Source organism: Erigeron canadensis, chromosome 6, assembly GCF_010389155.1.
Source record: "Erigeron canadensis isolate Cc75 chromosome 6, C_canadensis_v1, whole genome shotgun sequence".
Lineage (NCBI taxonomy): Eukaryota > Viridiplantae > Streptophyta > Magnoliopsida > Asterales > Asteraceae > Erigeron > Erigeron canadensis.
The window spans coordinates 41,990,897-42,051,844 of NC_057766.1; the positions used below are offsets into that span (position 1 = coordinate 41,990,897).

Consider the following 60,948-nt stretch of genomic DNA (forward strand, 5'->3'; position numbering starts at 1 on the left):
ATTTGTTTTACTTTAATAATTGTTTTATTTTACCTAAAACTTATATATATATATATGTATATATATATATATATTTAGATTTATATAATCCGTTGATAACAAAATGTTATTGTAAAATTCACACTGCATGCAGTGGTTTGATGTGAAAGGGGATGTTCGAATTAACTAGTAAACGTGTTTGTTGAATTTGAACTTTGATTTATAGCCGGACGTGACATCCCAAACACAAACGATGTGAACAAGCACGACGACATCAAGAAACCTGACTTGCTCTTCTACCATGATCGTAGGTACCTAATTCCGGGTGTGGGAAGAGGTATTAAACCAAACACGTTTACTAGTTAATTCCAACATCCCCCTTCGCATCAAACCACTCGTGTGAATTTTACAATAACATTTTTTTACCCTTTTTTTTTATTGAACTATACAAAATAGTGTTAGCAGGTTCTTAACATGTACTTAACATGTGCACCTGTTAAGTTTCGTGTCGTGTTCGTGTCCAGTAAAAATGACACGAATTCAAAACAGGTCGTGTTCGTGTATACCCTTAACAGGTTCGTATCTTAACAGGTTTAGTGTGACCTGTTATACCACCCTTATATATTAGTCTTGAAAGAAAATTATAGAAAAAACTCAAGAAATAATAAATTCTTATTAGGCTGGACTAGTCACTAGACTATTACAAGTCCGGTTTAAAAACTATGGGCCTGATTCCTTGGGTACTTAAAATTAACATCGTAACAACCAACAAATGATCGTATATGACGTATCGATGTCTTTAAAATTTCGTTGTCACGTGTAAAACTCATGATAGGTGAACTCAATCCGAAATAATCCACTTGGCGTCTTTCGCCACACGTAAACACTAACCAAAAATAAAAATGAAAATAACTTAATTATTAAAAAAAAAGGAAATAAATATTTCCACTCGATAAGACCATCGTGATTGCCGTAAAAGTGTGTGAACTCCGGAAACAACCACAGCTCCGCCATTGACCCCCCGCCATAAAAATTATATTCACCTTCAAAACTCAAATCACACTTTCATCTCACACACATACACATACTTATATATACTTATATACGTATATATACTACAGTAATATACATCAATGATGGGATTTGAGAATCAGGGCTTTGAAGAAGCCCAACGTGAAGAAATGGAATCACTCGTTCTTAACGACGAAGACGATAATAACAATAATAAAGATCACGATGATAATAGTCCGTTATCCAGATCTAACGGTAACAGTAACGGAGACGGTAATTCAAGTCATCATCCGTTATCCTCACCGTTACCTTTTGCTGAAATACCTACTTCCGATTATAATGATAACGATCCGTTATCATCTCCGTCAAACCCTAACTCTTTCAATTCCTTCCTTGAACCACCGTCTTACGCCGATGCAGTTTTCCGATCGTTTGACGGCAACCACGGGAAACAAGTTAACGGTTACGGCGGCGTGTCCACGTCATCTAGTTCGGAAAATTCGGAGTATGTGAAGATTTCGGTTACGGATCCACAAAAGGAGCAGGATCTGAATAATTCGCTTGTTCCTGGAGGTAATAATTTTGTTACTTATTTGATTACTACTTGGACGAATTTACCGGAATTCAATGGAACTGAGTTTAGTGTTCGGAGACGGTTTAAAGACGTCGTGACGTTATCTGACCGGTTATCGGATTCATATAGAGGTTATTTTATACCGTTAAGGCCCGATAAGAATGTTGTTGAGAGTCAGGTTATGCAGAAACAGGAATTTGTTGAGCAGAGGAGAATGGCATTGGAAAAGTATTTAAGGAAGTTAGCTTTGCATCCTGTGATTAGGAAAAGTGAGGAGTTGAGAGTGTTTTTGCAGGTGCAAGGGAAATTGCCGTTAATGAAGACGACTGATGTGGCTTCCAGGATGCTCGATGGAGCGGTGAAGCTGCCAAAACAGTTGTTTGGGGAGTCTGTTGTGAGTGCGGCTGTTGATCCTAGTGATGTGTCGCAACCTGCGAAAGGTGGGAGGGATTTGTTGAGGTTGTTTAAGGAGTTGAGGCAGTCGGTTACGAATGATTGGGGTGGGACAAAGCCGCCGGTTGTGGAAGAGGATAAGGAATTTTTGGAAAAGAGGAAGAAGTTGCAGGATTTTGAGACAGAGTTGAGTAATGTATCTCAGCAGGTTTGTTGTTTGTCCTTTTAATGTTATGAAGTTAGCGGGTTATTCATATTGACTTTCATGTAATTGATTCTCGGCTGATCATTTGATTGTTCAATATCTGCAATGTGCTAATGATATGTTTAAGAGACCGACACAAATATTAAAATGTATCCACGTAAATCTTTACTTGCAAGATATTTAATTTAAAAAGTTTAGGTTTAAAGGTGAGAACTTTGGAATAGATTTTCACAGACTGTTTTTGATATTGATACAAACTCATCCCTTAATAGGCTCGCATCATGCTATAAGCTAGGTGTAGAACTCACCCCCACAAGTTAGCTCAAAGGAGTAGGGGACATCTAGGCTTATAAACCACCAACCAATCCCATACTTGGCCGATGTGGGATCATATCAATACCCCACCCTTTGAGCCAACGTCCTTGTTGGTCACGGTTGACACCCTTCTCTTTGGGTCCAAGCCACCACTCCTTAGGCCACCATTCCGAGTGTTGGAACCTCAAAAGGTAGGGCGTCTTTGATACCAATTGATATGAACTCATCCCATAATAGGCTCGCATCATGCTATAAGCTAGGTGTAGAACTCACTCCCAAAAGCTAGCTCAAAGGAGACCAATCCCATACTTGGCCGATGTGGGATCATATCAGATGTCACATTTGCAGTACGGCATAAACTGCTCAAGAATTCTAGCAAGTTATTTGTTCATTTATATTGATACTATATTATAAAGCAAAAAGCCTCTAGATTTTCAACATTGAAATTAAATTTTCAATATTGATTTTAAGTACCTCCCTAAAATGCCCCCTTATCAATTCTATATTTACCTAAAATAACTATATTAACCTTTCTCTCGCCTCAAATCTCAACTAATCATTTTTTTCTCCTCCATAAATCATTTATTCCTCCAATTCATTCAAAATCTTTTATTTCAAAAACCGTACATCGATAAATCATAAAAATTATATGGGTGTTCTTAAAATTCCATGCTCTTTCATCAGAGATGTCATTCGATATACTTTCGACGAATTAATAAATCCAAGGGCGGATCTCGTACGGCTAAGGCATTTGGCTATCACACTCTATGACCTATCACTTCCTATGACCTATCACCGCATCATCTCACCGCCGCAACGCGCGGGTACTTGCTCTCGTATATATGTATATATATATAATATTGATATAGATATAAATGTTTGTCAGAGAGAAAATTGTTCATTTCTGGCTCACATTCTAGATATTCCATTACAATGGTGCAATATAGAATCTTGTAAAATACAGGACGCGCAAACGTAAAACTACATTTTAAAAGCAATTGCCATGTTAAGGAAGAAAGTCAATGTCATGATAAATATTTAGTGGCCTTTAAGTTAATAAATGTTTATTGTTTTGATCTCTCATCTCTGGTGAAATTCGGGCATATTGCATGTATATCTTATATTTATTACATTCCATTTTCGTTATTGCTTCTTATTTTGAGTTTTTATCTCACAAGACCAAAGCCTTCACTATATCATAATAAATTCATTATTAGTAAGTAATAGGTGGCCAAGGCTCATATCTTGGTCAACCGTCAGTGTACTTATACCTTTAATATGAGTTTTATTTACTTACCAGATTTTTGTAATAAAGAGGTAATAACATTTGCTACTGTGTTTTGCCTGATATTATATGTCATATTTACAGTAGTTTGAGCTGGAAATATGTGATACGAGCGTTAACGTGTTTCAGTATTGAGATAAAGACATTTTCTTGTGGCACTGCAGGCTGAATCTCTTGTTAAAGCTCAGCAAGACATTGGAGAGACACTGGGCCAATTAGGACTAGCATTTGTCAAACTAACAAAGTTCGAGTCTGAGGAAGCTATGTTCAACTCTCAAAAGTTGAGAGCTGCAGACATGAAAAATGTGGCTACTTCTGCTGTTAAAGCCAGCAGGTTGTACCGGGAGTTGAATGCACAGACTGTCAGACATTTGGTATATGCTATATATTTCACTCAGCTTATCACATCTTTTATAGCAATATTAAGGAGTGATAGGGGTTTTGATCATGATAATGTGATATACTGGTATTAAAAAGCCAGAATATAACGAGCTTGTAGAAGATAGTGTTTGGATATACTCATGGTGCTTGAAGCAGTTATAATCGAATAATCATATTTTCTTATATATTGATTTATAAATAAAGTGACCAAATTGAAAGTTTTTGTGAACAGTGGGAGAATTTTATTTTAGGAATGTGAGAAAAAGTCTACCAAGTTAGGTTAATTGAAGGCAAATAGGTAGAAATGGACACCCTTCAGTGTTACATTATGTTGCAACTGGTATAAAGCTGATTATTTAAAGTTGATTATATGACCATTAATTAATCAGATTATTAGGGGAAGAATATTGTGATTTCAGTTCACAATAAATCAGTTCCAAAATGCAAATCCAGCATTCCAGCTGCCCTTTTACTATGCTCTTTTCAGCCTCAGTTAAATTCGAACCTTGTACTTATTGTTTATCTTACTGCAGGATAAGCTACATGAATACCTTGGAGTGATGTTAGCCGTGAATAATGCATATGCAGATCGGTCAAATGCTCTGCTTACTGTACAAACTCTTCTATCAGAGCTGTCAAATTTAAATGCTAGGATTGAAAAGCTTGAAGCAGCTGCATCCAAGATATTTGGTGGTGACAGGTCTAGAGTTAGGAAAATTGAGGAGTTGAAAGAAACCATGAGAGTTACTGATGAAGCTAAAAATTGTGCAGTTAGAGAATACGAACGTATAAAGGTACTTGTTTTATAGTCTCAGAATCTGAGCGTCAAGATCCAGTTTGTTTTTTTTTTTTCCTTATATGGGCGTTGTGATCTGTGAACGTGTTACCCTCTGTAGGGATTTTATGTTTACAATGGAGCACCTAACCTTACTGATTTTGTTCGTTGACATGTTTACTAATGACTGCTTATACAGGAGAATAATAAGAATGAGCTCGACAGACTGGACAAAGAAAGACATGATGATTTCTTTGGCATGTTGAAAGGATTTGTTGTTAACCAGGTACAAAAGTTCATCTTCAATAAGACAATAAGAAATATCAGCATCAGACTTTTCCGAAAATAGAATTTCTAGGTTGAAATAGTATTTGCGGTCAAAATATGAAACCTGAAATCTTTTATCCAATATCGACCAACCTTTTTCTATTGGTCCATCCTAGCCGATTTCTGTAAGCAACTGAGTTTCCTTTCTCTTGTTCAGAATGCAGAACCCCAGTAGTTGTATTCCAGTCATAACCCAGTTTCCAGGCATAACCCAGCAAACCATTGTTCCAAAATCCAAAGTGATGCGCTAAATCTATATTTCATCTCAGAGATGGCAATCAATTTTCTAATTTGGCATTTGAATAAATTGTAGCCAGCTTTTGATTAAATTTACCAATTTGGTATGCTTACTTACAGCAATTTTTTAAGTTGCTGCTTGACCTGTTTTCGATACCCAGCTTGAATAGAAAGGATGCTGTGATGTTGTAGTCACGAGCACAACTTACTTGACAGCAGTACATTGTTTTCATAATTGCAGGCAGGATATGCAGAGAAGATGGCAAATGTGTGGGAAACAGTGGCGAATGAAACAAGTGGATACGCAAAAAGCTCTTTAGGGTGAACTAGGTTTTGTGAGCTATGTTATGGGTTAATTTTCCTAATAACATCCTCGTGTACCTTTTTATGTATAATTCAAGACTCAAGATAGATTATCTTACAAACAATTTTACAAATTGCCCTCCTTTTTACCAACCCCATTTTATTTGACAGATTGGTAAATTTATGACGTCAATAACTCATAATTGTGACTCCGATTTGTTGTTTTTTCTTAATTAATGCATTGGCTTTCAACTTTGGATCCCAAGTGTGTGCACTTCTACTTTAGGATTGGGGCGAATCAACTTATTATAGTCCATTGTTTGTGAACTGGAAGTGGTGTGCATCTGCAACGGCAGGTCTTTTGGTTCAAATGTTAAATTATAGGTAGCATGCAAGTCAACGGCTCTGTCATTTCATCAATAATTTAAAAATCTCAATTTTGATGTCAATTTGATTTGTTATATTCCTTTTCAACATTTGGTCTCAAATTGCAGCAGTGCACTTATCTATGTTATGATGGGAGCGAATTGAGTCCTTTCATACTTGCATATACTTATAATAATATATCTTATGATCTGGTGAATCGATTTAAAGCTGCATAGTAATTCGTTTTGTAATGACGAAGAAGCCATGCGAAGGCATTTTTAAAGATAAATGCACATTTAATGGTATATATGGCGTCGGCAACCAATAATTCTTTGGGATTGGAAGGAGACCCAGCTTAATGTCATAATTATACCATCATACAGATTACAGAGGAACAGGGCCATTTTTATGGTGAATTTCGAACAATGCTGTATGTGAAATAAGGTCCATAAGAGAATCCATCTTGAATTCTTGATATGTAATGTCTGGTTATGAACTAATTTGGCCAACTAACTTAACCTCATCTTTTGTACCTAGATACCAATAGAAAATTTGCAGTTTTTTTTAAATCTCTGGTTCCTGCCATTTTATCACGAAATATATTTCAAATGTCCTAAACACCCACAACCAGTATCCAGAACATTATAGCAAACTAATCTATAACACGCTAGCCCTCTAGCAGTTCATAGGGAAAAATACATGACTACCAATTACTAAAATGAATGATAATCTACGTAACAATTGCGACAGAACACGATGCAATAGCCAAACCACACAATGGAAGATACACATCAAAACTTTGGAATACGATCACGAACAATATCTATATACGTGAAAAATTGAAGTCCATGCAAAACATCATCTTCCAAGATTATGAAATAACTTTCAGACGCGACGCAATTGATACTTCAGTTTTTCGCAAATAAACATCGTTCTTGCTGAGTTGCAGAAAAATCAGAGAGAAAACACCAACAGATGCCAAATAATGAAAGATCTTGCATAAACAATGCGAGTAACAAGACAATTTGATGCGAACAGATATTTATAATCTGTACAATCAGATTCATTCATATAGGCATATCACAAATATCATAACCATAAGTTGAGATCTATGGTTTCAAACATACATCTGTTTCGCCTCGGTTAGACTACTGAGTTCTTAAATGCAGAAACAATAAAATAAAGAAAGCAAACACATCAATAGTAAGCAAAACCGTGAATTAAACTATTAAACCCACATTCCTCATTGCAATAGTATTGTACATAGAAATCGACTAACCTAGGTCAGACAAACTCTTAACCAATTTTCTGTAACAAAAATTATCTGATCCAATTCAATATCTAGCCAATCAACAGTACATTTAGAACTAGCAAAACGTACAATCTATTAATAAGTTTCACCTCGATTTTCAAACACGCGCCACTGACGGAGGAATAGAGGCGCCAGTAGTAGTTGCTCCGCCGAGGAAGGAAAGCAAACCGGCATTACTCTGATCTTGATCATCCAAAAACAAATCCTCTGGAACTCTAAACGCTCCATGAACAAAAATAATCGCTAATCCAACTAAAACAGCAGAAATCACAAGCGATCCAATACTCGTAAGGAAAACAACGATTACAGTGAGTACGATCAAAAGCCCTAGGGTTTCGCGATCGGAAAATGTACGGCCGAAGATAACTAGCGGCTGATCGGAAGTACGGAACATGTAAAGGAAGATCCAGGCAGCGAGGAGAGAGAGAAGGATGATAAGAGAGTAAGGATGAGTGACAAGAGAGAAAGCGAGAATCACGGAGAGTAGAGCAGCGTAGTTGATTTTGAAGTAAGATAAGTTTTTACGGATGCGTGACGTGGCATCGGATAAGGATTCCGGACGGGAAAAGGCGGAGCGGTCAACGAGTTCGGTCCATGGTCGGCGGTCGGCGAGGGAGTTACTGATGGAGGTGGAGATGCGTGAGATGAAGGAACGAAGTGCCGGAGTGGCGATTGACGGTGGTTGTGTGGTGGTGGTTGTGGAATTAGGGTTTGAGATTGGGAGGGAGGATTGCGGTTGAGATGCCATAGTGTTGTAACGGAATGAGAAATCAGTTGACGCCGGTGAATATTGTGTGAGTTGTGAGTCGTTATCATATATTTATATGCGACCTACAAAATTACCCCATGAACTTCTATACTGTATGAGATATTAGTCCCTCGACTTAATAATATATCCGAAGTTAGTCCCATAATTTATTAGATGATGCAAAGTTACTAGACTCATAAATGGATGAAGTTTTTCTAATTCAATTTATCCATATTCCAGACCCGGTGGTAATATCTGAAACCATATACCACTGGATTGGGGATCAATCTGGTTGTTCAGGTAGGTCTGAGGGAGGGTACTCGTTTGGTATTTAGACAAAACCTGTTTAGTTACTCAATAACAATCACTTGATTATTTGTTCCAAAACCACATTTGAAATATAACATTATAATATATATGTTAAGTAACCTTATTTATACTCCATCCGTCACACTAGAAGGGTCATTTTTTTAATTTTCGAAGTCTAACATTTGCAACTTTGACCTCAAATAAATTTATTTGTGTTACATAATACTTGATAAAAGTTATATGAATTGATAGTGTTTTATATATGTTTTTTAATGGTATAACTTTTATCAGGTTTTATATAATAAAAGAAATATATAATTAAGGTCAAAGTTTAAAAATAATGACTTTAAAGATTTAAAAATAAGACACTTTTAATGAGATAAATTATTATCCGCACGAGTCACGATCCTATCTAAACTCTTTAATTAGTTATCTATGTGTCAATGATGTCTAAACGTCTAGCCTAGCTGGTCAGATACATTTCCAATTATCTCTTATATTTTAAAATATCTCCACTATCCTCTTTAGATTTATTACATTTCCACCAATTATCTAGCTACATCACTCGTCGTCTCTATCACCATTAGTCGTCGTCACTATCACACCGTCATCACCACCACTTTCGACATATCACGTGGATTTTGTGCTAGTAAAGACTTATGACCACCAAGCCTCCTGATAAAACCAATATAAAAGTGACAATGCTCGTTTTTTTTCCAAGCATACAACCAATTGCCACCTAAACAACTAACCGTCACTTACTCATTTTGTTGCCACTATCTCCCCTTTGGCCGATATTTATCTATAATATAATTAAAAGAGGGAGTTGGGGTACACTTGACACCCTTAATTCTCCTCTTTGAACCTAATACTCACTCCTTATTAATCATTTATTTTTTTAATATTTATTTAATAGTTATATTTAAAAGAATTTTACATTTTCCTATTATAATTATTGAGAACAAATACCTCAACGGCTCATCATATTTATTTTATGATCTATAGTTATAAACTTATAATTTGATCGTCTATGCTATTTAATTTTTTTTAATTATAAACTTATAATTTGATCGTCTATGCTATCTAATTTGTTTTAATTTGTTTATGCTATTTTAATATACTCGTATCATTTAACTTCACTGACAATGCTTTTTACACTTTATATTATTAATGGAAAAAAAAACTCCTAAAAGTTATTACGTATTATTTTATCATCTATCCATCCATAATATAACTAAAAGAGAAGGTTGAGGTACACTTGACATCTCTAATCTTCCTCTTTGAGCTTAATCCTCTCTTTGTGGCCATCTATCTATAACAATATAACTAAAAGAGGGGGTTGGAGATACACTTGACACCCCTAATCTCCCTCTTTGAGCCTAATTTCATCTCCTTATTAATCCTCTAATTTTTAATATTTATTTTATAGTTATAGTTATATTATTAAGGCCGACCTTAAAAGAGTTTTTCTTTGTATATACTTTGTTCATATTTAATGATGATTATTATTATTTAACATTGAATTCGTATGTTATTATTATTATATTCATCTCTTTTAATTTAGTTTGTTGTCTATTATAGGTTCATTATGACTTTCTCCTCAACAACAAAAATATAAGACCACATTAGTTAATCTTGAAGATCTTAAGCGAACACATGTTAACCATCATCTGCGACTCCATATTGTGCATGTATGAACTGTTTCGGAGTGGAAAAACCAAAGAAAATCAAAACGTTCGAGATGGTCTTTGTTGATGAATTGGTATGTATTTTACAAGTTATATATTTTGTTGCAAATTTTTTATTTAACTAAAGTTGAAAAAAAGGGGTAATCTAGAATCACTATTTATATGAAGTTAATTTTCATATGTTTTTTCTTTAGCTTTCGTAAGTTGTGATATTGATCATATTGATGGTTGCTCGAATCATACTTTTACTGTGTAAATTTTAAATCGTCTAAGTTGTGCATCTCTCTTTTTTAATCAAGTTGTGCATATCACAGGCATTTTATATATTTTTTAATTAATTTTATCAAATATCTATTTAATATACTTGAATTCCAATTTTTTAGTTTTGATTAATAAATTTTGAGACTACCAGTCTATCGGACGAGCCTGAGCACTAATTTTAATATATATTAATATATATATTAAAAACAAAAGTATGAGAGTTCGTGCAAATAATAGTAACGGACCATTTTATTTCTTTGGACCTGTTTTCATTTTCTTAATGGGTCAATTTTTATTTTCTTAACGGGCCAACTTCAGTTTTTTGGACTTGTTTTATGTTCTTAATTTATATTACATTGAACCAACCTAATTTATCATTATCACATTCCATTGTGAAGGACATAGATAAATTAGGTTTGGCGAAATGTGTACGCCAAAACAAATTATTTATTATAAAGAATACATTATAATTAATTAAGTGGATAAATTATATTGGATATTTCTGTTACTATATTATTACAAGAGTACGTTCTTATAAGAACCATAAACGTCATTGATAGTTATAAAATTTGAGACTTGTATAAATCAGAAAACGACGTTAGAAGTTTGTATATTCTTTTTCATGAAAAGTTGGAGAGATGTTTTGAATAGAAAAGATCAACATGTTACATGCACTCTTATCCCTCATACAAACTCACAAAGTATAGTCAATTCGGTCTCGGCTCCTATATGCAATGTAACTTGAATTAGACCCCCAGCCTTAAAACTCCGCTTAGGTTGTGTTCCTTTAAAATTTTTTTGTCTAATTTTCTAAAAATTGGAGAGTATTTTTAATTTCTGGGATACAACTGAATTTATTTTTAGTTCATTCAATAGCAACATACTTTATTAGTAATGGCTAAAAAGATATCAGCAAATAAGAACAAAATAACAATTACAATTTCAAAAGAGGTTTTTTAATACACAAGTCTCATACAAAATTCTTTTTTTTTTTTTTTTTTTTGAATATACTAATTAACATAGTATTCAAGTAATACTTAAAAATTTGATTTGAATTCTATTAATTCATTCCGTTAATTTTAGCATTTGAATTCTCACATGTCGGTATCAAATTTTTATGCATATGTCTATACTTATCGTATCAATTTTTTTTTTCCGTGTTAGGTTAAGGATGATCGTGCATGATGAGACTACAATATGACCTAACTTAAACCTTAGACCTTTGGATATACAAGCATTAGATAGTATTAAATTGATGTGATATTTAGCATTAACAAGAGTATGTACATGATTAGAATTTTGTTGTCTAAGTGCATCTTTAATGATTAAGTTGTTGTGTAAAAATATTTTTATAATAAGTTACGGAAAAAAGCTTTTACTTTAATGATAAAAACTTCTGAATTACCTTTTAACAATAAAACCATTATTTTACAATTACATATAGATGAGAGAAAGTGTTTATTTTCATCTATAGATTGAAGAACTTCAACCGATTCAATAAAAAAACATATTCTTCAATGATAAAAAAAACTTTTGAAAGATTTGTTTTAACACAAAAAACTTTTAACTAAACTATATATCATTGAAGATGTTCTAGCAATTAAGGATATGACCATCATGTCGTGGTCGTATTTCAATCAGCCATGCAATAATCTTTTCACTTATGAGTTAATGTTCTGTTCTTTTCATAAAATCATGTTCCTTTTGTCTAACTGTAAAAGCAAATGCAGCGGGATCGGAGTACAATACATTCATTTTCAGATGTGAATTTCGTGCACGCCAACTTTTTGTACCATATTGTCAATAGGTTTTTAGCATTCGACTTATCATGGATCAAGATCAATATATATAAACTAGCTAGTTTTACACTTTTACAACAATTACTGCTTGCCATGAAACTTCCAAAACTTTGCTCACTGCAATCAATGGAAAAGAATTTGACTTTTCCTTTTTTTTGTTATGTTAGATTAACTTAAATATTTAAAAAAAAAAAAAAAAAACCCCTCATACTCGATAAAATTTTTTAAAACAAACGGTCCATTAAGTGTTGTACCTTCAGGGTAGCGGGGACCATTAATTTACGGATATGATTCAAAAGTTGTTTTTGTAACCGTTTCGAACGAGCAAGCAAAGCCCAAGAATCATATTCTTAAAGCATTTTTTAAGTTATGCCGTAACTTAAGCACTATCACATATTCACATACCCACTATCCAATATTCATTGTGTATTTCACCAAAGCACTAGAATGACCTTATTGGCTCTGATAACTTTTTAAGTTATTACCCCAAATTAATAATTGGTAATTTTCAATTTTCGGATGATCTAGTGTTCAATCCGTAACAATATGTTTGGCCATATCTTATACGTCAGTAGTAAAACTTTTAATATTAGATAGATTATGAATATCAGGCATAGATAATAGAAAAGGTTAATCATATATCTCAATGCATGGTTTCAAACCTTTCGAAGAAATTAAAGAAAAAAGAAAGGAAGAATGAATGAAGGTTCATGGCCTGTAACCTGTTTAAAGCAAATCAATATGCAAATAGTAGCTATTACCACAAACAATTTTATCTCGAGTCTTGAAGCATGTAATCGATCACCCAGATTCTAATTAAATAAAACATTTATTTATTTTGAATATGACATTTTATTGTGGAATATCATCATTATCTAGTGTTATTTAGAAAAAAAAAATGTAGTGTTATTTAAACATAATTAAGCTTTCTAAATAAAACGTAAAATTAACAAATTCGGTAAACCTCACAAAAATACACCGACATATATGAAAGCACAAACCTTAGTTAATCTAGTTTGCCGTGAGTCTCTCAATAGATCAAATCAAATCAAAGTGACGGGATAATCATATCGTGGGCTCATGGCATGTTGTAGGCCAGATATCCTAGGTCAACTTTGTGACATGAAGATTAATTATGTGAAGCAATATAACAATATTGATTCTCTTTGATTTGATGATTTTGAACGGACATTTGTCTCTTTTATTAAAAAAATATAAGAATGTAAAAGAGAAAAAATACTTGTTACATACAATATTCTTTCGACAAATTAATCACTTAAAATATTTATAATACTCTCATATTCAATAATACTTATATTAGGGGTGTTCATTATTTGGATTAACCAAATAACCCACTCAATCCATTTGACATGTGTATTATTTGGATAGGGTTATTCGGATTTGGTTTGGTGTTTGGGTGAAACCGATTAAAGAAGTCATTAAATGGTTCGGTTTTGGTTTAGATAAATTACAATTGGGTCCCAACCGAAACCAAATTAAGCATTTAACATTTAATAAAAACTATAATAGCTTAATCTAAATGACATAAATACAACTCTAATTTTGTAAATACGTTAAACCTAAAAGTAAAAATACACATATTTATTTCAATAACCTCACATGAATAAATAAAATGGTGTGCATTGAAATTCGGTTTTTATGATTATTCAAATATATTGAATCAAAGTTTGAAAGCGGTTTTTATTTGGGTAATCCAAAACCCAACCAAATAACCCGAATTTTATTTGGGTGGTTTGGATTGAGTGGCCACATATATGGATTGGGTATTGGGTGGTTTACTAATTTTAAAAAAACCGATTAAGCCAAAACGAATAACTCTACTCCCCCAAAACCCGACCGAATGAACACCCCTAACTTATATTACCCTCATCCGCCGGTCACCACCATCAGTCACTACACACCTCTCACATCTTGTCGTCACCATCATCAGTCACCACTCACCTCTCACATCGATCTCGCCGTCGTCATTTGATCCGTCACATTACGTGTGTACGTCACCTGCTTGTACCAGAACAGACCTCTAGCATAACCGTAAAAGAGACAAATACGTAAATTAAAGACAACTACTAGAATAAAAAAAGAGATTCCAATGAAGCTAGAAAAGTACGACTTCCCATGAGCTAAACTGAACACATGTTACATGAAGCCACAAATAATGCAAAGAGATCTAATTAACCAATATTCAAATTTTTTAATCTCCCGCATGATCCATGAATATCCAATCCACTCTTAATTTAAAGCACTATATGAAGAAAAATAGTTTTTTTTGGTACCAAATATACTCCAAATCTTAAAACACAAATCCTGCGAGTATTTAATTAAGTCTCAAACTTTAAGTACAAAGACCTTTTAATCGGTGGAGGTTTCGTTAGATTCGCCCTGTTTTCAAATGATATGCATATATAGTTACTGTTGTATATATTGAGACTTATTTTTTCATTATTAATGCATTCGACTTTTGACGGTACAGAAGACTCACACGTTAATTATCATTATAAGACAATATATTTAAAAATGAACAGTTTGTGTAAAAAAATCTACACAACATAATTTCCAAACAGGACCAAACTGGCGGTCGGTAAATTTGTAAATTTGATCTCAAGTTAGATACATTATGCTTACTAGTTTAACTAAAGTTTTCAAACAAGTATATTTAATGGACCAACACACACGACCAATTATATCGCGTTAAGTAAACACAAAAAAGGTCTATGACATAAATATGAAATATCCAATTAACTTGATCAGGCCAGTAAAGCTGGTTTCTCTCTTTCTGCTAAACTCGGTGATATTTGGAACAATGGTAATTGGCTTTGGCCGGTTACATGGTATAACCTCTTTCCGGTCCTTATCTAGATTCTTGCTATTCAATTGGATGCTAATAGGGACTTGCTAATTTGGAAAGATAATAATGGTGACATTACTCCATTTTCGACAGGAGGGGTATGGAATACTATTAGAAGACGTGAACGGGTGGTGTCATGGCACAAGTTTATTTGGTTTTTTCAATGTATACCACGTCACTTGTTTCTTATGTGGCTTATTGTTCACAGGAAGTTAAAGACTCAGGATATGCTAAAACATTGGGATGTTGGAGGCAATATGAACCTTAATCTCCAATGTTGTGCCCTGTGTTAAAAGGGTCCGGATTCTCATAACCATTTCTTTTTTGAATGTGTCTTTTCTACACAGGTTTGGAGTAATCTAAAACATTTAGTAGGAATGGGCCAAGTGACCGCAAAGTGGAGTGATATAATGGCGCTCCTAACTTCACGAGCTGCTTCAAGATCAGCCAAAAGTGTCATTGAAAGGTTGCTTATAGCTTCGACTGCCTACTTCATTTGACAAGAACGCAAAAATAGGCTATTCTCCAACAAAGCAAGACATGTTGCTCAAGTGCAAGAGATTATCAAATCAACGACTAGATGTAGAATAGCTTCACTAAAATTCAAAAACACACCAAGAGTTGCTCAGATGCTCGAGGTGTGGAGATTGCCTACTAGCATCATGATTGAAGATTTTACAGGCGTGGTTCAAAGATAGTTTATATGTCGACCACTGTTCAGTATTGTTAGATGAATTGTAGTTCATAGTTTATACTTGGCGGCTACCTATAGCTTGTTTTACATATATATGGGATGTCATATATATGACTGAAATGGAACTCTTTCATTTCATTTGTACCGAACTTTTTGATGTTATGAAATAATATACTCATCGGGGTAATATTCCCATTACCCAAAAAAAAATATACTTAATCATCCATCGGTCTACCTTAATTTTGACCGTTCTCTCATGTTACCTCTCTCTCTCTCTCTATATATATATATATATATAGGGTGACAATCAAATGAGAACCAACTTAAAATGAAAACAAATGAGAATACTTAAAAACTACATTTTGATGCATTAAAAGTCCATGGATCCATTAAAATCGAAAAAAATCACGTTTTTTGTTGGATGCATCATTTTGATAATATGCATCCAAGATGGATGCACAAAATAAAAAACGTGATTTTTTCGATTTTGAAGGATCAATGTGTTGTTAAACACTTAAATAATGATAATTAGTTATGCACTATGTTAGTTTTATGGACTTTTAATGTATCAAAATGATGTTTTTAAGTGTTCTCACCGTTCTTATTTTAAAAGTATTCTCACCGGAGTGTTACCCTATATATATATATATATATATATATATATATATATATATATATATATGTTATATAAAAATTTATTAACTAATCATGCCACATTCATATACTCATATTTCTGTGTGTGCATGTTTGTGTACACACTCTAGCGTGTTCAAACTAGTTTTTCCTTAAGATCAAGCACTCTAGCGCTAGTATATATATATGTTCTTATCAATAATTATTCCACATCCTCTTTGAATATAATACCCAAAATTAATTAATGGCCCCTAATTCTTCATTTCCTGATATATGGGGTTGGATCCAAAACTTGCCACCACCAACACAATGGCAAACAAACACCAAATTCATATGCATTTGTTCTTCATCAACTTCATCTCAACCTTCTCTTGAACTCTCCATTTCCAAAAACCCGATTCATCCTTCGTCTTTACATTTCTCCATTCTTGCAAATTTCAACTTGCCCGTCTCTCTTTGGACCTCTAAACCACTCAAATCCACCACCACCAACACTCCAATTCTTGCCATCGATATCTCCAAACTCTTGACAAATATAATTAAAGATATCCTTAAATACACCCCCATAAAAAACTCCAATTCTTTCCTTAAACTCCCCGACCCGAATTCCATTCCTGATCTTAAAGACATAGTTAATTTCTTGTTTCTTGCACTTTCTTTTGTTGTATCTATATATGAAGCACCCGAAGATATCCGGTGTGACTCTATAAACACTCTAAAAGAAATATTAGCTTGTTCATGGGCAAGAGAAACATCTAAAAAACTAATGATGTTAATGGGGTCCACCGCGGAAGAACAATGGATGAGATCCATGAATCTTGCAATCACAAACTGGATGACGGAGCTACAAGCGTTGAGCCGTAGTGCTGCGTTGAAAGCGCCTTCACCGATGTATTCTTCAGCCATTTCGAATTTAGGGTTTTGGAAAGTTCAGTTGTATTGTCCAATGATTGCTATGGAAATCGATAAGTGTAACGGTGGACAAGAAGATCAAAGGCTTGCTTTTTCGTTGAATTATCACCAGATTGAAGGGGTGATTCAGTTGAATTATCAAGTGATGGTTCGTGAAAAGTGGATTGATGTTTTGGTTAGCATCGATAACGTGAGGTACGTATGGAAGCTAGCTAGTTTCTATTTCTAGAACTTATGATCATATATACCCGATATAATTCTATTTCCTATATGGCTTTTTTTGTTTAATTACATGGTGCATCAAATCTCTCTAATGTTTTTTTTTCCTTCTTAAAAATATAGTAGAATTTAGTACCTGAATTAAGAATACGAGATGATCATCAGGATGTATCACTTGTGATACGATAATATTTCATTGTTTTGTGATCAAAATTAGCCGTAGTTTAAAAAAGTTCTTAAAATTTTTTCAAAGCAAATATATTTATCTTTGTTTAACTTTTTTTTTTTCCTTTCAATTTATCTATAAAGCAACGAAAGAACTACGGCTTTCACAATTACATATATCACTAACTAATTTGTTTTTAATAGACAAATAAGTCACATTCATTTAATGTAAGAAGAATTTTAAAGCTACATATAAATATTTGCAAGTTGACTTCTCAAATGAGATGGACCAATAAAAAGAGAATCTTTTTTTTCTTTTATATTTCCTTTTTCATATTTTATTGATAATACATGAATTTGTAAATTTGCATTTGTATTGTAGCTTTAGAAAAGAGTTATTGAACCTAATTATTTAGTTAGAAGTTTCTCCTTACGTATTCGTCTAAGATTAGTCCTTAATTGGACTCGTCCTTCACAGAACATCGTGGGGTTATAAAACTTGTCCTTGGGCTCGTCCTTCCCCACTAATCCACCTATGGACGGATGATTTAAGTATTTTTTTTTAAAAATTTTGTGAGTGTATAATTAAATAAAAGGTGAGTGCAAAACTAGTCATTGATATAAGATTAAATTTAGGGGGATTAGTCCTTGAATAGTTTTTTGCTAATATGACGTTGATTAGGATTAGTCCTCTTAAGAATGGGACGAGTCCAGGCAACTTCTTAATGGACTAGCTAGCTTATTGGTAATCGATCAACGAAACCAGGTTGGTGGTGATTGAGGGTTAAGAATTGAAACTTGTTATATGTGGTTAATATATGAAAATTTAAGTATAACTAAAGTAACCCAAATATTCTGATACACTTTATGTGATAGGTGGTCAATATATGGTAAAAACTTTCTACTTTTATCTATCCTCAATAAATTTGGTCGGTTGCTCCTATCCCGCTCCTGCCCCACTTGGATGAACATTTCCTAATTGACTAGATGTGGTAAGATAGACGTTTCGATTAGTTAACAAAATATTTAATTGAAATGACAAGTTTGTATAAAAGGTATATCTATCAGCATATTTTGTCATATATTCTCAATATATAAAAAGTATATATACAAATAAAGATAAAGATATTAATAATAATTAAAATAGTCAATTTATGAGAACTGGTTTTAGTGACCTTAATTGAAATAGTTTGCTTGAAAGCAAAGGACACCATAATGAATTACATTTGTGGCCAAGACAGTGCATTGTCATGAATCGCACACTACTGCTTGAATATATACGTTATTCTAGACTACTCTAGAGACGGACAATAATGCATATATAGTACGTGAAGGTTCCCTACAAAAGCAATGGTTTCAAACTTTAACGTTTACTCAACGTATAGTACGAAAACTATTAACACATCTAATTGTTTTTATTCATATTTATCAATTAATTTATCTTATAGGTAGCTCACATCGATCGATCTTATTAGTTAATTTTACAGATTACATAATTAAAATAGGTGAATATATCGAACAACCTTATTTGCGTCAAAGATGAACAGTCGTTTATTACTCGTTTTTATGTCATATGTTGATTATCTCATTAATTATGATTGCTAAATACTCCGTCATTATATATAAAAAGAAATCTTATATATATATATAGAAAGAGAGTCGCTTGAAATATGTTAATTACCAGTAACAAATAAAACCTGGCCCGGTTCGGTCAACTTAATTATTCCAAAGTTTATTTGTCAATAACATTTGATGTATTATAAAATGCGATCAAGATTAAAACCTTCATCAATAAATGATCATTGTCATCTTTAGAAACACAGCAGTCCAGGGCAAAGGTGGCATGCATCTGGTGGATATTGCACTAGAGAAAAAGTCAAAACTACTATAAATCTATTCTTCGAAGGAACTGTTCGTAAACAGTGCACAAAATAATGCAACTTTGGAAAGGTATTGTGATGTGACATTATAATGAAAGCACCATAATTACAAGCTTACCAAATATAAACATATAGATACATCTCTAGACACGATAGCGCCTTGAGACGATATGGCGGCCATATGGGAACGTTACATTTATTCACAAATTACGTGCATGGTGATGTTTAACCTTTTTTTTTTTTTTAACCTTTTCAGAAACCGGTGAAGTGTGTGTAGACGACAAGTTTGTATAATATCGCTATTTCACCTATTTGGCATGGGGTAACCAATTTCTTGCTTAATTTTGGCATTGCTTGGTATGCGAAATAGGCATATGTATGCCGAGCGCGCGAGAATTCGGCTTGACATATGATATAATGGTGTGAAGGAAAAAAAAAATTCTTTTTATACAATCTTAATTAGATACCTTCTGGATTAATTAACATCTTTTGGTATATATAACTGGCAGCTATCCCTATAGTTTAGTGTTTTTTGGCATTGTTTTACGAGCGTGCATGTTATTGTCATGCCAATTTTTGTCATTGTGACAACCATATCTTCCATCCTTATGATATCTTAGAAATAATTCTTGTCACGGTGATATAAATTACTTCTAAGAAATCTTTAAGTAACGGATATGGTATTAAAAATTAAAAATATGCATACAGTTTTTTAATTATTTTTTAAAATCTTTTTTGTTCGTACTTTTTATAGAACATATTACCCACTCACCAAGTCACAAATCACAAATGTATCAATTAACTAAAATCACATAAATCTACTTTTTGGTTATGTTTGACAATTTGGGGTGTAGGTTTTTGCGCTTTTTAATTTCATTCGTATATGTACTCGCACGCATAAATAAAGGTACTGTACGTCCGAGATTGTCTGGGATATGGATGATCTATAGGAGGTTAATTGCGTGTGTCCATGTTATATGAAATATAATGTGATGTTGATGTGACTTTATTCAGAATAATCAGGAATTAATGATCTCTGTTCCATACCATACGTACGTACATATGTAGGGTATATTGATCAATTTTTGGTGCGAATATTGTATAAAATTATCTATGAATGATTTTTAAAAAAATTGCTGCTAGCTTTTTAATTTTTAATCTATACGAGTATAAGAAATTAAAAAGATATAAAACAACCCGTGGAACGTTGGTTAATTTTCAGGTGTGATGTAATACGACTAGTGAACGACATTCTCATGAAAGAACGAGGAGCAGGATCAGACGAAAAACATTTCCCATCACGCATTTCCCTACAGCTCACCCCCACCATCCAAACCAACATCTTAAGTGTTTCCGTGAGCCGGTCCTCCGAAAACCCGGCACGAGAAATCGGTGTGGAGAGATCCATAGAAGGCTCGTTCGAGCCACCAAACCCACACATTGGGATATCCGTGTCCGCGGGTGAAACAGTCACAACCAACCTCAAACCATGGAAATTCGAACAGTCGGTGTACGGAAGCAGTGGGGCCTTCAATTGGTTCCTTCATGATAGTATTAACGGCCGTGAAGTCGTCTCGTCAAAGCCGTCAAAGTGTGCGTTGCTTAGGCCGAAAGCGTGGTTCAAAAACAGGTATTCGAGTGCTTATAGACCGTTTACGAGAAGCGGAGGGGTTATATTTGCGGGGGACGAGTACGGGGAAAGTGTGTTGTGGAGGCTGGGAAGAGGGGCGATGGGGGAAACCATGGAGTGGGAAGCAAAAGGCTGGATTTGGGTGACTTATTGGCCTAATAAATACAAGACCTTTTACACTGAAACTCGAAGGTTGGAGTTTCGTGAGATTCTTCGTCTCAATCTTGCTTAAATAATACTAACTACTTATGTTTAATTGGTTGGGATAAATTATTTGTTGTATATATAAACTTGTACGTGGTGGTTTATATGTCAAATATTATTTGGTAAGATAATTGCAAAATAAATAAAAATCATAAGCTTGAGAATTGTACGTTAATATTCTCTTAATGATTTAAAAGTCCATAAAACTAATATATATATATATATATATATATTATAAAACTAATTATCATTATTTAAGTGTTTAACAACACATTGATCTGTGAAAATCGAAAAAATCACGGTTTTTATTGGATGTATCCATTTTGATGAATATGCATTCAAGATGAATGCACAAAACAAAAAACATGGTTTTCTCTATTTTGACAGATCGGTGTGTTGTTAAACACTTAAATAATAATTAGTTATATACTATGTTAGTTGATGGAATTTTAATGCATCATATCAAAATGATGTTTTTAAGTGTTCTTACCGTGTTTTTATTTTAAAAGGTATTCTTATTTGATTGGCTTATATATAATGCGAAACAACCAAGAAAATATAAGGGATGTTGTACACAAAATGCTCAAGTCTCCCCATATTATATAAATAGAAATCTTTTCTACGTTTAATTGCCTCAGATTAGTTCTGATTATTAATTTAAGACTACACGATCGAAAAGAAATCAGACGAAATGATGTCAAACACGCACGTTAGGATAAAAGGAATATGAGAAAAAGGGATGCCAATTCCATTTCTAATGCGCCATATTCCATTTAAACATCACCTTTTACATGAATGGAATCGAACAAATTCTATATTTGATCAAAAGCAGACGTAACTAATTGGCAAACTAGCTAGCTATTCATCATGATTCATGAATTTAAATAAGTGTTAGCACTAGATTTTTGAATATGTCAATCGATCGAATCACCTGTATATTTGTCAAATCTCAACAATGATTAATTTTTCGATCTATACTACTACTTGATAACTAATAGGATTTTATGGATTGATATAATCTCTAACATGCATTTTTCGAGATAGCAGTATATTGTTTAATGACTAAAAATAAACTAAAAATGATAAATGGTCAATTGATTAATTAGTAACTTCTCCACTAATTTATTCATCTTATAATTTGACTAATTTGAAAGGTATCAACTTTCAACATTCTTAATCTAACTTTATATATATTTAAGTAGTTTTAATACCCCTATGTACGTGGAATTTATGTAGATTTACTTAGTTTGTTTTATAAGGGTTAATTATTATAAAACAAGTTATAAAGTAAAATAACTTAGACAAGATTTTGATCATTAAATCATGATAAAATTGATGCATAAAGATTCACGAAACATAAATATATATATCCATATATATATATATATATATATATATAGATTAGATCACATGTTTTTTTTGTTCATTCACATGTGAAACGCTATAAAAATATATGTTGCAGAAGAAATTTTTTTCTAAAACCTTACATATAGCCGTTTATCACATGTGAACAAAAAATGTAAACTAATTCATTCACAAGTTCATAAAAGGTTACTTTAAAGGTTTAATAAAAAAGTTTTTTCTACAACATACCTTTTTATATCATTTCACATGTCAATAAACAAAAATAACATGTGAACAAATATATTATCAAAGAGTTCTCATGATTTTTACAAAAAAAATGGTTCCAAAATAAGGAATCTATATATATATATATATATATATATTGAAAAGTTAATTTGAGAAAAAAAAAAAGAGAGAACCCTTAAGAACCTTTTTCCACCAACTTAGTTAAGGGTACTAGAGTAATTGTCTAATTATCCATTAAATAAATAAAAATCAAAAATAAAATATCCCATATGTTTCTACTGCAGTTACGTAAATCAAGTTTTCAAAGCCCATAATTCCTAATATCAAGCCCCCTTATACGTTGCTTCCATTTCTTCCAGTTTCTTCATAATCCGTTTTTTTTCTTTCAATTTACACAATGGATTTGAGTTTAATAAATGAGTCTAACATTGATGAAATATACAACTCCATTATTTTGAAACCTGGGAGTGACATTCTGCCTAGCGATCATCATGAAGGTATGCAATGATAATTGACGGTTTCATTTTATTTGATTCATTTTATAGATTTTTATTTTATGTATATATAATATTGGTAATAATTCTATTATGTTGTGTTTATTGTAAAAAATTAAAACCGAAAAAATTGTGTTGTGATTAGAGTAATTAGTCTTTCTTCGATCTTACAGTAGTATTCAAAATTCTCATCTTTGATGTTTCAGGTTTTTAAAATTTTAATTTTAATTTTAATATAGGTAACCCTAGCTTATGAGATTTTAAGTCATACATATGATCATATATAAACAGATGATAGTTGTCAATGGTTAGTTACTATTAAGTCAGATTCTCCAAATGTTACATCCCAGATGCATACATATGCGCACCATGCTAAATCCCACATTAGATGCATACATATGATCATTTGTTAATTGCACACATGTGATCAGGGGAGATGTGTTACGAGTATATTATTGTACTTTCTGCATATACTGGTAATTGACGTCGTTTTCTTTGAATATGTTACACTAGATGAATTTTGTACTCCAACACATCACAACCAGTTTGATGTTGTTGAGAACAACGAACTGACGGAAGCAACACCTAATGGGACCATCAAGTCTTATACTCCTATTGTACCTGTAGATCTAAAACCAGTGTTGAACTCTGTTTGGGACAATCCAGAATCTGTCGTACAAATGTATGAAAAGTATGCTGAACAAGCTGGTTTTGTTGTTCGTAAATCATCCGTTAAACATAGGAAGGATGGTTTCGTATCAAATCGGTACTACTTGTGCAATAAAGAAGGCAAGCCTAAGAAATACAATTCTATCGACACGATCATGAATGATTGTCCCGAAAGTAGTAGAAGTCGCCGGAATTCTAGTTACTCAATTACAGGTTGCGAAGCTCGTATTAAGATTAAAAATAAGAAAGGCACAAATTTTTGGTTGTTATACGAATTTGTGGAGAAGCACAACCATCCAATGATCGACAAGAATAACAAACATTTGTCCAAACCATGTAGGAAATTGCTATTTGAGGACCAGGTTTTTATACAGAATGTGTCGACAAATAATATAGGTGCCACAAAGGCATACAGGTTACGTGCAGCCATAAATGGTGGGTATGAGAACGTACGGGGGACTGTAGTTGATTATAAGAACACCAAGTCAGCCATCAATCTTTTCGTCGGGAATAGGGATGCACAAATGCTTGTCGACAAATTTAGAAACATGAGTGTTTGTTTGCCAAAGTTTTTGTTTGATTACAAATGTGATAAAAGAGAGTTAGTGTGTGTTTTTTGGGCGGACGAAACATCACAATGCAATTACAAAGAGTTTGGAGATGTAATTGCTTTTGATGCAACGTACAACACTAATAAGTAAAGTTTTTCTGTATATTTGTGTGGCATATATTATTTTATTTTATGTATAGCTCATATATCAACATTCATCATGTAGGTACAAGATGGTCTTTGTGCCGTTCACAGGTGTTGACAATCACAACAAGTGTGTCACATTCGGAGCTGGTCTTTTGAAAAACGAAGACATAGCATCGTATTCCTGGCTTCTCAAGGCATTTTTGAAGGCCCACACTCATCAACCCAACCTTGTGCTAACTGATCAGGACCCGTCCTTGAAAGCAGCAGTTGCTCAAGAGATGCCTGAATCTAATCACCGCCTTTGTATGTGGCATATAATGAACAAGTTGCCTTGCAAGGTATGATATATTTATAATCATCAGTTTACATGTGTGCAAGTTAAGTTGCTAATTATTTATACAACATGATTTGAACGTGATATGTTTCTATAGTTTCCCAATAACTTGTTACTTTATATTAGATTGACGGGGACCAACTTAAAAACACTGATTTACGTGAGCGGTTGCATAAGCTTGTGTGGAATGTTTTCCTTGAACCTGAAGAGTTTGAAAGTAGTTGGAATGTGTTGATAGAGGAATTTGAATTGGAAGACCAAAAATGGTTAAAAGACATGTATGGAATCCGAGACATGTGGATACCCGCTTTTTTCAAGCATTTGCCATTGTCGTGCCTTATGAAAACAACATCCAGATCAGAGTCCTCAAATGCCTTTTTCCGGTTGTTTACTCATAAAAGCCACACGTTGGTCCAGTTTATGTTGTGTTTTGAGACTGCTATGGAGAAACAAAGACATGCCCAACGTGTACTCAATGATCACACAGCTACAACTCGGCCTACGTTGGTAACTCCCTTACCTATTGAGACGCATGCAGCGGAAGTGTACACAAGGACCATATTTTTCAAGGTTCAGAAGGAAATAATAAGAGGTTTTTGGCCGTGCTCGTTTGATAGTGTTTCTTCAGATAATGATTCACAAACCTTTATGGTGAAGCATTCAAACAAAACAGGACAATCTCATCTTCAATTTATGGTACAATCATTTATATCTTTTAACGCACAGTAAGATTTGTACATAACATTTATATGTAGATTGAAATTGATTTTTTTTTACAGGTTACCATTAACTTTAAAGAAGAAACAATTGATTGCAAGTGCAACCTGTTTGGTCGAACAGGTTATTTGTGTAGACACATATTTTGTGTTTTAAAAGCTAAGAACATCAACAAAATACCTGAACAATACATAACAAGACGTTGGAGAAGGGACATATTGCCCCACCACTTGTTAGATAGTCGGCATAGGTATGGTTATAAGAACACCGAAGATGAGAAGAAAAGTAGTGAAGCACTTGCAAAGTTGGAACTATGCCTCAGCAGATTAAGGAATGATCCACAAGAATTGTCTGAATTTGTGCAAGTACTCAACAAGATGACAGAAGATAAGTTGTCGAAGCTTCCAATACCAGATCCAAGAAAGGAAAAAGAAGAGACGTACAAGAGATTGCTTGGTGTAATAGTTCCTGAAGAAGTAGATGTTGATCCACCAAGTGGTATTAACAACAAAGGTTCAGGAACACATATTGGGAAGAGGTTGAAGCATCCTCGTGAGGCGCCTGTTAACAAAAAAAGACGTGTTGTGCGACAATGCCAATGGTGTAAGCAAGTCCAAGATGTGCATGACCAACGCACATGTCCAGATAAACTTGCACATCTACTTGCTGAAAAAGAGGCTGCAGCAAAGGCAAAAAAGGCAGCAAAGTCAACAAAAGATGTGGCGCATTCACCTGATACAAGTGCCTAGCCAATATTTACTTCTTTTACATTTTCTTTTCCTGTTATGGGTAACCGTTACATACAATGAGATGTAATGTCTTTTCAAATTTTAAAAGTTTATTTGCTACTCGAATTATCAATCTTGAGTAAACACAAATTAATATTTTTTGTTATTAGCTTTTTGTTGCACATACTATCCCAACTTTGTTCATACATATGATCACACATGAAATGCATACATATGATTATATATGAGATGCATACACCTGATCATTTCTTAGTTGAATACACGTGCTCAAGGGAAACAATGTACTGAATATCATATCTTACCCCACACAGGTTATCGCATGCATTTGATCCTATCTTATTGCATACATATGATCACATCTATGATTCAAACATATGATCCTATATTATTTGCACGCATGTCATCACACCGATAAAGTACTCAAGGTCACCTTTGTAAACATAAACTTACATTTAACCAGCCCAAAAAGGCAAACCAAAAAGATTAACAAATCCAAAATAACTGGCCACCTAAAGTGTCATTAGGATTGAATAATCCCGTAACCACATAACAGTAATTAAAATTCCAAAAGACAACTGCATAATGTTTTTGCTAACTTAATTCTAACCAAAGTACTATCCAAATACTTTTTACTTAATATGTTTCTTCTTTGCTATTGCATGCATATTAGCTTCCTGCGTGATCTTGTCAAGGTGTACATTCTGTGGTGACAACAACATCTTCGCTGTGTACTTCTTCCTCAGTATGCCCATCTGTCTTTTCTTCTCCCCACTGTTTGGGGAAATGCCACACTCCCATCTGCCATCATGTAAGCCCATGAAACACTCCATGTGTCGCATCAAGAAAACAGCTGAATCATCACCACTCTGCACTGTACGCCAGTTCATTTCCAAAACGGTTGGTGTTATCTTGCTGAGGGCGCCCCATGATGCATGCCCAACTTTTTTCAAATATACCATAAACACTTGATGCTGCATTTAAACAAACAAACCACTCATTGACTAATAAAACTAGAATCATATGTAGTTAGTTTTGGAACAAAAAAAATGATTATATTACCAATCTGTTCGGGACGTTTTCGTAAAAAGATACTGGATCTGCATCTGTATTTTGGTTGTCAATTATGTAAGCCGACATTGCCTTTAGGTTGTAACAGATTAAGTAGTACTTGTTGTCTTGCATTACTGGAAAGAAAATCTGCAATTTAAACCAGAAGATATAGTTCCACCAATAGTAGTATTTTGGGTATATACAAGTGTATGTATTCCTGACCCTACCATGTCTACATCCTTCAGGTTCATCATAGCAGGATTTGAATTAACCACTTTTCCAAGGTTCATCGTGAATGCTTTCAAGCGATGTGAATCATCAATTTCTTCATAAGTGACTCCATCTGTCTGTAATACATGTATTATAAATATTAGATACATTATACAATAATGAGCATAAATGTTACCAATCTTTATACCATTCCCGTATGACAGAACAAGCGGAACGATGAGATGTTGTTCCTTTTTTCTTCTTCTAGGTTCAAAAGTGCCGCCCAACTGTCGATGACACTAATATTAACCCACTCTTGTCTTGCAAGTGTAGCCAAACCATCACGCATACTCGGATCCCCGTACTTTGTCTCAAACACAACATCCCTGCTACATACGATGATTTTCTAAGTAAAAAACATTTGATACGAATTATATGGCAGTTTATTATATAGTTGCATACATATGATCACATCTATGATTCACACATATGATCATATCTTACTTGCACACATGTGATCACCCCGATATAATAAACTACATCAATACTTACGAGCATGTTCCTGTTCCATCATTGATTAATTCCCATACTTTCATATCCATAGTTGAAAGCCTAGCACCAATATCTACCACACGCCTCACATACGGTGACTTGAATTTCCCCGGTAATTTCGTTATCCTTCTTTCTCGCTCGAACTTTTCAGTTGCCTGCTTAGGTTGAGATTCCAAATTCTGCAGTGCATTGTGCACAGTGGATATTTGTTTCCCCCTTTCTGTTGTGTCCGGCATAGCTTCTTTACCTTTCTCAGAACTTCCTTCTTTATTTTTCCCCCCATTGTATGCTTGAACAGGCATAACTTCAGTTTCCTCATCAACAGTTGCCTCCTGAGTTAAGCCGATGCTAAAAGATGGTCCATCAAACTGAATCTTTTTGCTGGTTTGTTTTACACTTTTTTTTAAACTTTCCTTTTTCTTCTTCTCTAGCTCTCTCTCGATTGTTGTAATGGAGTTGTGCAGTTCATAACTATACCAGAATGAGCTTAATAATTCATCATCTGTATCTGTATCCATATTCTCCCGTTCATTAACTCCACTCTTTGGGACCCTGAACTTTTCAGGTGTTTTGTAACCGTGGTTTACCCCCTTCCGCTCACAAAACATTGAATTAACTTTTACAGTCCACTCTTTCACTGGATCATGATCCGGGTACCTACTTGTCGCTTCCATGGTCATTTGTTGAAGCATTTTCTGGTGTTTGGTCATCAATGCCTCAAATTTAGTCATCTCTCGGATGTACTCCTGACAATTGTATGCACACGTTACACATATGGAACAGTTTTAGTGTTACGACATATAAAAGTAAGCTATTATAGAAACCTTAAATGCTAACTCAAGCATCTCCAATACTTAAGAACCTTTACTTGATCACCAATGATTTAATTCTATGTTTAACTGTCTAGTTATCAGTTTTAAATGTTGTAGGGGCAATGACAAGTTTAGGATTTCCCTTTTTAATGTTATAACAACTGAAACAATGACCTACGACATTTATGTATTATATATACGAGTACATCAAATGTTTACCTCCACCGTTTCTGGCTGAATTGATGGTATAGTAGCCTTCCCTTTCCGGATTTGGGTTTCTGCGGTATCATTTTGTTTGTTTCTTGGGTTCTCATTATCTTTGAACTCACCATTTAGTTCCAACAATCCAAAGCCCCCATTTTCAATCTCTACCTCCTCTCTGTAACTCATTAGTTCATAATTCCACTTACGCATGGTGGGTCTGACTCGTTTAACTTGAACTTTCGGGCAGTTGGTTGCATCCAAGTATAGTAGCTGCACACACATAATCATTGAACAGCTAAAAAATATTTTACATGATATTAGCATTAGGATTCAACGTATAATCACACATATATGGCGTTTCCATTATATACATGCACCTAATTTACATATAAGTAGACATATATATTATTGATTATAGAGGGGTATAAGTAGTCAGATGTACATACCACTAGTATTGTCACAGGACCTGAAAAAAATTTGATGTCTATCGAGAAGTCCCAACCATCCTTGCAATTCTTGACTAAACTCCACAAATATCTACACCAATCAATTTCTTCAATCTTTGTATCTCTTTTTATATATTCCAATACATCCAACGCAGCATGCCCCCTTGATGAACATGATCCCAAAGTGTTCACAAACAACGCTACGAAATTGAGCTTGAACATGTAATCTGCGTCGCTAGATATCACAATTTTCCTCAAAATTTTCTTGGCAGTCAAGCTCTTCTTAACTGCAAACTGATCCTTCCAAATCTCTTTCACTCTTCTATCCCTTTCCGAACTGTCAAGTTCATCCAACTTTGTTCCACCAATAGGGACGCCTAGCATATTATGTATTGCCTCTGGTGTCACTTTTATTTCACCATTATCTAGCCTTATTACCATGTTGGTGTCATCTAGTCTTTCAAGTACAAAGTACATCAGTTTCGCCGGCAACTCATCAATTCTAAACTTAAGAAAGGACCCAAATCCCATGTCTCGGACACATTGTTTCTGTGACTTACTGAGGCACTGTATAGCAGCCGATAAAGACTTCGGTGAAGTCCTTATTCTAAGTCCCGGAAATACTGCATGTCCATTATGTTCTTCGTCCGATTCTGAATCTGAAACTTCCTTTTTCTTCCCTTTCCTTTTTTTGTTAACAGCCTTTTTTGCAACAAGCCCGGCCTTGATTTTTTTGCCTGAATTGCTAGTACCTTCGTCTTCAACCTTATGCTTCTTACAACTAAGACTTGTAGGCTCATTGTTGTTGCTTCTTTTGCTTGTTTGCTTGTTGTCTGCAGATTCCACAACTGCGAATGCATTATAAAATAGATTCTTCATCATTAGACTTTATAATTGTTACATACGTAATCAAACATTGATTTCTTAAAAGCATGTTCTTGCACGAAAACTTTGCCCTTAGTATCACAAGCAACCATCATGATTACATTTAATCATTGCATGTGGCCACATTTTTTACGGAAATAGAAAAAATAAAAACTTGCTTCACATAATTTTTACATTTGCAGAACCAATGTTAATATGTTATACACACCTGTGATCCTATTGTGGAACAACTTAACTGCCCATGGTTTTCACACTTTCCAAATACATATAATCACACTGATCACATTCTATCAGTCACATAACCTAAATTTTTTAACATGTGATCCCATTTTTAAAAGTAAAAAATACAACCATTCGCACTAACAACATAATCTAACAGATCACAAGTCATACACCTGATCACATGCAAACATTTTTCCACCAAGTTACCCATGTTCTCACATGTGATCACAAGTAAAAAAACTGATCACATATAATCATTCTCCACTAAATTACCCATCTACTCACAAAAGATCACATGTAATACACCCGATCACATCTAATCATTTTTTCACTAAGTCAACCATAGCATCACAAATGATCACATGTAACACACCTTATAACCGTTGTCTACTAACCTAACCATGAGGTCGCAAAAAAATGCAGCCCATAAGGGATCACATATATTACAACTGATCACATATAATACACTTGATCACATCTAGTCATACGCCTCAAACCTAATTATGTACTCACAAACATTGCAAACCATAAAAAATAACATGTATTACACCTGATCATATCTAATCATTTGATATCTAAACGTAACAGACGGTTATAACCAGTCCAACAACTTTTACATCATACTTGTAAGTGGTCGTTGCTCATTCCTTTTCACAGCAGGGCGATGAACCTCATCTTCAAAATCATCTGTCATATCCTTACATCTGATGTTCACTTTTTTATTTTTTTTCTTTCATAGGTTTGTTTGTATTCCTTGGACTTCTTCTCACTTTGAAACCATCTTCATCAAAAAAAGAACAACAAAATAAAAAAACACTAATTACATGTAATTGGACTCTAAATAAAACAAAAAAACCATTTTACCAAAACACAATTAGAAACCTATCACATCTTTTTACTACATTCGGTTTCAAACGCTATAACAATAAATTCGGGGGAAAAAAAATAATACAACTATAAAATTAGAAAACAAGATTTTCGAATTCAAAGCATATATAAGACCGGTCTACCAATTAAAAACACTTAAATGCAAAGAAACCTTTTTAAAAAAAAAATTAAATTAAATTAACAAAATTTACCTCCTTTCTTCATTCTGATTACGTATGAGCAAAACCCTAGTTGTTGTATTCAGAAAACGATAAAAATCTTCGATTTCAATCGAATGAGAATGGGGAAACACAAACTGCTAACCGCCCTATTTATAGTGTATAGTAAACGATATATCTTTTAATTTTTTTTTGCTGATCACAAGCGATCAAATCGTTGATTTGATTGGGGTGCTTGATTTGTTTTGGATATGATTTGATTTCCATAGAATCAAGTAGCGGGTTTGCAGGAGATAGGTGGGGGAAAATCTGTTTGATGTTATTGTGGTTTTTAATTCTTAATTTGTGCGATAATAACCTGATAAAACTCCCACTTTTTCTTTCCATTTTTACCCCTTATCACATGTTCCGCCTCTTTTTTATGGTTCTACATATTTACAATCCTGCCACCATATGTATGAGCCGTAGATTTCAAGATTTTACTGCTAAGATTAATTTAAAAGGTTCTTAAAAGTTCTCGCTTTTTAAAGAGTTCTCAGAATAACCTTTCCCTATATATATATATATATAGGGCGGCTTTCCGGTAAGAACCGTTTATAATCGTTGGATGAAAAAATTGAAGGGCCAAGATGAATCAGGATATTTTTGAAATATTAAATAGAATTAGTGATAAATATGTCTTTTTACTAAGAATTTTAAGGACATAATAGTAAATGAAAAAAGAAAAAGAAAAAAAAAAAAAGAAGCAGCATGCGATATGGAGGACACGTAGATGGCGGTTTTTAAATGTATAATAAAAAGAAGTTACTCAATGAAACAACTTCTACATCCCACGTTCAATTGAAAACTAAAAGCTGTATGACCATTTTTATACAACACACGGTAGTAAACCTATTATTTATACCTAATAAATTAACTCAAACATTATTAGTGTATAGTAAGATAACTATTGTGTATCCTCATTGAAAAAATGTCTGATGAAAAATCATTGGTAAATGCAAAAAAAGTGCATCAACTTGTGGGAATAAAAATGAGAACAATCCAATGAGAAAGTCAAGAATTGAAAGTTAACTTTAGTTTCATGGAATGTGCAGCCTCATTAATATAGTTCAAAATGCATCCTTGTTTATTTAGTTAATGAATCAAAAAGTGCATCCAGATTCTTACGGTTTGTTTGCATCCATTGTTTAAAGATGATTTGTGTATCCAATTCAAGTTATGCATGATTTATGCATCCAATTCGAGTTATGCATTTACATTTAAAGTTATGCAGCCTATTATAAAAAAATTTCTGCATCCATTAATTTTATAGTCGACAGTATTCAATTTCAATCAAATTAATAAGAGGAGTTATCCCATGCTGCGTATCCATTTAATAGACGAATGTATCTGAATTAAATCAATTAGATATACTAATATTGAATAAAAAATCTGGGAAGTGAATAATATAATGTAATCAAATCATACTTAAACACTTATCACCCTATTTTATTGAAGCCGTACTAATTTCAATTTAGATTTAAATGGCAGTTAATTTTATATAATCTAGAACTACTTGAAAAAAAAATATATTAATTATATTTTGTAATTGTCTTAATTACCCTTTTTAAAGTTTGATGATTTGAAAGTCTACTATTGGTTCTTACATGTTCTTATTTTTTTTTTGTTCTTATTGGATGACCACTATATATATATATATATATGAGACAATCAAATAAGAACAGTCTTAAAATAAGAATGGTGAGAACACTTAAAAAACATCATTTTGATGCATTAAAAGTCCATAAAACTAACATAGTGCATAACTAATTATCATTATTTAAGTGTATAACAACGCATTGGTATGTCAAAATCAAGAAAATCATGTTTTTGTTTTATGCATCCATCTTGGATGCATATTCTTCAAAATGATGCATCCACTAAATAACGTGATTTTTTCGATTTTGACGGATCAATGTGTTGTTAAACAATTAAATAATGATAATTAGTTATGCACTATGTTAGTTTTATGGACTTTTAATGCATCAAAATGATGTTTTTTAAGTGTTTTCATCGTTCTTATTTTAAGACTGTTCTCACCAGAGTGTTGCCATATATATATATATAGGGTAACACTCCGGTGAGAACACTCTTAAAATAAGAACGGTGAGAACACCTTAAAAACATCATTTTGATGCATTAAAAGTCCATAAAACTAACATAGTGCATAACTAATTATCATTATTTAAGTATTTAACAACACATTCATCCGTCAAAATCGAAATAATCATGTTTTTTATTTTGTGCATCCATCTTGGATGCATATTCATCAAAATGATGCATCCAACAAAAAAACGTGATATTTTTGATTTTGATGAAGCAATGTGTTGTTAAACACTTAAATAATGATAATTAGTTATGCACTATGTCAGTTTTATGGACTTTTAATGCATCAAAATGATGATTTTAAGGTGTTCTCACCGTTCTTATTTTAAATCTGTTCTTATTTGATTGTCCCCCTATATATATATATATATATATATATATATATATATATAGGGGACAATCAAATAAGAACAATTTTAAAATAAGAACGGTGAGAACAGTTAAAAAACATCATTTTGATGCATTAAAAGTCCATAAAACTAAGATAGTGCATAACTAATTATCATTATTTAAGTGTATAACAACACATTGGCCTGTCAAAATTAAGAAAATCATGTTTTTTGTTTTGTGCATCCATCTTGGATGCATATTCTTCAAAATGATGCATCCACCAAAAAATATGATTTTTTCGATTTTGACGGATCAATGTGTTGTTAAACACTTAAATAATGATAATTAGTTATGCACTATGTTAGTTTTATGGACTTTTAATGCATCAAAATGATGTTTTTTAAATGTTCTCACCGTTCTTATTTTAAGACTGTTCTCACTGGAGTGGAACCCTATATATATATTAAAACAGTAGTGTAACACCCTAAATTTTCTAGCATTATTCTAATATTAAAGTAATAATATTATTATTGATAATTGGTCTTTTTTTATATAATCGTGTATTTATTATTCAGCAGCCTTTAGATAATTATATGTGTCATAGTTCTCAAGTAACTTAAAAAGCCGTTAACATTAACTGCTCGGACTCGTGTTTTAAATTACGAGTGTTTAATGGCCGAGACTAGAAGGACTAGAATGCAATAAAGAATATGATGAGGGGCTTAAATGAAACTTGGCTAATTAATTCTAACTATAAAATATTATATATATATATATATATATATATATATATGGGAAAGATAATTTGAGACCAACTAAAAAAAGTCCAAAAAAGGACCATTGATTTTCGTAAGTTACACACCACCATCATGATCTACTATGATATACAAGACTTTTTTGTAAAAACACTAAGACTTTTAAGCGACGGGCCCACAGAAAAATCATGTGTAAGTTAACTTACACACTTACACATGTGTAAGTTACACATGTGTAAGTAACTTACACATGATTTTTCTATGGATCAATCGCCGGAAAGTCTTAGTGTTTTTACAAAAAAGTCTTGTATATCGTAGTAGATCATGATGGTGTACAAAAATCAATGGTCCTAGTTGGTCCTAAAATAAGAGGTGGTCTCAAATTATCTCACCCCTATATATATATATATATATATATATATATATGATGATCAATATCATCATTTTAGAAAAGAAAGTGAGTCGGCAACAGAACGGCCGAGAGAGTGAAGTCGGTGAAAAGAGAAAAGAGAAGGAGAGGATGAGGAATAGTGAGTTTCAGGTCAAACCAAATATGTCAAATCATTTTTAATCGATTATAGGTTTTAATTATCATCTTTTTAAGATACTATTTGTTAGTTTTCTAGTTTAATTTATAGTTATATAAAAATATATTAAGTCAAGAAAATGTGGCTGTTTGGGTTCATATTAATGTCTTAATATCTAGGCTCAACTGGGAAGCTTATATTAAAATTTGGTAAGATTTTGTAATAGTTTTTGTGTCACGTTATTTGACATAAAAAAGTTAAGAGAAGTTATGATTTTTGTAAGATAACGATGAAATAATAATAAGAAAATGAAAATAATTAACCTGGGAGGTATTGGGTAAGAAAAAGTGACATATTTATAGATGTTGATGAATTATGTGAATTTGGTTTATAGGTAACCAAAAATTTTGAGGAATACAAGTGGTATCAGAGAAACTCTTAGGATTGTCGGGAGTGTATGGCGCACTTGCATAACTCAACGAGGACGTTGAGTTGTGTTGAGGGGTGTGAAAGCACACATCGCTGACATACAAGGGGGATCTCGGCTATAAATGACATCAATGGTCTTACATAACACAATGCGTTTTGGGCGTATTGACCGTGGATGAGAGGAGAACTTCACAGTTAAGCGTGCTCGGGCGACAGCAATGTCATATGGGTGACCCTTCTGGGAAGTTTGCCCGAGCAACCAGAAACAAAGCCGTGAGCCTGCATGCAAAGCAGACAATATTGTGTTGTGGTAAGACGGGGTGTTACAAGTAGTATGTTGATCGAGCTTTTGATAATATTTATCTTATAAATAAAATAAATCTAATAAAAAACTTTAAATACAGTTTAAATTCAACAAATCTATATTGTCTTTGCAAAGTATATACCAAAAAGTTTTACTTTCGTATTTTATCATCTTAATTCATATCTTTCTTAAACAATAAAACAATATTTATTTATTTACTTTAAAAATTGTTTGATTTTAATTCAATTAAGTTTGATTTTCTTTCAATTGCCCGAGCTGACGAATGACTACATTTACGAAATTTTAAGGTGGTCATATATTTATATAAGCTAATCTATAAAATTTAACACAACATGAACTTATAAAAGATGTTAATAAACATATACTTACTTATAGTCATATATCATGGTATATAAACACGTATATTTACAGAAACAATTTAATCCACTAAAAACATGATACATTTTTTAATGTATACATATATTCTTAACAAAATATACGTGAGAGAAATAAAAATATAACAAATTAAAATATCTCTCTCTATATATATATATATATGATCTTCCGGTTTTGGTGGTCGATTTTTGCATATAAAACTGAAACCCAGACCGGTCAATTCTGTTTTTAGAAAACGAAAACCTAACCAATTGTGTTGGTTTGGTTTTCGGTTTGTTCAGTTTGGTACTTTCATATTTAGGTTCTCTGATTCGTTTTTTGCACACCTTTAATATATCATAATGTAATGTAATTCAAAATAATAGTGATATGGGGATTGACTATAAACTATAACATATTTATTTTTACATAGTGAACTTATAGAGTAATTACTAATGCTTTAAATAGTTATTGCAACTTGCATATGTATATATTGTTTTCCTAAGAAAACCTTTTTATGTACGTATAGTATTAAACAATTTTTTTAATTGTTGCATATCGTGCAGGTAAAATAACTAGTTTATATATATATATATTAATGCATGATGATTTTCATAATGCATAATGAATATTAAGGAAAAGAAACTTATTATTTTATTTTAATACTTGTTTTATTTTACCTAAAATCTTGTTTTATAAATTGAGTGAAAAAAAAAGTTTTTACGAAATTATATATATATTTTTAATGTGTTTCATTTAAATATTGATACTTTAAATATAGTCAACTAACTGCCTACCTAAAGAAACTATATTGTGTTTTGTAAAAGAAAAAAAAAGAACATGATAAAAGAGAAGTAAGTGACAGTACAGTAGTAGAGTACTAAATTTGAGGATTATAATTGTGTTTTGAAGAATAAAGTCATAAATCCTGTTTCTGTTTCTCAACTCGAATCTATCCATATATCGATCCTTCATTTGATCACATGGCGCAATCAGCAGCTACAGCAGCAGCTGTCTCACACACTCTTCATAATTGTATTAATCCTGTCTCTTTTTCTTTCCAATTATATATATATGAGTATATCTATATATTATATACGTGATATGATTACGTGAATGTGTTTGGATATGCATCATGTGTCAGTTTTTACTGCGTAATTGTATTAGATCTGTAAATTGTGCCTATGATTTAGCTTTATATATGATGCAGTAATAATTTGATGTGACAATTTGAAATAGCTTCTTTGAATGAGTGCCTTCTGGATCTGGTTCTTTTGTATCAACCATTTTATCACTTAGTTTAAACACATTTTATGTATAATTGTAAATTTTAGTGTGTATGACTGTTTAAATAACTATTTGGTGCAAAATTAGGCGCTATATATCAGAGTTGAATTTTTATTTGGTGTCAGCATATTTGGTCTTTTTGCACCAAAATGATTCTTTTATATTTTTTTAACATTACACAAGATTCGTTTTTGGCATGTGATGATTTTATTCAGTAATTCATATGTATTTGGATTCACAATCTGCAGCAGTAAGACCTGGTGTAATTTCTACGCATAATGCCAAATGGCTCACATCGACCAAATCTTTTGTCTCGGCATCTGGTAAGGAGCTTGTTTCTACTCCAACGAAGAGAACAGGAATTCTTGTATCATGTGTGAAGACAGTTGGTCCTGTCGTTAATGATAAGTCTAACAGTGAGTGCTTCTTTTTATACCAGTATTAACCAAAGTAAGAGCTTCTTAACCTATGTCAATCGCGGAAGTTTAATGATCTTGATTTTATGTTATCTGATTTCTTCTTCAGTTATACCGCAAATTTTATTCGTTTTATTTTCCCATCAAATGGATTCTTGTATTGATAAACTAGACTGAATTTGTTGCATAAACCTGTTAACATCGACCGTGCTATTCATTTGATTGTGTCTTTTCCATTTTGAAGGCTTAATAGAGAAAAGTACTTCCCGAGGTGCAACTTTCTTTAGTGGTTTTGAGGTGACTTACTTCAAAGTCGTAACTTATTTATTTTTATATACATCCCTTTATTTTGGTTTTCATGTTTAAAATGGTAACCACTACTCATTCTTACTGTAATAAAATAGGAACTTGTTGTGGGAGTCTGCGATGAGACACAGATTGCCGAGCTTAAGATTAAGGTACACTTATAGGTGCCTGTAATGCTCCTTGCTATCCCCAAAAGTTTTTCATTGTTATGTCACTAGGTAGTGAGGTCCAACGGGAACTATATTTCAATTATAGGTCATATCACAGAAAATCAAACATTCAAACATTAAATAGCTATAGATAATCTAATGGGCTCTTGATTCTTTTGGAGTTAAGGAAAAAACATATGATGTGACCAATTTACATATCTTGTTCCTATTTTAATTCATTTGTCGTTAAATTTGTGCTCTGAGTTGCAATTTATCTAAAAAACAAATGTTTTATTTTCAAAAGATTGGGGACATTGAAATGCATCTTAAGAGGAACATTAAACCAGCAGAAGCTCCAGTGGCCATAGTTTCTCCTACAGAGCCACCACCAATTCCTAGTAAACCAATGGATCATTCTGTCCCGGCTGCCCCACCTGCTGTCTCAACGTCTTCTATAGACGCAAAGGATAATCCATTTCTAAATGCAGCTGTTAAGAAGTCAAGAAAATTTGCAGCACTTGAAGCTTCTGGAGCTACTGGATATGTTCTAGTATCATGTCCCACGGTATGAGCCTGAATTATAACTCTTTCTATATTATAGTCCAACCAGGTTGTATTTTACTTGTAATGATAATGGGTCAAAAGTTGTTTAAGATGAATTTGGCCTTTTAAATCATCTTATTAAGGATATCTGGATTTTTATACCTACATAATATATTCTTGACCATATTAGTACATTAGTTATTTTATATTATTTTTCCTCGAGAAACAATGATACACCCTTTGACCTGAATCCATTTTGTTTGACCCGTTACGGTCGTTACCATCCCTCTAATGCACATCAATAGCTAAGCATGTCAGCTCATACATTTTGCAACAGTTTTCCTATTTCCTATTTTCATTTCTTCCATTTTACCAGGTCGGGTCATTTCTTAAAGGTAGGACACTCAAAGGGAAGAAGCAGCCGCCTGTCTGTGAAGAGGTAACAAAACACACGGTCCACCGGTATACTACAAATTACATTTTTTCGCTTGTCTTTTTCCTATTAAAGAGATATCTACGGAAGGAAGTTCACTAATGCTGACAGCTTAACCAAGTACGGAGTATCATTTATTCAGGGAGCTATATCAAGTTTTTATTATGCCCGAATACTTTGTATAGACATTGGATATGACTATGATTTTACTAAACATGTATATATAAATAGGGGAGCGTCATCAAAGAAGGACAAACAATATGCTACTTGGACCAATTCGGCACTGAACTTCCTGTAAAGGTGATATGAGATGCTCCATATTTCCTATTTTTCAGGAGCAAGCTCTTTTTTATATTTAATCACTCTCTTTCTTCATAATAGTCGGATGTAGACGGAGAAGTCATAAAGATCCTAGTTGATGATGGAGGTATGATTATGGTTTTATCTTTATCTGTTTAGACACCATTCTTCAATCAATTTTGTTCCTTTACAAAAAACAATTGCATAGAAAATCAGTTTTCTTGTTTTACAAATTTACATAGATCTAACAACTTGTGTCTTGGCTGCACAATTGCTCACGTTGTACAAAATTAACGACTATAGATGTGATTCTGTAGAGGCTGTTGGTTATGGAGATCCCCTTATCGCAGTCTTGCCCTCCTTTCATGATACCCTCCTTTCATGATACCGTCCTTTGAGTAGTTGGTGTCAAGACCTGCAACTTCAACATTTTCTACCATCGTGGTGTCATCATATGCTCATATCTATGATCCTTAGTTGAAAAACTTTTGGAGGTACCAACGTTGTAAGTTGTAACTACCATTCAATGTATTAGTGGTATATTTATATGCATGTCACTCATAATATCATCGTATATGTGTATATCACTCATAATAGATGGCCACCACATCAATACGTTATGCTTATTAGTTATTACCATATCTGATGCTTATTTTTACATAATTTTTTATTTAACCTGCTAATGACAAGCCTATCTTTATAACGTGCATAAAAAAATGTGCCACTTCTAAATTTCCATTTTTTTTAGAGCGGCAACCTTCCTTTTCTTTTATCTGGCAGAATGAGGGTAAGATGTTGTATTAATCATTGACTTCTGCCTAAAAGGTGCTCCATATTGTTCGATCATTTAATAGGTTGAGAGCTTCTAAAGTCGACAAGGGTCATGTGTTGAGAGAAATGTTGCACAATGACAATGTAACCAAAACATAGGTAAAGAGAAATAAAAAACTTTGCGTCAAAAACTGAACAGAAAACACCAAAACTCCTGGGTAACTCCCGAATGTTAAACTAGTTTTATTAGATGTGGAATTGTGGATCACGGAATCCTACACATGTAACCTCAGACATATTCAACAACGAATCGTTGTGATAGAAAATGCAGATTCAAATGTCCAGTCTTCACGAACATGACATTAAAATAAACAAACCATTAACCAGGCACCTATCATTACCATCCTTATAACCCAGAAAAGGAAAAGACGGAAACAAACACTCATAACACGATTGCTGAGAAATGGCTCCTTTTCCCAATTGCTTTTAGAGGAGCAACCTCCCAACGACTTCCCTCTTCATAACATTCAACCTGCCAAAATGTCAACAATATGTAAGAACATGAAAGGAACACTCCACAGGAAAAAAGTTTCTGAATTTAGTTACATACAATATCCAAAAGTTCTCCATTTTCCTTCACTCCACCAACTGCATACAGTTTTTCTCCAACCACAAAGGCTCCAAAGTTGCCTCTAGAGACGTTCATGGACTCGGCTTCCACCCATGAACCCATTCGAGTGTCGAAGGTTTCCACTGTTGCAACATACTTCTCTCCATCGAATCCACCAAGAGTGTATCTATAAGTATTCAGAAACTTTAGAGTTGTGTATTCGAAAATTTGCATACCGTTTTCATGGTGTCCAAGTGACAACCTTACAAATCTACCAATATATATCAGTCATCACACAATAAATGCATTATTTGACTTGATACATAGTCTAACAAAACCCTTTGAGTAGATGGGTAAATGGGTTGATTGAGGCTACTTTTCTTTATCGGGTCAAATAGGAAAACAGACGGATTTAACTAAAGTAAAACAGTTGAAAATCTCCAAAAGTGTATCCAAAATATGCAAAAGGCATTTGCAGGTCGGACGTACTAGTTTTAAACCGGACTACTTTTATGACATCTAATCTAATGTTTTGCTGATCACATAGATCCGAGAAGCACTACTTGGACAAATGTATAAACTTACAATTTCTCATTTAGTACCACGCTTGAATGACATTTCTTCTTAGTCTTCATGTCAGGAAATTTGCACCATATATCTTCGCGAGGGTCAAATCTTTCAACCGAACTGCATGACATTAAGGATTAGCATCTGATTAATTATGGATGTATGATAAGAGTACAAAACAATGTAAGTGTAAGGAGTAAGACAATAAAGGCTCTTTCTCTTTTAGGATATGAATGCAAATGGATTAAACTCATAATTAATGTTACCTCAAGTAAGACATTCCATCATATCCACCAGTAACATAAAGTGCGTTGTTCAGTTCTGCTGCTGCTGGAGCTAACCTCTACAAAAAATTTACCACCTTAGATCAAAATGAGTGTCATAATCTGCAATAGGTGGAAATTTAGACCCATTTACTTAAGAATGGGTCAAATTTGGTTATGGTCTATCTCGGACAGGTAAAATCAAAGTAGTAACAAAAGTGTTTCATTTTAATGAGTAAAACCTCCGAATTCATTTTATTCAAGGAAATAAATTTTACCAAAACAATATCAATAATGTAATCATATTGGACACTCTATATATTTGTATAAGATACTTTTTTAGAAATACTCATTAAGACAACCTGTGTTGCCTGCCTATTTTGCCGGCTCTAATGGAACACAAAATACCTTGCTTTGCATTGAACGAGTGGGAAGCCATTTCCCAATATTCAGGTCAAGAAATTCGACTTCTGAAGAACTCTGGCCTCCTTGTTCACCACCAACCACGAAAAGTTTTTCGTTAACTGAAGCACCAGCAACGTGTATATTTTTCCAAAACAATGGTGGTCTTGTAATCCACTGATTCCGTGTTGGGCTAAATGATTCAACTACAGAAGAAAAATATATGAAGAGGCGTGCCAAGGACCAGATATAAAACTTTTATGTTATGCAAGAATTTTAGAAGGGCTAATTATATATACCACTATGATATCCCACACCACCAAAATGGTAAAGTTCACCATTAAAGGTTGCTGCCGAAGCATATTGCTTTACACACTTCATTGAGCTATGTGAAAGTTTGTGATCATCTGATGGGTAATATGAATCTAGAGTCGACAACCATGAAGAACCGTCAAATCCACCAACAATGTATACAGAATCACCAGACGTTGATCGAATTTTGTTTAGTGACTGACTGTCTACTTCAGCAGGGCATATATTTGACTGTGCTCTAGAATCCAAAAGAGAACTTCTGAGCTGCTGGCTTTCTTGCTTTGATTCAACCTGAGTGTCAGAATAGCATAAAGAACACAATCCTTTCAATCATTTTCAAGAAAGAATGTAAATCGAACACTAAAAGGTAGTAAAACTGTAAAACATATTGGAATTGAACATTGTACCAAGTCTTTCTCTAGCATATTGATTTTCACAATCTGCTTCAACTGAGAACCCTTCAGCACTTGAACTTCTTGCATTAACTTTGCAAAATACCAAGATATTCTCAATGCTTAATTACAACAAAAAAAAAAAAAAAAAAAAAAACATAACAACTCCTAAACTTGAATAGTTTTAATATTTGGACTACCTTGTGAACCATTGACTGAAGATCAGCCGAAGTCTCCTGCTCTGCAACTCTGTTTACTACCCCGGGTTTGTCTTTCTTGTGATGTTGGTTCTCATCATTCTCATTTGTCTCAGTGGACGATGACAGATTGGGATCCACATTTTCCTTTAAAGGTTGAGGAACACTAGCATTCATTGACGATGACTTAAATAAAGTGATCAACTTGGTTGTCTGATTATGATCCAGCTCAAAGCTAAAGCGGTTGCCTTTATAATAGTTCTTAGCAATAATTGGCCCAAATTGTTTTTCAGACAATGGCTGGCATTGCAGTCTAACACGGACCCGAACCTTCAATGCAAACCACATATTAATCCAAGTATATATCAGTGTATGTGTAATTTTTTTTTTTTTGAGAGATGTTGTGTATCCTTCCAACTCATTAGCCTAATTATCCTCCTAAACATATGATGAAGACATTTGGAAACAAAGAAATAAATTACAAATTAAAATTAGGGGAATCCATGTGTCAGATACTACCACATTACAATGAGAAATGGTACCTGGGCCGGAAAATCGGTGCATCCAACATTTCCATCTTCAACCCAGGCAGACTTGTCAATGTTCATTAGACCAGGACCTACAGCCTCAAATATCCCATGTAGCTTTCTATCACTATAATTAAACAGAAATAGAACAAGCCCTTTGCTGATGTTCTTTATATATGAATAGTGACTCTCTGGCAAACCTATTTTATAGAAGAAAATATAAAAATCAGAAAGTTAAGACTAGACGAATGTAGAAAAGACGCAAACGAGAAAGTTGAAAGATTATGAGTATACTAACCAAACAACCGTTTGGAAAGGCATTCATTGTAAGTACTATGCTTGCAGCCAAATATTACAGCACCAGTATCAGTTTTCTTCAAATTCTTAACTGGTGGAATACGATTAATGGAAGTCGCGGGGGCTTCTTTTACGTTCTTGTCATCGATTTTCCTTTTCTTTTGCAATTGGAGATCGTTTTTGTTGCTGTTGTCAACAATTTTCTTTATCTTTAGTCGCCTGGCTACCATTATGCTGAAACTTCCAAAAAGAAAAATTTAGCTTAAAATAAAGTATAAAATATACATATACATATATATCAGCATCTATAAAAATGTTTCCCTGTGTACACATTCATACAATTTAACAGGTGACACTTTTCTAAACAGTAAAGTACCATATGTACTCCAGTCTGTTTCTATATAAACCAACATATACATATATCCATATGAGTATGCGGCCGTTATGCACCCAACTTGGGTGTAAGGTATGTGAGGGGTTTTTCACCCAGCTTAGGTGCACTGAGGGCCATAAAAATCATGGGGGCCGAACATTTATTTAAAATATTAAAATATTGGTATGGGAGGGTTTTTCACCCACCCCATACTCACTTTTCTCATATATATATATATAATAACATAAATATATACATATATACATATATATATACACACAGCAAAATATGCCTGCTCATTTTGATCCAAACCCATTAGCAGGCCCATGGCCAATGGAAGTTGGTTGTGATAGAAATAAAACAAACCTGAATTTAGATCTTGATTACTTATAAACTCTATATATATATATATATATAAAGCTATGATGATGATGATGATGATGATGATGATGATGATGATAACAACAGAAAGAAACAAACCTGGATGTAAATTGTGCCTTTTTGGGTTTTTAACTATATGGGTTTTTATGGGTTGGAGAAGAAAATGAATTTTGGTTTATTGGAGAAGAATTGGGGTATAAAATGACACAACCCTAAAAATATAGTAAGAGATATATACCTGCTGCTGTTAAAAATCACTTGCTGAAAATATATTACGAGTAGTATTATGCCAATAAAATCTATCAATATGAAAATACGTTATACTGTAGTGTTTACGTTGCCCAAAACAGAAGATGATGATAGTTGGTGATTAATATGAGAGTGGGGCCTAATTTCAAATTTCTACACTTTCCAAACTTTTACCGCATTTGAATACCAACGGCTACCTGATTGACCCGTTTTTCAGAGTGCTAAAAGTACATACAATAAGAAAAGGCGGACTATGTTTGACTGGCTATTCATAATTATAAATTATTCAACCTTTTCAATCTCTTTCTTGGTTTTTTTTTATTATAAAAAAGTTTTCTTGTTTTTTTTTTTTTTTCTGTAAGGGACATTTACAAAAGTTATTTTAACAAGTTAACTTTGAACGGCTTAACAAGTTAACTTGATTAGTATTACATGCTTTAATGAAAAAGTTGTTTGTAATATCAATTAAGAGACTTAATATATGCGATTCGTTTTTCATTATTTTTAATGTACAACCCATTTATTAATAGTTAATGACTATAAGATCGCGTTTAATTCATAAAATTGGATGAAATTAACGAAATTTGAATTCATTCCTTAATGCGTTTGGTTGTTCAAAGAAGGAGGAATTTTTTTCCGTAACAATGTCAAAATTCTATCATTTGATGAAATTTCCATTGGTCACTTGAAGTTTCAAAAAGTCTTTCATTCTTTCAAATTTTAATTTTTTTAATAGATTTCATTCTTTCTATAATCCTACAAACTTACATAATAATATTTAACTAAAGGGTTTTTATTGCCTATGATGGCATGAAAGTTTCATGAAGCAAATTCTCCACGGTTGACAATCAATATCTGATTTGGAATATAACATATTAAACATATAATAATCACTAACCAAAAAGTATATCATATATGGCATAATATTATTTGACATAAATAATAAATAAATAACCTTGATTACCTTTATTTTTTTGCGAGTTGAATGAAGAAATACGAATATACTAAAATAAATATCAAACAGAATCTCTTTAAGGATAGTCCACACGAGCAACGTGGAGATTGTTATATCATCGAATCACCAAATCGCAAATCCTTTGCTTGCCTTTTGTTTATTACTGTTCGAACGGAAAAAAGATTATCAAAGAACTGTTTTAGTTTCTTTCGTCTCTCAAAAATAATTAGAATGGAATATCACCAACGCTTATTCTTTTTATATATATAGGTTTAATTTAGTAATAACTTAATCCTCAAGTAATGTGTTTTAAATAAACTATTTCTAAATCTTGTTTTAAATTTTAAATAAATTTAAAAAATAAGGGTTTTGCTAAATATAATTGTAGTTAACGTGTTTAAAATATTTATACTTTTATCATAATATTCAGAATTTGGTTTTTTGTTATAGAACTAAAGAAATAATATCTTTGTACACATTAATTCTAGCCCTTTGGTATGTATTTAGCATTTTTCAAAAGATAATTTGGTTTGTACAAATATTCAATTAATTAATTTATAACTAACATTTTATTGATAATAATTTTTTTAAAAAATGCTAATGACAACGATTGTTATCAGTATTATTTTACATGCATAAAAAGTATTATTTTATATATTAAAAATTATTCTTTGATTTTTCACATAAAAATACAAATATTAATACTTAAAAGTAATTTATATAGCAGTTTTAACTTTTAAGGGTTGCTATTACAAAACCCAATAACAGTTAGTCAATTGAAATAAAGTGCCAAAATAATATTATTTTAAAAATTATTTATATGCTTTAGTTGGTTGGTTGGAAGCTAATTCAAGCAAAAATAACGAGCAATCTCTGTGTTCTTGAGCCGTTGATGATAACGGTGGTGGTGGTGGTGGTGACAGTGACAATGGCAGTAGCGATATGATTATTAATATAAAAGTAATTGATGTAAAAAGGGTTAAAAATACATAGGGGTATCTTAGGTAGATGTGATGTGTGAGTTAAGAAAATATTAAAACTTAAAGTTATTTTTATTTCTAAAGATAATTTTTTTTAAAGAAGTATAGTTTTTGTATTATAAAGAAGTAAGAATATAGATATGGGAATCAACATATACTTTTTAAAACATCTGATCGACAGCCTAGATGAAGTTAGCGTGTGTAAAAAAATATATACTTACAAGTTAACGTGTGTAAAAAAATGCACACTTATATCATAAACTCGTCTTTTTAATTTATTTATTTATTTTTTTATAACTTTACAAAACAACAACGTACTGAATTGTTATTAGAAAGACTCATACTTTTAACATACTTTAAAGTTAAGGGGGTGATAATGTAAAAACATAGAGATAATATAAAATTCTATAAAATGTCTCTACGATGACCTCAAGATTAGCAGTAAAATGTTTGGTTTTTAAGTTGAGTTTTGATCACGAAGGTGCACATGTGAAAACTCTGAATTAATCGGCTCATGAAACAACTTGCACATTTGGGTTAGCCAAAAGAATATATAACCTCAGTGTAAGACGTTCATTTACAAAGAAATTTAGTGGAATGCCAAACCGTACTATGAGTACCATAACCTAATTAAACGTAATAAAGTACATCATAAAAAACACAACATTTTAAATAAATATATATTAGATAGATAGAACCTATATTCAATCATTAAACTTAAGTAGGAGCAAGGTTGTCTATATTTCAGATCATATAAATGGTATGAATTCAAAACTTGCAATGCATAAAAAGATGTATCTGGTAAACGTTTGACGTATCAAATGCATTGAAGGGCTACAACGGTTCCAGAGCACGCATTATCATTTCCATTTGGAACTGGTTTCATAGGCGTAGGCTAAAAACTGATTTAAAAATCTTCAGAACATTTGCACTGTCTAGTTGTGATCGGAATTCAGAAGTGCAGATGCATATGTAAAAGTATCGCAAGGTTTCATCGATATGACATCAATGACTTTTTTTTTTTATCAATGTACAAGTAGCCATGCTCCATTTTCGTCCCTCCCGCCCCAATAAACCACAAAAAAGACCAATCCAGCCTCGTGTTAAGTAACAATTAAAAATCACAACACAATCGCGGAAAAATGGCTCCTTTTCCCGAATGCTTTCAGAGTGGCAACTTTCCTCTTCATAACATTCAACCTGCCACAATATCCGTAAATAGCACTAGTTAGAATATGAAAGAAACACTGCATTGTACAAAGTTCTTGAGTTAGTTACATACTATGTCCAAAATTTCACCATTTTTCTTCACTCCACCTATTGCATACAGTTTTTCCTGAATCACAAATGCACCAAAGTTGCCTCTAGAGACGTTCATGGGCTCAGTTTCCACCCAAGAACCCATTCGAGAATCAAAATATTCCACTGTTGCAACATACTTGTCTCCTTCAAATCCACCCAGAGTGTATCTATAAAGTGATTGACAAACTTTTAGATAAGGTATTCTGAAGAGTTGCATACCCCTTTCCAAGGTGTCTAACTGACAGCCTCAAATGTAGAAAAATACTTTTTTCATCAGAAAATAAATGCAATATTTGACTTGATAAATTGTTTTACATTAAAAAATCGACCATTATATCCAGAATGCACTTTAACAAAGATGCATATGACACATCTTTCCCTAAAGGCCAGGTTGTTTGGTTATATTTATCTGTAAGCTGGACGGCCGGCTGAAGCCCTGAACCATTTTAAACCCGACATAAAAATTCACCCACTTTGGTTCATAACCCACCACATCCGTTTTTCCACCTCCTATCTGTTGCTTTATTGATCACGAAGAACTGAGAAACACGTCTTAAAGACTTAAATGTATGAACTTACATTTTCCCGTTTAGCACAACCATTGAGTGGCACTTTTTCCTTGTCTTCATGTTTGGAAGATTGCACCATGCTCCTTCACGGGGATCAAGTCTTTCAACCGAACTATGACATCAACGATTAGCATCTGGTTAGTGATGAATGTCAAAGAAATTTAAGTGTAAAGAGTAAGACAACATGGTTCAAAGGTTTCATTTTTGGTTGTGAATAAAAGGGAGTCTATTAATAGATAATAGGCCACTTGTTTATATGCTACCTCAGGTAAGATACTCCATCACATCCACCAGTAACATAAAGTGCGTTGTTCAGTTCCGCTGCTGCTGGAGCTGACCTCTACAAAAGAAATTACACCTTAGAGCAGATAAATGTACATGAAAAATGATTGTCATAAGCTGCAAGCTGCAAAAATACTAGTAGCTGATTTGACCCATTTACTTGTGAATGGGTTGGGTTCAGGTTATGTTCTATATATTCTCTAGAAGGTAATTAAAAGGAATGACAAAAGCCAAAACAGGTTTGATGATTTAAAATGTCTCAAATTTTAATAACTAGTCATATGCCCGCACGATGCGGCGGTGCGGTGGTGGTGGCGGTGACGACGGGGGTGGCGGCAGCGTCAGTGGCGCGGTTATTAATATAAAAGAAGGTATTGTAGTTATTTTAATGGTTGAGGGATGTATGTTGTAAATAATATTATTAAGGGTATTATAGGTATATTAGGTGGAGATATTTAAATCTGTGAATAAATGATATGGGTAGTTTGGGTAGATAAAGTTCTTTTTTGAGAAAATATAAAGGCCAAATGTTTTATAAGGTAGTTAAGATAAAACCTCCTAATTCATTTTATTCATATTGATGGAATATTATTTGAACTATATAAAACCACATATAGTATTCTAATTATAATAAAAATGTAATTATTACAGTATCAAATTTTGACCCAAACTCCTTTTGACATGTTACCAGAAGTACCTTGCTTTGCATTGAATGAGTGGGAAACCATTTCCCAATATTCAGATCAAGATATTCCACCTCTGAAGAACTCTGGCCTCCCTGTTCACCGCCGGCTACAAAAAGTCTGTCCGTAACTGAAGCACCAGCAATGTATATGTTTTTCCAAAATAGAGATGGTCGTAAAATCCATTGGTTCATCGTTGGGCTGAAGGATTCAACTACAAAAGGGTTTTGAGGACACATATTAGTAGACTAGATATTGATCTATTGCAATATGCATGATTGTAACTTGTAAGGATATCCGTAATTATTACCGGTATGATATCCCAAGCCACCAAAATGGTAAAGTTCACCATTCGAGGTTGCTGCCGAGGCATATATTGTTTTTTAAACTTCATCGGGCTAAGTGAACAATTGATATCATGAGATGGCCAATAAACTTTCCCCGGCCTTCGATTCCCCTTACTCATAAAGGGTCTTATGGTCGGTACTAACTAAAGAAAAGGAGTCTTCTTTCTAAGAGTAGGCGTGGAGAGCTTTTTGCGGGGAAACTTGCAGATACAGTTTGGGGGGAGACGGTATAGTTCCGGAAAGATAGAACACACAACACAAGAAAATAGTTGATAACCATGAAGAACCATCATATCCGCCAACAATAAATACAGGATCAGCAAATATTGAACGAGGTTTGCTCGGTAGCTGACTGTCTACTTCGGCTGAGTCTAAAACAGACCGTGCTTTAGATTCCAAATGGCAATGAGAGTTCCTAAGCTGCTGGATCTCGTCTTTTGAATCAACCTGGGTAGCCGAACGACATAAAGGAATATTAATCATTTTAAGTAATAATGTAAATAAATCATTTACATAATTGTTATTGAAGATTGTACCAAGTCTTGCTCAAGTATGCTGATTTTCACAATCTGCTTCAACTGAGAACCCTTCAACTCCTGAACGTCTTGCATTAACTTCACAAAATACCAATAAAATCTCATTGCGACACCGAAGCTAAAAAATAAAAAAAAAAAAACATAAATGCATGAAACACTAAGCATAAAAAACTTGAACCCTTGAATTACCTTGTGAATCAATGACTGAGGATCACTCAATGTCTCCAGCTCTGCAACTCTTTCTGGTATTGAGGAACTTTTTTTCTCATGAAATTCAATTTCATCACTCTCACTTGTCTCGGTAGATGAGGACACATTGCAATCCACATAGTCATCTAAAGTTTGATGTGAAGATCGATCGTCTAAATGTTGACCACTTGACTCTGAAATTTGAACATGCTCAACTTCATCTGTGGCATTGACTTGGCTTTCCTTCAAAGTGTTTCCTTGTAGAAAATCACCATTATCTTCATATGCTTGGTTTACTGCCAAGTTTTCTATAGCTTTGTGGTCAAGTCTCAGGCTTTTTTGTAAAGCTGTGTATTCAAGTCTCTGTCCGTCTTGTATGGCATTGTATTCAAGTCTGTAGTCATACTGTACAGCTTTGTATTCAAGTTTAGAGGCATTTCGTATAGCTTTATATTCAAGCTTAGGGCCATTTTGCATAGCTTTGTATTCAAGTTTAGGGCCATTTTGTATAGTTCTGGATTCTAGTCTTCTGGGAGTTCTGGGCAGAGAATGGGAAAGATAGTTACATCTCTTTGCAATTGGTGGGGAAGAAGCACTAGAATCCACAGGCCATAGTGAAAACAATGAGATCAGATTTAGTGTCTGATCTTGATCCAACTCAAATGAAAAGTGTTCGTCCGTATAGTAGTTATCAGCAATAATTGGCCAAAATTGGTTTTCAGACAATGGCTGGCAATGCTTTCTAACACGAATCCGGACCTTAAACGCAAACCACATAATAAGCCAAATTCAGCATAATCTGTGTATGACTGTATTAAGAGTTGTCCCAGATTAGAATGGGAAATGCTACCTGTGCAGAGTAACGTTTGCATCCGGTGCTATCTCCATCTCCAATTAAAGCATCCCTATCGATGTTCATTTGACCAGGACCAGCAGCCTCAAATATTCCATGAAATTTACGGTCACTGTGATTGAACAAAAATAGCACAAGTCCTTTGCTGATATTCTTTACATGAGAATAGTGTGTCCCTGGCCAACCTGCCACCAAAGTTCTCTATGAGTAAAACATAAAACGTAGCAAATGAGTGTAGAAAGAGACAAAGAAAAGGTGGAAATGGTCAAATACCGAACAACTGTTTGGAAAGGCATTCATTGATTGTGTTGTGCGTGCAACCAAATATAACAGCGCCGAGATCAGATTTCCTTAAGTTCCTAAGGACAGGGAGTGGACTTTCTATGGAAGGCAGAGAGGCTTTTGTTGTGGCCTTAACTCGGATTATCTTTTTCTTTTGCTTTCCACTTCCCATTCTGCTAACCAAATGTACGATTATTTACTCCGAGATAGAAAATCATATACGAGTAATATATCTTATAGAACACATTGAGCAGACACTTTATAATTATCCTGTTTACATGCCCTTTTCACTACCAATATAATCCATCACGATGACGATAAATCAAAGCTAAACTGAACGTTATTTCATGAAGTAAGCACGGAACAAACTTTAAACTACATTTAATACAACACAAAGCATTATTAGGGAAACATGGATGCAAGAAAGGAATTTGCTTAAATCATAAAAAGGAATATGAAACAAACACTTCCTTTTGTGTTGGAGGGAATGAATATTGAATACTCCTGTGTATCTAAAAAATAGCATCTTATTTCCTCAGTGATGGAAGCCAAGGAGCAATTAATGTACAAAACGTTGTCATATAGCCTCGGGCATGTACCGTAGTTGGTTCAGTTCGTAAAGGGGGATCAGTCGGTTGGTCCACCTTCTAAGCGGATCGCCAGGTGAGCTTGATTACCTCTAAAGTGATGGGCAGTGTGGACTGGTTAAGTTACATTCCTTAAACACTTAAAATTATTAGCTCATAAGTTTTGTAAGATAAGGGATACCAATAAGTCTTTTAGCATTGGCATTACTTAAAATTACATGTGTTAAACAGTATGAGGGCGGATGCAACTCCAAATGGATTTTTGAAACCTACAGAATTTGAACTTGAAACATATGTCTAGGAGGAACTCGGACACTAGGACTATAAATGAGACAAGCTACTCGCCCTCAACTCGTTAAAAGCTTGATTTGAGTGAAGCTTAAACGAGTTCAAGCCTAATCTAGAACTTTAAACAAGCTTCAGAAACTAAATAGCGAGCAAGGTTGTTAACTTGTATGAGACTATCCCATTTATAATTTACATTTCATAGACTTATGTAGAAACAACTATATATAAAGTAAGTAGTTATAAACCAGCAAGCTTGGATAAGTGGTTAACACCCTTACTTTCACACCCTTGCTTTCAGATACAGAGGTCAAGGGTTCTATCCTCATGCCTTGCAAGGCTGGAGGTCCTTTCTATCTTAGATAGAACCGGGAAGCAGTCACTCTACACCGTCGTGGTAAGGTACGATTGTCTACATCTTAAACCCCCCACCCCCACCCCCCAATACACCTTCGATGTATTGGGACCCAAAACCATGAGACGGCATTGGATGCTTGCTCTACAAATAAATATCTAAACAAGCCGAACTCGAATCCAACTACTAGGCTAGGGTACCCCAATTGTAGTCATAGTCTTCATAGAAAATACTTGCTTAACAATAACCGTTAAGGTTGCCGATAATGGGAATGTTTCAGTCGTACATTTACTTATTGACATACTAAAATACAGCTAAATAGAAGCAAAAAGGATGCGTAACAAATAATAAATATAGCTAAAACAGAAGATACTTTCAGAATATCATTAAAGACTTTGAAATTTTCAAAATTTAATGAAAGGCGCAATTAATTCAAACATTTTTTTTACTTACTTGAATGGTGGAAATGCGGGTCCGTTGAGATTCCCTGAGAAACAAAATGCAAAATTATTTTGAAAGTGGGCAAAATTACACTGTTGTTGTAAATGTAGGTGCTACTGTTACCCCTGCAGGCAAGCAGGCAGACAGACAGATAGACAGGCAGGCCTGGAACGGTGTAACCGGCCGGCTTAATTTTCTTTCACATAAAGAGATATATATCATATACAGTAGTAATTTATAACACCGAAAGGTACCGGAAATATTTTCAGAATTTGTCTACGCCCTCCTTGAGTTCCTTCCTTCCTTCATATAAATTTTTTCTTTTTTAATGTTTAAATATTACAGCTGTGAGTTGATAAGTTGATGTACTATCGTACTGTTACTACTGTATGTGCAAATAGATATTTCATACACTATTATTTCCATTTATACGGTATTATCTAATATAATTTTAAGGATATATAAAATAATACATTTTTTACGAAAAATTCAGACTGTATGATAGTGAAGCATTACACGTACACTTGATAACGAGATGTTAAAAATCCTAAGGTTTGCTATTCACAAGGATCGACTCAAGAACTTGGTAAAACCGATAGTGCGTCTAACAAGCTGAGTTGACCATCATTGACAAAATAAAATACATTTAGTATATATGTTTACATTTTACGAGTATATCTTAGGTAAATATCCAAATTAAATCATTTAATATATTATTTTTCTAAGGTATTTTGAACCGAAAATTATATTGTGTAAAAAATATATATATATTTTTTTGGGAAAAACTATTATCTTTATTCATGGAAGCATTATACTCACACTAATATTTAGTTCATTTTATATATTACAACTTTTGCTTTTTGACATTAAATATGAAGATTACTTTAAAAAAAAAACAAATAAGTTTTTTTTGATGCCATCAATATTTACTCTATATGAATCACCGGAACATAACGTTGGTTTTTCGACGAACTATTTATTTTTAAACTACAAAAATGCCTAAAATGTAACTCATGACTTTCTGAAAATACCCTCTGTTAATTTACCCTCGTAAATTTAAGTAGTTGGACTCGAACTCAACTAATAGTCTAATACTATGATATCTCTATTGTTTCGAAGCCCTCTCATATGAATTAAATCAACCTAATCAATGTTTGTCCGGTTTTACCAGAGGCAAAAAAAAGTCTGGATCATGAATTGCTATTATTAAACATTTAAACTAACTATCCAATGCAACGGGATAAAATCCTTTTCTGTTGATTGTGTAGGAAGAATGGGAGGGTTTTTTTTTTTTTTCCTTTTTTTTTTTTTTTTTTTTTTTTTGAAAGGATGACGAATAGGAGTTAACAAGACCAATATTCATAATCATCCGTTTAACTAAACAAACAAAAAAACTTTTACATGTTTGTTTGGTTACTAAACAAAGCAACATCATATGAGTTTCTTTTTAAACATTACTGGTAGCAAATTTTGTGTTCTTTTATAACCCAAAACCCTCATACAAGCTAGTAAGCTAGGTAAGGCATTTTTTTTTTCAAATTTCATCACATCACCATCACTACCACAACAGTCGTCCTGTTTTTTTTTAGGGGCTAAAGATAATTAGTTATAGCCTTATAAGGGATGACTTATTGCTTCTAGCAGCAGGTTTGTTTTTCACTTAGTTGTAACAACTAACAATTAGTTTACCATTCATCAGGTTATAAGATATAACAAATTGCGATATATCAAATCTAATTGCCTTTCCAAATTTCTAATAAAGAAATCACGAAACTAGGCAAATCAATGTCATAAACATATATCAATTTCAGAAGCAATATTCACCAAGATGCGGTACTTTCTTCACCTGTTTCTTCTAGCACATAAACATATATCTAAGAAATGTTTGTTGCCGTCATCCGAAAAGATGTATCACTTGGTTTGCATCGTATGCATGACATTAATTCCATTAGTAATAGATTTCATTGGCTAAAATACAGAGATAATATATTCATATATGTTAGGAATGTCCAAATATACGATTTGCATATCCTGTGAAAGCATCTCAGAAACACTTTCAGCACGAGTTGTTGAGAGAATGAGAGCAGAGGTACATATGCAAATGTACAGAGTAACCATGATCATCAACAAGACATCAAGAACTGTATCATCAGAATATTTCTATCAATGTACATATTTCACTACTCAACTCATCAGAACAAAAACGACCAATCCATGCTCGTGTTACCAACTAAAACTCACATCACAATTGCAGCGAAATTGCTCCTTTTCCCAATTGCTTCAGACTCAATGGTTTCCCAACAACTTCCCTCGTTATAACATTCAACCTGTCAAAAGTTCAGTGAAAAGCATTAATTTAAACATAAAAGAAACACTGATGCAATAAGCCAACACTTTTTGATTTGGTTTACATACAATGTCCAAAAGTTCATTATTCTCTGTAGCACCACCAATCGCGTACAGTTTTTCTCCCATCACAAAGGCACCAAAGCTTCCTCTACAGATATTCATGGGCTCAGCTTCCACCCAAGAACCCATTCGAGTATCAAAGCATTCCATCGTCGCAATGTAATTATCCCCATTAAATCCACCAAGTGAGTATCTATAAAACAATTGATAAGATTTAGCAATGAGAAACCTTGGATAGCAGTGACAACCTTAATCTACCAAAATATTGTCCCAAAATAAATGCAATGTTTGACTAGATACATTCCTTTTGGCCATTATATCCAGAATACAACACAATAAAGATGAATTAGAGGTAGCCAACTCGACTCCTTTACCTAGGAAAGGGTCAATCCCCATGTTTATCTCTAACGAAACATAAATACAAAAAAAAATTAACTAAAAAGGACGGTTGAGGGGACCAAAAGTTCCCCAAAGTGCATCTTTAATGCATACAACCTCTTAAATCTTTTTATTCAGCATATTGGACCTTTACCGAAACAATAAAAAGTCTGTAATCATATCTGACCCACTAACTTACATAGATTTAAACAACAAAACTTAAAAAGCAGTATCGTGGGTCAACCAGAATCTTAAGCCACTACCCAGCCCACCTAAACAACCATTTTGTCACCTCTTAACTAATGAATACAAAAACTTTGTGGGCCAAAACTATTGCTAGCTTTACCAAGTACGCAAATGCAGCATTTGTAGGCCACTTTTATAAATTTTGGGATGATTAGGACTATCCATTTAATACTAAAATAACTACACAGATTGGAAAACTGCATCTTTAAAAATATATGAACTTACAGTTTCTGATGTAATACCACCAGTGAATGGCAACCCTTCCTTGTGTTCATGCTAGGAAGATTGTACCATGCTTCTTCACGAGGATCGAACCTTTCAACAGAACTGCATGGCATAAAGTATTATAATTATAAATATTGTATGTCTGATACGACTCCCAGATGTCAAAGAAAACTAGGTGCTAAGAGTAAAATGATAAAGGCTCAAGAAGGTAAATGGGATAGTCTCATACAAGTTACTACAACTAACTGTTATAAGTTACCTCAAATAGGATGCCCCATCGTATCCACCAGTAACATACAGTGCATTGTTCAGTTCTGCCACTGCTGGCCCTAACCTCTACAAGATAAATACAGTTATAATCAGTGAAATGAGCTACAGAGGTGGCAAACTGGCAATTAGTCAACTACAACCGCTTTACTTATAAACTGGGTTGATTCAGATTATGAATTATCTTTAACAGGTCAAAAGGGCTATACAAAAATAATAACTTTGAAGATCAAATGTGTTGGTGAAAATTTTTGGGGAAAATTGTGAACCTAACCCACTCTTCACCTCTAACAAACAAGAAAATACCTTGCTTTGCATTGCACGCGTGGGAAGCCACTTCCCGATAATTAAATCAAGATATTCCACCTCGGAAGGACCCCCAGATCCATTAGCACCACCAACGACGAAAAGTCTGTCATTGATTGAAGCTCCAGCAGCATATATATTTTTCCAGTGTAAGGGTGGTCTTGAATTCCACTGATTCGTGGTTGGGTTGAAGGATTCAACTAAAACAAATGGAGAAAAATAGAGAGAACTGAGGACACGTCTTACAAGATGATGAAAAGAAGTTTGCAAGAAATGTAAAAACTCAAGGAAGTTTTTACCTGTGTGGTATCCCCCACCACCAAAATGAAAAATTTCAGCATTAAAGGTTGCTGCTGAGGCATATGTCTTGACAAACTTCATTGGACTAAGTGAGCATTTATGATCATGATATGGGAAATAGGATTCTATCGTTGACATCCATGAAGAACCGTCAAAACCCCCAACTATGTATACAGATTCAACTAAATTTGACTGAGATTTGCTAAGTAGTTGAGTGTCTACGTCAGCAGGGTCTACAATAGATCCTGACCGTGATACCAGATTACTAAGACTGGTTCTAAGCTGATCAATTTCTTGTTTTGATTGAACCTGGGTAGCAAAATTACATTTAGTAGCACAACCATTGCAATCAATTTAAAAAATTAAAGATAAAACATTTATTGAAAGACGAATATATTTGGAGAGAAAAGTGTACCAATTCTTGCTGTAGCACATTAACTTTCACGATCTGCTTTGTCTGAGATCCCTTCAGCTCTTTAACTTCTTGCATTAACTTTACATAAAAGCATTACAATGTCAATTAGACTAAAGATGTAGCAAAAGACAACTAAAACTAAGATTAAACAATAAGCATAAAGAATAGGAATGTTTGAATTACTTTGACCACCAGAGACTGAAGATCATTTGACGCCTCTTGCTCTTTAACCGTGTCCGGTTCAGTGGAATTTTCGTTTTCATGATTTTCAGTTTCCTCAGTGTCACCCTCCTCTGTCTCGTCACTCTCAGAAGATGGCCTATCCTCACAGGTCTTTGGCTGTTCCCATGTATGAAAACCTGTGACTTCATCAGCAGTGACAATGGGCTGTTGTTCTTCCCAGGTGTTTGCCCGTTGTTCTCCCCAGGTATTAGTCTGTAGTTCCCCCAAGGTGTCAGATTGTCCATTCCATGTATCTACTTCTCCATCATCAGCAGTGACAATAGGCTTTTGTTCCCAGGTGTTTGCCTGTTGTTTCCCCAAGGTGTCAGATTGTCCATTCCATGTATCTACTTCTCCATCACATGTATCTGCTTGTACATCCCAGGAGTCCGCTTGTCCGTTCCAGATTCTTGCTTCCTCATCCCAAGTGTGTGCTCGAGGAATCTCAGCCTTTTCTTCATGTGCATCTGAAGCAGAGAAAGACGAGTTTGAATCTTGGATCCCATTAGACTGCTCGTCAATGGTTGATTCAGTTTTGAATAATGAGCTCCATTGTCGTGTGGGATGGGAACTAGAAGTAGCAGTGGCAGAACTACTGCAATCGCCAAGGACAGAAGCATACGAGAGCGTTGACGTCTGATTCAGGTTCTTGGGTACCACCTCAAAACTCCTTTTCGGCCTTGGAATCTGAGGGTACTTCACTTCATTGACTGGATTCACTTCGAACAAGGAGATCAGTTGGTTTGTTTGATGATGATCCAGCTCAAAATAGAAGTGTTTGGTCTCATAGTAGTTATTGGCAATGATTGGCCCAAACTGTTGCTCAGACAGTGGCCGACATTCTTGTCTGAAACAAATCCGCACCTTGGATATAAAAAACATATTAACCTAAGTATTAGTATGTATTTATATCGGCCCATCACAAAATTATTACATTAAAATAGGATAAGATACCTGAGCCGGATAATATGTATATCCAGAGTCATCTCCATCTGCAACCCAGGCATACTTATCGATGTTCATTTGACCAGGACCTGCAGCCTCAAATATCCCATGCAGTTTTCTATCACTATAATTAAACAGAAATAGAGCAAGCCCTTTGCTGATGTTTTTAATATATGCAAAGTGACCCTCTGGCAAACCTGTTTAAGAAAGATCAGAAACATATCCCAGTTCTTCACAATGAAAACACAAAACTAACATACGGATATATATAAAAGAAGCAGAAGTAATGGTGAAAATAATCAACTAACCGAACAACTGTTTAGATAAGCATTCATTGATTGTGCTGTTCGTGCATCCAAATATAACGGAGCCAATATCTGTTTTCCTCATATTCCTAGCAGGTGCACTACGATTAGAAAGCACATACGGTTCTTGTTTGGCCCAGTTGAAATTCGTCTTTTTCTTTTGCTTATGACCTCCCATTCTGCTAAACAAAAGAATAACCATCAAGGCATCAATCAATACTGAAAATGCAAGTCTAAAAATGCAGTGACATACAGGCATATAGAGAACACAGAGAAAAGACTCTTAAGTGGCGTCCCTACATTCCCATCTCATACCAACATAACCCACCACCACGACTTTTAATTTAACCAAAATCTGACGGTAACCTTATAAAATAACAAGGAATCAAGCATAGTAATACAACACAGAGTATTATTGAAAACAATCAAGAATGTCAAGAAAAAAATTAGCATATATTGCAAAAGAGGGGAGGGGGAAAGATCACACGAGCATAGG

At 33.7% G+C, this 60,948-nt stretch overlaps 9 protein-coding genes and 2 long non-coding RNA genes across 12 annotated transcripts; 5 read left to right on the forward strand and 6 right to left on the reverse strand.

Moving 5' to 3' along the window:
- Window positions 1–916: 916 nt before the first annotated feature.
- Window positions 917–6,047, forward strand: LOC122603760 (sorting nexin 2A-like). The gene is made up of 5 exons (XM_043776555.1): window positions 917–2,165; window positions 3,927–4,136; window positions 4,677–4,937; window positions 5,118–5,204; window positions 5,724–6,047. Exons 1-5 carry the CDS (start codon window positions 1,113–1,115, stop codon window positions 5,805–5,807), a joined length of 1,695 nt encoding a protein of 564 aa, XP_043632490.1. The 5' UTR covers window positions 917–1,112; the 3' UTR covers window positions 5,808–6,047.
- Window positions 6,048–7,355: 1,308 nt separating this feature from the next.
- Window positions 7,356–8,241, reverse strand: LOC122605202 (PRA1 family protein B1-like). The gene has a single exon (XM_043778103.1). It carries the CDS (start codon window positions 8,209–8,211, stop codon window positions 7,561–7,563), a length of 651 nt encoding a protein of 216 aa, XP_043634038.1. The 5' UTR covers window positions 8,212–8,241; the 3' UTR covers window positions 7,356–7,560.
- An 8,420-nt stretch (window positions 8,242–16,661) lies between these two features.
- Window positions 16,662–21,646, forward strand: LOC122605350. The gene is made up of 2 exons (XM_043778277.1): window positions 16,662–17,568; window positions 20,860–21,646. Exons 1-2 carry the CDS (start codon window positions 16,706–16,708, stop codon window positions 21,497–21,499), a joined length of 1,503 nt encoding a protein of 500 aa, XP_043634212.1. The 5' UTR covers window positions 16,662–16,705; the 3' UTR covers window positions 21,500–21,646.
- On the forward strand, window positions 19,339–20,105 carry LOC122605351. Its single transcript, XR_006324600.1, has 2 exons — window positions 19,339–19,707; window positions 19,894–20,105. It is a non-coding gene; the product is annotated as an uncharacterized LOC122605351 (long non-coding RNA).
- Window positions 21,647–23,458: 1,812 nt separating the features above from the next.
- LOC122604931 (protein FAR1-RELATED SEQUENCE 5-like) lies at window positions 23,459–26,877 on the forward strand. Its single transcript, XM_043777790.1, has 5 exons — window positions 23,459–23,558; window positions 24,069–24,906; window positions 25,001–25,259; window positions 25,382–25,951; window positions 26,035–26,877. Exons 1-5 carry the CDS (start codon window positions 23,459–23,461, stop codon window positions 26,719–26,721), a joined length of 2,454 nt encoding a protein of 817 aa, XP_043633725.1. The 3' UTR covers window positions 26,722–26,877.
- A 10,943-nt stretch (window positions 26,878–37,820) lies between these two features.
- On the forward strand, window positions 37,821–41,088 carry LOC122603570 (biotin carboxyl carrier protein of acetyl-CoA carboxylase-like). 2 transcript variants are annotated; one of them, XM_043776304.1, is made up of 9 exons: window positions 37,821–38,048; window positions 38,549–38,716; window positions 38,961–39,013; window positions 39,121–39,174; window positions 39,476–39,736; window positions 40,091–40,153; window positions 40,379–40,447; window positions 40,529–40,574; window positions 40,765–41,088. In XM_043776304.1, the coding sequence occupies exons 1-9, from the start codon at window positions 37,997–37,999 to the stop codon at window positions 40,830–40,832; spliced, it is 834 nt and encodes a 277-aa protein (XP_043632239.1). In that variant the 5' UTR covers window positions 37,821–37,996; the 3' UTR covers window positions 40,833–41,088. The 2 variants fall into 2 exon arrangements, with proteins under 2 accessions (XP_043632239.1, XP_043632240.1); XM_043776305.1 differs by having other exon boundaries at window positions 38,552–38,716.
- A 360-nt stretch (window positions 41,089–41,448) lies between these two features.
- LOC122604932 (kelch-like protein 12) lies at window positions 41,449–45,016 on the reverse strand. The gene is made up of 10 exons (XM_043777791.1): window positions 44,787–45,016; window positions 44,504–44,688; window positions 43,965–44,291; window positions 43,780–43,857; window positions 43,360–43,663; window positions 43,067–43,266; window positions 42,662–42,738; window positions 42,414–42,515; window positions 41,829–42,015; window positions 41,449–41,750 (listed from the first exon to the last, which is right to left on the reverse strand). The coding sequence occupies exons 1-10, from the start codon at window positions 45,013–45,015 to the stop codon at window positions 41,661–41,663; spliced, it is 1,779 nt and encodes a 592-aa protein (XP_043633726.1). The 5' UTR covers window position 45,016; the 3' UTR covers window positions 41,449–41,660.
- Window positions 45,017–48,426: 3,410 nt separating this feature from the next.
- On the reverse strand, window positions 48,427–50,760 carry LOC122605628 (kelch-like protein 12). The gene is made up of 5 exons (XM_043778586.1): window positions 50,574–50,760; window positions 49,858–49,934; window positions 49,605–49,706; window positions 49,006–49,192; window positions 48,427–48,923 (listed from the first exon to the last, which is right to left on the reverse strand). The coding sequence occupies exons 1-5, from the start codon at window positions 50,751–50,753 to the stop codon at window positions 48,729–48,731; spliced, it is 741 nt and encodes a 246-aa protein (XP_043634521.1). The 5' UTR covers window positions 50,754–50,760; the 3' UTR covers window positions 48,427–48,728.
- Window positions 50,761–50,910: 150 nt separating this feature from the next.
- LOC122604933 lies at window positions 50,911–52,550 on the reverse strand. Its single transcript, XM_043777792.1, has 4 exons — window positions 52,482–52,550; window positions 51,632–52,390; window positions 51,443–51,520; window positions 50,911–51,353 (listed from the first exon to the last, which is right to left on the reverse strand). The coding sequence occupies exons 1-4, from the start codon at window positions 52,548–52,550 to the stop codon at window positions 51,072–51,074; spliced, it is 1,188 nt and encodes a 395-aa protein (XP_043633727.1). The 3' UTR covers window positions 50,911–51,071.
- A 33-nt stretch (window positions 52,551–52,583) lies between these two features.
- Window positions 52,584–54,470, reverse strand: LOC122605629. Its single transcript, XR_006324662.1, has 3 exons — window positions 54,447–54,470; window positions 52,758–52,939; window positions 52,584–52,669 (listed from the first exon to the last, which is right to left on the reverse strand). It is a non-coding gene; the product is annotated as an uncharacterized LOC122605629 (long non-coding RNA).
- A 3,218-nt stretch (window positions 54,471–57,688) lies between these two features.
- LOC122604934 lies at window positions 57,689–60,630 on the reverse strand. Its single transcript, XM_043777793.1, has 8 exons — window positions 60,456–60,630; window positions 60,157–60,344; window positions 59,164–60,066; window positions 58,981–59,058; window positions 58,565–58,874; window positions 58,266–58,465; window positions 57,952–58,028; window positions 57,689–57,794 (listed from the first exon to the last, which is right to left on the reverse strand). The coding sequence occupies exons 1-8, from the start codon at window positions 60,628–60,630 to the stop codon at window positions 57,689–57,691; spliced, it is 2,037 nt and encodes a 678-aa protein (XP_043633728.1).
- Window positions 60,631–60,948: the final 318 nt, after the last annotated feature.

Excerpts from the sequence above, each read along its gene's own strand:
- LOC122603760 (XM_043776555.1), top strand. The coding sequence starts at position 1,113 with ATGATGGGATTTGAGAATCAGGGCTTTGAAGAAGCCCAACGTGAAGAA. Across the intron at positions 4,938-5,117 it reads GAGAATACGAACGTATAAAG|GAGAATAATAAGAATGAGCT; the intron begins GTACTTGTTTTA and ends CTGCTTATACAG. Across the intron at positions 5,205-5,723 it reads AAGGATTTGTTGTTAACCAG|GCAGGATATGCAGAGAAGAT; the intron begins GTACAAAAGTTC and ends TCATAATTGCAG.
- LOC122604931 (XM_043777790.1), top strand. The coding sequence starts at position 23,459 with ATGGATTTGAGTTTAATAAATGAGTCTAACATTGATGAAATATACAAC. Across the intron at positions 23,559-24,068 it reads GCCTAGCGATCATCATGAAG|ATGAATTTTGTACTCCAACA; the intron begins GTATGCAATGAT and ends ATGTTACACTAG. Across the intron at positions 24,907-25,000 it reads GTAATTGCTTTTGATGCAAC|GTACAAGATGGTCTTTGTGC; the intron begins GTACAACACTAA and ends TTCATCATGTAG.
- LOC122605350 (XM_043778277.1), top strand. The coding sequence starts at position 16,706 with ATGGCCCCTAATTCTTCATTTCCTGATATATGGGGTTGGATCCAAAAC. Across the intron at positions 17,569-20,859 it reads GTTAGCATCGATAACGTGAG|GTGTGATGTAATACGACTAG; the intron begins GTACGTATGGAA and ends GTTAATTTTCAG.
- LOC122604933 (XM_043777792.1), bottom strand. The coding sequence starts at position 52,550 with ATGAACATCGATAGGGATGCTTTAATTGGAGATGGAGATAGCACCGGA. Across the intron at positions 52,391-52,481 it reads GCAAACGTTACTCTGCACAG|GTCCGGATTCGTGTTAGAAA; the intron begins GTAGCATTTCCC and ends TTTGCGTTTAAG. Across the intron at positions 51,521-51,631 it reads CTCAGTCATTGATTCACAAG|TTAATGCAAGACGTTCAGGA; the intron begins GTAATTCAAGGG and ends TATTTTGTGAAG.
- LOC122604934 (XM_043777793.1), bottom strand. The coding sequence starts at position 60,630 with ATGGGAGGTCATAAGCAAAAGAAAAAGACGAATTTCAACTGGGCCAAA. Across the intron at positions 58,466-58,564 it reads TGGTGGGGGATACCACACAG|TTGAATCCTTCAACCCAACC; the intron begins GTAAAAACTTCC and ends CATTTGTTTTAG. Across the intron at positions 58,029-58,265 it reads CGCGTGCAATGCAAAGCAAG|AGGTTAGGGCCAGCAGTGGC; the intron begins GTATTTTCTTGT and ends TTTATCTTGTAG.
- LOC122604932 (XM_043777791.1), bottom strand. The coding sequence starts at position 45,015 with ATGGTAGCCAGGCGACTAAAGATAAAGAAAATTGTTGACAACAGCAAC. Across the intron at positions 43,858-43,964 it reads TTCAGTCAATGGTTCACAAG|TTAATGCAAGAAGTTCAAGT; the intron begins GTAGTCCAAATA and ends TATTTTGCAAAG. Across the intron at positions 43,267-43,359 it reads TGGTGTGGGATATCATAGTG|TTGAATCATTTAGCCCAACA; the intron begins GTATATATAATT and ends TTTCTTCTGTAG.
- LOC122605628 (XM_043778586.1), bottom strand. The coding sequence starts at position 50,753 with ATGAACCAATGGATTTTACGACCATCTCTATTTTGGAAAAACATATAC. Across the intron at positions 49,935-50,573 it reads CTCATTCAATGCAAAGCAAG|AGGTCAGCTCCAGCAGCAGC; the intron begins GTACTTCTGGTA and ends TTTCTTTTGTAG. Across the intron at positions 49,707-49,857 it reads GATGGAGTATCTTACCTGAG|TTCGGTTGAAAGACTTGATC; the intron begins GTAGCATATAAA and ends TTGATGTCATAG.
- LOC122603570 (XM_043776304.1), top strand. The coding sequence starts at position 37,997 with ATGGCGCAATCAGCAGCTACAGCAGCAGCTGTCTCACACACTCTTCAT. Across the intron at positions 38,717-38,960 it reads CGTTAATGATAAGTCTAACA|GCTTAATAGAGAAAAGTACT; the intron begins GTGAGTGCTTCT and ends TCCATTTTGAAG. Across the intron at positions 40,575-40,764 it reads GATCCTAGTTGATGATGGAG|AGGCTGTTGGTTATGGAGAT; the intron begins GTATGATTATGG and ends GTGATTCTGTAG.
- LOC122605202 (XM_043778103.1), bottom strand. The coding sequence starts at position 8,211 with ATGGCATCTCAACCGCAATCCTCCCTCCCAATCTCAAACCCTAATTCC.